This window comes from Papaver somniferum, chromosome 2 (genome assembly GCF_003573695.1).
Source record: "Papaver somniferum cultivar HN1 chromosome 2, ASM357369v1, whole genome shotgun sequence".
Taxonomy (NCBI): Eukaryota; Viridiplantae; Streptophyta; class Magnoliopsida; order Ranunculales; family Papaveraceae; genus Papaver; species Papaver somniferum.
Window position 1 is genome coordinate 169,062,830 of NC_039359.1, and position 67,862 is coordinate 169,130,691.

Consider the following 67,862-nt stretch of genomic DNA (forward strand, 5'->3'; position numbering starts at 1 on the left):
TACTCCACTTACCTTTGTGCCTTTCGACCCTATCGACTTAATTACCATTGTGACCTTGATTTTAATCCGCTAGGAGCCATGACTCGAAGCAGTTCGAAATCGAGTTGATGTAGAAAAGCTCAAGTAGCGATCTGTTTTGGTGATTTTGTAGTTAATAGCTTTGTCTGAAAAGTCAGAAAGTTCAACGCTGCAGCTATGCATTGATAAGGTTGTTGTCCAGTCATTGAGATCCTTGCAGGAAAACAATATTGAACCGGTTTGATTTCGGTCATTGAATCGTTGTTTGCAGCTTCAACCGGATCTTTCTTTTTGCCCTTCCTTCTAGTTAATTGATTTTGGTTAAGGTTGATGAGTTTGGTCTCTACTGGGAGATTCAATTTTTGAGTGCTAGTTGAAGATATCCATTTTCGGAACGAACTGGATGATGGAGAAGTTTTTTTGGTTTCACTAGTTACTTTTGTAGTTGTTTTGTTTTGAATCTCCTGGTTCAGCTTCCCCGAGAATTTGATTGATTGATTGAGGTTGATTTCGATTTTGATTGTGATTGAAGCGGGTCTCGGGGGAGAGGGTTGATAAGCACGAAAGTGCGACGATTTTCACCCATAAATACATTAGCTGGGACTCATTTTATCACTAATAAACTTGTTTTAATTGTTTTTGGAAGAATAAGCTCTCGTGGAGAATTGGCTCGAACAATGTTATTTGCACCCAGAGGACACGTGTTTTTCGGACTCTCAGTTTTGGATAAGGGGCACCTCAATTACTAAGGGGCGTCTAGTTTCTAAGGGGTACCTTATTTACTATTCACACTACATGGCTATTCGCACCCCAGAACAGGGTAGGGGCACTCCATCTTCATCTTCGTTTGAAAGGTTTTTGGCGGGATAAACTTTTGTCAACTGCGTTTGAGTTTTGGTGGATATTTGGTTGGATTTGGACACAAGATTGGATTTGTATCAACCTGTTTGACTAAAACAGGGAAAGTGACATGTTTTGGGGAATGAAATATTTGTTTATTTGGTAGTTATCTAAAACACAGGGGTTAGAGATATTTACTAGGTCATGTGATGATTTTTGGGAAGATTTTGTCCGATTTATTTCTGCAAATGGATTGGGATGAAGTTATAGTGGCAAAACAGGATTGGTAACTGCATTGAATGCGATCAATAAGGAAGATTTCACGTAATCATACGGAGCAGGGAAGAGAAGAAAACACTCGAGTTTTGTGGGTTCTGTTTTTGGTGGCTACATGGGAGTAGAAGAAGAGAATATCTTTTGTTAGCTGTTATTCTATCTCAGGAAAGAATTTTTTACAAACAGGAGACGCGTATGAGAAGAAAAAAAGGAAGATTTCATAAAACAAAACATGAGAATATCACGGGTATACCTTTTTCTGTCACGAGCTGTTGAGTCATTTAAAGGCTGCTGGAATCACAGGAGAGGGTATCGAGAGTTGGGGGCAGTTACAAGAGCCGGCAGATCACTGCAGAGTGATTCTGCAGTAGCAGGAAGAAGAAGAGTTGCAGCAACACGGCAGAAGTGTCGTACTCAAGAACACGAAGAACAAACGCACTGGAACTGTCGTTTAGGAACAATGTCTGCGATAGTTTCATTGTAACAATTAGTTTTATATCTGCAACATTTTATTCAAATTTGAGACACCTGCTTTCTAACAAAGAGTCTGCAACGCCTATTTTCGTTGCAAATTCACTGCTTAATTAGTTTTCCACTTCTTGTAAACACTATTGAGCGATGAATAAATACTCTGAGCGTGTTTTCACCATGTGGAGCTAAACCCCAACACTGGGTCGACGAAGGAAGCCGAATTTCATACATGGGTGAATTTGTTTTATTTTCTATATGACTTTTGCACTAATCAAAATAGAATTATGATTTGAATTAATTAGTTATTATTTTATTTGATGGGTTATGCTTGCTTAGATGTTTGATGTCCCATGCTTACGATTTATAACTAATATTTTGAGAATCTACTTTGGAAAAATAAGAGTCGATGTTATTTTATTTATTAAGGGTTAATTGTTGAGAATAAATATTGAGCCTCGTGATATGAAATCAGTGGAATCCTAGACCCAGTAACTCTCCCTTTATTATTTTCATTAAATCTTTAAATTTAATCTTCACAAGTCTTAGAGTTAGAATCCTTTTTAAAATAATGACAATTAAAAATCGCATCAAGGGTGTATCATATGGTGGTGGGTGTGTGTGTGCGCAGGGTGGGGTGGGGGGTGGGAGGGGGGGGACATACCAGTGGTGGAATTCCTATGAGATTGGTGAGGCTGCTTGGATCCTATGAGAAGATTTGTTCCATAACTTTCACCTATAAGTCTTCCTGCCGGGTATAGAGAAGCTTTACCATAAGCTGATGCTGACCTTGAAAAAATCCATGTTAGCATAAACTCAACAACAAACCTTCAATTGGAGATGAAATTTTCCATGATGATGATGAATTTAAAATCTTTCTCTTTCAGTATTCCAAATCAAACCTATTGTATTTTTAAACAAACTTTACTCAATCCAACTTGATATCGTTCTTTGTCCAACTTTTAATCCCATATTTAAATATCAGAAAAACGGTTGCAAGTTGATATCGTTGTTCAACTTTTTATCCCATATTAAAATATCAGAATTATTTTTGCAAGATCACAAATTTTATTTTCTAGATGATTAAAAGTGGAGAGATCATTTGGTAGCTTTAATCTGAAATGAAGAGTGGATAGATCATTTGCTAGTCGATCCTATGAACATGTGCAACAAGTTTTAAGTTTTGGGGGAACCGATCCTATGAACATGTGCAACCGAATACAAGTAGTTACCATGAGTTGTGGGGAACCGATCCTAGTACCTATTCAATCGAATTTTGGTAACTAGCGTGACTATGCACAGTACTCACATGGAGGTAGAACCGAACTTGTTTTAGTAGAACCGTGAAATCCATAATTGGTGATTTGATAGGATAATCAATCACATAGTTCTTGGAATTCATACGAACCAATTCTAAACTTGTTTGGAAGTGTGGAAAATCGTTTCTAAGATTGTAAGTAGGAAAAGGGACTTGCAAAGTAAAAGATGTCGACATACTTTGAACATGTGCAGTAACTCTTATCATTAATTGTTCAAAGATATTCCTTAATAGCTAAAGGAGAATCCCATGATCGAAATAAATTGAGAATCTTTTAATTAAGGTTTCTTAGTTTTTATATGCTATTTAATCTCTAGCAATTAAATGCATATCTTTAAAAAATAATAATTAGTAATGTGCATTTACTGATTATAGATTTTTCTATTGGGATTTCGGTTAATATTTGGACAATGCATTTCCAGGAATTATGAAAATCGAATTTGTGTTTATTGCATATATTTGAGAATATTCGGTTTTAGAAATTCCTTGGTGTCCAAAATTCCTTGTCTATAAATATTGAAGTTTGTGTTTCTAGCAAACTAATCCTCAGAACCAGCAAGACTACTTAGTTGTGTTGTTACTGGTGGAGCCGCCTATTCGGAGGGGAAAGTAACCTAATTAGGCGAAATCTCTTACGGCCGCTCAGTTTAAAGACTTCTTTGGGATTGAGAAGCTCTATTAGTACCGTTGGTGGGAAATTAGATGATTGCGGTTTATTATTAGTTTTCGATTGATTTGATTGACTAACGGTTGTTGAACTTTGATTGCACCTAGTTTGTTTATGCTTGAGAATCTTCTCTTCTGATATAAGTTTCACTCAAACTAGATCGACATTTCGACGGGGATCTTTAGACTGTTTGTAGATCTAAAGACGTCATGTGATAATCCAACGTTAACAGACTCTGTTTTATGTGTGATTGATCACAAGAGATTCAAGTTGATTGTGTGCAGGTACTGATTGAAGATTAAAGAAGATTTGAAGACAAGAAAACTTTTTGGGTTCATAATCTTTGGTGTGCACAATACTTGTTTCGGCTAGAAAGGGATCCAACTATAATCAGTTTATCTTTGTGATAGATTGGATTAATTAGTTGAGTAGATCGGCATCAATGCACTTCTTTGTGATTAATAGTATTGATTGCATAGTCTAACAATTACTTCGGTAGTTGTTGAGAGATTATCTAAGGACCCGACAAAGGAGTTCATTGGTTAAACGGAAGACCCTTTGTCAGACTCATATCACGTTGTTTGAAAAGATTTGTTACCAAACAGATTTGTTGTTACTTTACTGTTTGGAATACGAACCAAAGGAATTATTCCAAGTGTGTGTATTAACAAGTTGGAGGCGCAGGGATAATGAGGAAACTAGGTGAAGTATAGGTTTAGTTGTTTGGTCTCAACTATAAGAAGTTGGTTTGGTTTTTTATAGCGGCTTAATTCTGAGAGTATTCAATTCTGGACTAGATCCCAGGTTTTGTCTGCATTTGCGGTTTCCTCGTTAACAAAATCTTGCTGTGTCATTTACTTTTATTTTCCGCAATTATAATTGTTGTTATTATAATTTAAATTAAATTACACAAACGTTAATTCTTATTTTACTTGATAGACAATCCTTAGAGTTTGGTTAAGTCCGAACCTATTATCAAGTAAACATACTTAGTTGTTGTATTGTCTCGATCTTGTATCCATAGTCAATCACACAAGTTATCTTGTTGTCGTATTATCTCGATCTCGTATCCATAGACGATCACACGAAGTATTAACCGATTAGTTGTATTGTCTCGACTCAGTCTATAGACAATCACTTTCGGAGAAAGGACTTATAGGTGGAAATTTTTTAGATTGAGGTATATTTGGGTACCTTCGTCTTTTTAATTGGTATCAGAGCAGGCAAACACGAAAAGATCTAACAATCTGTGTTTGGAGCGATCCAACCTATAAGATATGAGTCAAAATAAGAAAAGCAAGGCTAAACTTATAAAGAAAGACTCAGTTAACGTATGTCAAGATAATGAAAATAAAGTCTCAGAAAAGGTTAATAGAATTTGGTTTCGAAAGTCTTTTCGAAAATCAAAGAAAAAGTCTTTGACTGATAATTTGATTAAGATTCAAGTTTCTGATCAAAAAAGAATGAATCTGAAACTCAATAAATTTGTTTTGGATCCGACTCCAATTCCTAGTGAAAGTCGTCTTTTTCAGAATACGAAAAGAGATTAGATTCACTAGCATACCCAAGTTCTGAATTTCGTAAGATGTTAATAAGGTTTTTCAAACATATTGAAACCTATTCAGAAAAGGGAAAAACTATTGACAGTCTAGATGATGTCGCAGAACTTATTGTTCAAATAAACGTAAGAATATGTGAAGGAAAGCGAGAAACACTCAGTCTTCAAAATAATCTGACAGATTATAAGGAACAAAAATTGGCCTTGTGCAATGAAGTTCATCAACAGACTACTGAGTGTGAAATTCCGAATCAATTGCTAGAACACTCACAGATAAGGAATAAGATCCTTATTGAGAAACTTCTTACTGTAACTTGTCAAGAGGTATATATAAACAGATGTTTAGAAAAACACTTCCAACAAGGAATGGATACCTTAAGAGGACATATAGAATGTCTTGAAAAAGAGACATTAGCAACCTGTCGACTGGTTGATCCAGACCACATGGGTTCAAGTTCAAAGAACATACCATCCTGGGCACAAGAGGTAATCGAGGATATTGCATCTCGCAATTTTCCTAACAAAGAGGATGGGTTCAAAATCCAAGAAGAGGAACATGATGATGTTCCTAAACAAGATAGGAAAATATCTCCTCAAGAAGTATTTGATGAGGAATATCCTCATCCCAGTGATTAATCGCATTGGAATGTGCATCCTTACAATGCCCAATCTTCGGATATACGAAATCACATATACCTGGGCTATCGGAATCCTACTAATATCTCTTATTCAACATAGAGAGAATACATAATCTATCTTAAGGATACTTTAATTATCTATATGTGTAGAAAGGTTGTCTTACAACAACTTGTGTAAAAAAGATAAGTGTACATGTTTGAAGTATCTTTTGATACCGATCTTGAAGATAATCTCTTTTTGGAGAAAGTTGTGTTTCAGTAACACATAAGATATGAATATCTTTTCAAATCTTGTCAGAATTAATAATTTAAGGTTGATATATATGTTTGGTATGTGTTAAAGCTATTTCAAGTATATGTACTCAACGTGTCTAAGAACTTATACTAAACGATGTATTCTCAAACCAGATCTCAAGGAAAACTTCTGAAAGACTTGATTGGAATGACTTATAAGTAAACTGTTCATCTTGATGATACCTTTAAGAAATCTGGTTGTGAAGATATCGAAAATGAAAAAAGAAGATGTGACTCATCTCCTTGTCCAAAACAGTTTGGATACTAAGATTGATATTATCAATCTACGTCAAGTCCTCCTCAGTACTATTGAAACTCATCATATACATGCAACACTACTAAGAACTGTTATCCATAACCAAAGAAAGCTGATTAAACTTGGAATCAGTAACAGGAAGTATGCTCGAAATATTAATCGAAAGGTTAATGCTTTAGCCTTTGAACATAATCAAGGTACTGTGTGCAAAATCCGAGATATCAGTCGAGATGTTGTTGATGAAGATCCTGAAAATTTTGAGGAAATTGAAGATGATCTTTGAAAAATCTGCTGAAAAATAAACATTAGTTTTTGATTATTTCAATTTGGTCTATTATGAATAAAACTATCTTATTATTATGAATAAAATTATTATTTTATAATATTTCTTGTGATAGTTTTCAGTTACATAGCCTGTGCTTGAATGATTTATTTCATTGCCATGTATGTTTATAGGATGTTTGATTTCGGTTTTATTACCATGATATTCTATCTCATAATGTGTGAACCCTTATGGTTTGGGTGACTTTTTGATTTAGCGGGATTAAGTTCTAGCCCATGTTGGTAGGATTTATCAAAGGATCATGAGGGGTTCCCGTAGAAAAAATATGTGAAAAAATCACAATATGTTGAATCTTTTGGTTTAGCATAAAAGCATATGTGTTTCGAGGTTTCAACTTTTGCATCGCATAGTTAAAACCGGTTTTCAACCTTTCTCTGGTAAAGGTTTCTCTTTGTTGTTGTTCTCAACTTTAATGGGGGAGAGTTCTAAGTGAACTTGCGCTTAATGAATGTAGATGGGGAAAACGATTTGCTGGTTTTTACGGAATCAAGGAGATGACCGTGCGGAGGAGACTCCTTGAACCGAGCAAATGCTCAACATCACACAGATACACTGCAAGAAGGGAGTGCTTTAAGTTAGAAAAATCAATCTGTAGGACTCCGGCCTAAACCAAGACAATGGTCATTCCAGAGTCAATTCGGTTACAAGAGAGGATGGGTTGATCTGTAGGAGGGAAGCTTAGAAATGTGTGAGATCAATGGTGATCGAGATTGTAGGTGTGTTGTGTAAAGTTCTGAATGATTGAATTTACTCAGTTGAGAGTGATTGCTCAGACGATGAGTTCGTGTAGACGAAAGATTGTCTGTATGAACTTTGTCGAGAAATTCTTGTCTGTTTCATTCATGATTCAAAGACCTTTTATATTGTTGGAATTGTAAAACACCTTGATCCCTTGAAGTGTGACAGTTGTTGAAGTCAAAGAGTGGGGAAGTGGGAAATCGTGTCAAAACCAATTGCTCATCGTGCGGATACTTGGTTGATTTTCCATCCACTACTTTGCTAATTCCTTCAATTGATTGCACGACTTGCTGAACACACGTGCCGTAGACCGCCAGACCAAAACCCTAGTTAATATCCCCCCATGTGACGTGATTGACATCTCGTGATTGTGGAGTCAGTTGCTGACTTTATGGGACGATGAGTCCTTGTATTGCTGAGTCGAACGTGATTTGAAAATATTCTGAGACTCATGAATCGAACATGTCTGCTGAGACAAAGGTATATTGTCGAATAAATGTTGATAGCTAAAGTGAAAAAATATTGTTCTGAGTCGTTGAATATTGATAGTTGAACCAATATTCCTTGATCTGAGAAAATATTGCTTATCTGAGCATATGTTTCTCATTTGATGAATTGTTGAATATTAATGGTCGAACCAATATTCTTTGGTGTGAGCATATGTTGCTCATTTGAACAAATGTTGCTCGTTTGAGGAATCATTGGTAACAGGACCAAGATAAATTTAAAATACTGGCAGCTGAACCGAGTATAATTAATTAAGGTGTTGATCATGGGATCAACATAAAATTATTAGCGTTTGAATCTGGAATTATGAACCTTGGATTCGAAACCCTACTTTTAATTAATTGCTGAATTGATGATTTATTGAAAATCATTCATGAAATGAAGGAGGAACCGGCTACATGGGATGATGAATCGACCATGTAGCGCCCAGATGCTCAGGTGAGCAAAATACCAAAGTCTCTTGAAGACCAGTTGGCGAAAAGATGATTAAATGCTGGTTTAATCATTTATTAAAATAGTGCTTGTGTGAGCGTCATATAGTAAACCTGATTATGAAGAGATGAGGGACCGACCAAGGGGTCATGAGACCGGCTCCTGGTTGTCGTGGGACCAGCTGGTGGTCGTTTGAGCAAACTCCCAGTTGTTTGGGAAGAGTTTGGACCCAATATGAGCAATTAGGTCAAAATTATTAAAACATGTGGGACCGGATATTTGCAAGCCCTAGGGACGGCCTTGGTCGGTCAAGGAGACATGCCCGCGTCACCATAATGTCCGTGTCTCAGTCCTCAGAGTTTCGATATTTTCCGGTGTGCGCTTGAGCAACATTTTGAGAAAATATGAGGGATTCAGGGTTTTGCTGAAACTGGGGAATCTTCATGAGATGATGAAAAATAATTAATAAAATAGGGAATTGCAAGGTGTGGGACCGGACAAGGCTAGGGCATGTCCGTCCAGCTAGCAATCTCGGTCCCGCAACACTTTTCTCAATTTTATGTATTTTCCTTGATGTGAGCGAAATACCATAAAACTGAGGAATTTTATGAGATTATGGAAATAATAATAAAATAGGGATTCATGAAGTGTGGGACCGGCTATGGCTTAGGCACGATCGGCCTGCCAAGGAGCCCGATCCCAAGGCACTTTTCCTAATTTTATAATGTTTTTCATGATTTTAGGGAAATATCACAAAACCAAGGAGTTTCCATGAGATGAGGGAAACATAAATAATAATAATAATAATAATAATAAAATAAGGGGCGTGTGGGACCGGCTGGGGCATGACTGACCGGCTAGAACCCGGTCCCATGAGTTTCCCTAATTTTATATTATTTTCATGACTTGAGGGAAATTTCATGAATTCAAGGAGTTTTCACGAAACGAAGGATATTTTCTCAAATGAAGAGATTTTCATGAGATCAAGGAAAATAATAAAAATATGATAAAATATAAAATTGGGTGTGGGACTGGCCACGGCACAACTGACTGGCTGGTAGGCCCAGTCCCCTGGCGCCTCAATTAATATTTTATTTTTTTTTATTTTTTTCCTATTTTGCATAGGTTCATCGTTCCTTCGTGTTTTTGAATGCTCGTTCATGCATTCGGGTGCTCGTGTGCATTATTGTTGAGTACACTTGCACCATTTTGGTCGGGGCTTACTCAATAGCGGCTCAAACGCTCGCACGTTGAATATTTATCACTAACCCGTGGAATTCTGATGGGAAGAACCACAAATTGAAGTGACGAAATATTACGAAGAATCGTAGAATATTGCTGAATATTCAGTTAACGATTAGAGATAATTAGTTAATGGCTCTATACTAGCAGGCATGATGTCTAGGAACATTAATTATCTGAGAATTGAGAGATATGAGCTTGTTGAAACGTCATATCTCTTTTATATAGTCAGGGAAAACCTTGTTGCATCCTGAAGACGTTATTGCTCTATACTAGCAGGCAAGCTGTCTAGGAGCCGTCCAATCTTTCGATTCTATATAGAAGTAATTACTGAAATTGGTCAGTATTCATGAGATGTGCCGTTGCCTCGGCTGAGAGACTACACATCTACATATACTCTGAGAGATAGTATTCTCAGTCAGAGATTTCATGGAACGAGCTTTCATGCTTCAATGAGAGACATGAGCATCAATACTCATCTGATTGTTGGATCATAAGCATGTATAATTACGGTTTTACGATTTTAACCCTTGTCGAAAATCCACCATCTACCTGCTTAGTGAGGGACAGTCATGTTCCCCAGTCAGCACCGAATGGTGATTTTCCAGTTATGAACGAAATAAGTAATTGAACTTAGTCGTAAGATAAGATGTTACCGGATTTTCGATCGTGCGAGCGAACCATGGCTTTAACGGAGATCTCAGTGGCATGATAGATCATCATCTAATGATCATGAATTGGTGTACAACCGCTGATTTGATGGTGGAGCCTTGGTCGGTTTAGGATTCACGGTCCCGGCCCGAAAAGGAAATCCTTGTGAAATTAGGTTTTGGAAATAAAAATTGATGTAAAAGGGAATTAATCCCTTTTTTTTATTTCACCTTCACACAACCGACCACCACCTTCTTCCCTTCATCATCTTCACGCCTGAGCACAGAGTAAAGCAGGAGAGAAATTTCGCCGGAACTGTTGTCGTCGTTCGACCGTTTGATCACTATCCGGCCGGCGCCGACCAGGTACGCGATTTTTTTTTAGTTTTTTTTACTGATTTCATGAGTTGTTCATGCCTTGGTCATGTTGAAATTATGTACATGTGTATATATGAGTGTGAGTTTTGTAGAAAATCCTTTTTTTAGAAAACGTATGTTCGTTCGATCGTTAGTTTAAGAAACTAGCAATAACCCCCGACTTAGGAGAGATTTTTTTTATATATATATAGACCTGTGTCCAGTGATAAAATTTTGTTTATGAGCTTTCATGAAAACCAAAACCTTATCTTGAAACATGTGAGCTTTCACAAAATCGAAATAAACCCTCGTTTCAAAGACGGATGATAGTACGAAGGAAAAAGATTTTTTATGAAATCGTGACATGTTCACGGATTATTTTTTTTTGTGAAACCGTGATATATATAATTCCATATATTTATTTACGTGAGTAAATAAAGGTTTTGAAAAATTTTACGTGAATTATTCACGTTAATGATTGTTTCGTAAAATCAAAACATGGGTTTTGAGTAACCCTCGAAATTAGACAATTTATTTATGGTGAAATATTGTCTTGGTACAAGTTTCATATCTCAGTTGTGGATGTTTATACTATGAAAATTATATTCATGATTTTATGAAAATCAGTTTCGATTTTCAAATGATAAAGCTTTGTTCGTCATTGCAGGTTTCAAGGAACGAACTAATTTTAGAGTGCTAACTCTTATATCACAATCACTATGCTAGTGGAATTGTAAAGAGGTAAGAGTTAAGGATTACCATTTTTGTAGATGCCTGCATGAATATTTTGTCGTCATATTGTATAGCTCCATCATATTGTCGAAGTTTGCGTCTTGTATGACAATATTCTAAAATAATGTTTGCGCGCATTACAACTACTTCGCAAAGATGTCTGACTCCCAGGAAAATGATGCCTCCAGAGGCTATACATGTATGGATGATATTTCTGCTGGTGAAGAAGAAGAAGAAGAAACTCCTGGGCTCAAAAACGTTCCAAATATAGATGATGCATTTTTCGCGGTTCAGCAGGGAACTGGAAAACGTCTTCAATCTCCATCATTTCGCCTTCTGATAAATACCAGAGATGTTGTTCAGAAGATATTAGTGACTCCTCGAGCAGCTATTCGATTTTGTCTTGAACGAGGACTTTTTCTTGCGTCGATTATAGAATTCAAGCTTTCTCGACGACCTTTAGAAAAATTCTCTGGGTGGGCGAGACATATGCTGGGTTTTCCTCGTGTGAGATCCATGTTGGATAGAGCACAGGTGACCAGGGCTATCCAAGCATCTGGAGATCTGTTCATTTTTCATGATGTGCGAGGTATTGTAGCTCTACTTGCTCGCCGGTGCATTCCAACTCATACCTTCATATGCAGATGGGGAGAGTTTACCATTACTTTGGATGATGTAGTTGCTTTGTTGCACCTCCCAATCACGGGTAACTTCCATGAAAAGATTTTAGCAAAGGAGACAACAGTTTCCAACATCTTGACAGTTGAGATGGAGAGAATTGATAAGGCGTCTGGCAAAGGTTTTTATGCTCACTGGTGTCCACGAGATACCCCTATTGACGAACCTGACGGTATGTTATCTATTGTTGCTTTCTTGTGTTTATGTCTGTCCATGGACGTGTTTGAGGACATCGGAACTTTGCTAAAGCCATTTGTAATCCCTTTTTCCGTTAAGATGTCTCAAGATGAACAACTCCCCATAGGTAGTCTATAATTGGGTTCTCTGTACTCTAACCTGGACTCTTTGATTATAGACTCCAGTGTTTCGAACGGCTTTATGAAGATTGAATGCTACGCCAATACGATGTTTCTCCAGGCTTTGATGTGGGAACGCTTCAAGAATTACGCACATATTCCCCGTATATATTGCAAGGGTTGAATGCTGCTGATTCTCGCCGTATTTTTCATGAGAAGGATAATGCAAGGATTATGCGCTGGTCTAAAAAGCAACCTCAATCCAAGACACGTCACATTGATGTGTTAGATGATGAATATGAATTTATTTTCCGCCCATGGGTGTTAATTCCTTCTTATGTTTCTCAGTTGAAAAATTTCAATACTGAAGAAAGTATGACTCTGAAATCCGGTGTTGACTTGAACGATGGCGAAAGATCCTTTATGTTTAGTTGTACCCCAGGTCACTTGATATCAGCAATATATGGAGGCTTTTCAGTAGAGGAATACAACATCGATAGAACAACTCGTCAGATGGGTATGAGTCAATGCGTTCCAACTTTTCGAAGAACGAAACCATCAGTGGAACAATTTAAGACATGTTTAGATCGCACACATGTGGAAGGAGGTTCTTACTGGTTTCCTTGTTCTGAACGAATTACATATGTAACTCCATGTTACATAGATTTCTGGGATCAGCAACTTGAGCGTTTACACGATTTTGTAATGGTTGGCCAACCTTTGGTGAAAAAGCCTCCTTCTGCTGATATGATTGCTTCTCGAGCAAGATTGAAACATATCTCTGGCGGTGATAAGCGAAAGGCATCTCCAGGATGTTCACCAGTATGTATCTTTTGCATATTCTTTATAAGATTAAAATAACTGCTTTTGATTGTCGCATCAATTTTCTTTTACAGGACGGTCGTGCTGTGAGACCTCGAATCGAAGTAAACTTCTCGGAAGAAGAAACAGTCATTCACGGAGGAGAAGGCAGAAACAAGAATTGTAACATGTTTCCTAACACCATAAAGTCCCTAGTTGTTTCCTTGGTGAGTTGTTAATACTTTTCCGCCGTGACTTTTTCCTATCCGTATTACTAGGATCGCAAACCAACATTCGTTATTTGGTTACAGAACTTTGCTCCATCAAGTATTGATGGTCTTCAATTCTCTGTTTCTAGTCAGACGGTTTCTGACTTGAGTGTTGAAGAAGAGAATGATGTGAGTACTCTTCCTCATAGCCAAATATGATGTTTCGTAGATAAAATGCTAAATGTTTGAGAATATGTCCAGGAGGATGTTTCCATGGAAGTGGAGAGTGCTGATACTCGTTCATCCTCAGAGGATAGAGGTAAAGAACATTCCCAAGGTTCAAAACCGAATGGAAGCAATGAAACTCTTGATGTTGACACAAGCAATTCCGATCCTTTGAACGTTCCAGAGAACACCCAAGTAAGTATTTCCCTTTCATTTTATCCGTAGAAACATGAAATTGTTGATTTATGAATGAGCGAACGAGAATCCATGTGCATATACGAAAAAATTTGCTGAAATACATCGCCAGAAAATTCAGAACTCAGTCTTTTAACAAAAACGCCATAAAATCTTCATCTGAAGTCGGATTTTCACGGTATGCATATGTATCTTCAAGCCCGGAGAATTTACAAGATTTATGAAATAAGATTTTTAAGTGTTGAGCATGTTTAGGGCCTGAAAAAGGCGAAACAGTAAACTTCCAGGAGACTTACAGAACTTTTTCAGACTGTACGTTGCCCAATGTTTTGACCATATCTCCTTGACCCCTTATCGGATTGCTATGAAATTTTGATATGTTGTAGAGAACATCCATGCGAATAAAATGGTATATAACGCATCCTAAGATTCCTTGTAGATTTCTCCAAGTTCGTCATCTTGTACAGGGAAGAGTAAAATCTCTTCAGATGAGCTTGCCGCAAAACGTGTTTTTTATGACTTTCACGCTATTTGCTCGCGTCTTGAGTGCATAATGAAGAAACTTGATGATTTTTAACTACTTGTATGCTGTAGTTTATTAACCTATTTGGTTTCCGTGTTTAGATTGCTCTAACCTCATGTAATCTTCGTATTAGGTACCGAATACCGAAGTTGAGGATACTGAAATCAATAATGATAATGCGAGTAGCCCTGGAGTTATTGATGAAGATACAACCATCCCTGCACTTCAAGGCCATGAGAGGTTGTCACTGAAGTTATGGAAACCTCGATTGTTGCTACTCTAGTAGTATAAGAAACCGAGCCACAAGTAGAAGAGACTGAAAAAACTGTTGCCATGACCGTAGAAGTTGCTCCAGTAATTGAGAACCGTATAGTGGTGCATGAATATCCAAGTGTGGGAGTTTCTTTTGATCCTCCATTTGACGCACCGCTCCCATATCATGAACTAGTTGGTGGATTCAGCGTTCCTATTGGATATGCAGGCTTGTACGAGAAAATATGGAAGAAGTTTGTTCACATCATTGTTACCAGAGACCCTGGACGCGCTTATGCTTTAACAATGCAAGTAAGTGTCATCTTGCGTGTTGTAAGTGATATATGCGCTAGGGCCAGCAATACTGTGACTCCAGATGTACTCTTGATTGGGAGTTCAACTTGGAGAATTATGAAAGACTTGGCTTCAACGTGAAGTGGCTTCATAAGAAAATGGATGCTATCAAGAACTCGTGTGAGAATAACATACCCTTTCCCAATGATGTTGTGATGGAGAAAGAAGACAAGATTGCCAAGCTGACCGAGGAGCTGAACATGGAGAAGGCGTCCTTGCAAGTCTTGAAGGATGCAGAGGAGCGAAAATATTTCTTTGCTGATTTTCTTTGTTTTCCTTTTCATAATCTCTTGAACTTATGAACTCCTGAGAGATGTGAGGTTTTATTTTGGTTTTGATATTGATTGATTTTGGGTTGGTAGATGATTGAGGATTTTCTTTTGGATTTGATAGAGATTTTCTTTAAGCAAAATGAACTGAACTTTGATAAATTGTTGAATACAAATACTGAATGCAAGTATTGCAAACGTTTTGGAGAGATTGAAATACAATGAAAGAAAATCCTAAATGCCAAATCCCAGACGTCATGAATGCTCAAACTCCCAGTACCTCGAATGCCCAATAATTTCAGGCGTCAAATGCCTTGAGCCAATTGTCATGGATAATCGGCATGGTCCTGCCATCTGTGTTGATCAGTTTGTAGTAGCCTCCAGTTATGGATCTTGCAACCATGAAAGGTCCTTCCTAATTGGAGATCCTTGCAGAATGGAGATCACGCTTAGTTGCCTTAAGAACTAAATCTCCTTCCTTGAATCTGTTAGGCTTGGTCGTCCGCGCCTTGAATATCTTCTTCTGATTCAGAATTCCTCGTGCGATGGAATTCCATGGTTGCGGCACATATGGAAACTCGTGCAGAGGGGAGTATCCAGCGTACTGTCTGTCGTGCTTAGCCACGTCTTCAGCAATAAATCTTTTGAGAGAATGCTCAGTTTGAAGAAACTCTGTATTCAACCATTTGGTGTAATATTGCCGTGGTGAAGCTATCCACTCGTAGCTCTTTGAGACGGCTAAGTTGTTAGTGGAAAGAAGTCCTCGAACCAGAGCAACATAATTAAACATTGGTAGTATCGGCGCATAAAGAGGAATCAGACTTGCTTGAGTACGGAACCTTTTGATGAAAGAGTGTACACTTTCTCCAGGTTTCTGTGCTAATTCCACCAAGGCTTTAACTTCCTCCAGATGCTCGAATGATGGAGTATCTTCCATTTCTTCTGAGTCGGAGCTTTCTTCAATCGAAGGCATTAGATTCACTTTTTCGGTGTGAATCCAAGGTCATCCAAGAATCATGTCATATCCAGGATCTTCCCAGATTATATAAAACTTGGCCTCAGTGCAGACCGGATTTTCTCTGACCTTGAGAGTGATGTGGTCGTATGTATCTCTGAGTGTCCCTTCGTGATCTCTGATTGACATGGGAGCATGTGTAGCTTCTTTTCGAGTAATGCCAGCGGCTCTGAGAGTTTTCAAAGGAATGATGTTGATGGCAGTGCCAACATCAACAAATGTTCTCTTGAATTCGTTTCCTTTAATATGTACTGTGGTGAGCAGTCCCCAGTCATACATTTCCTTTTCAGTGGTTGGAGGTTCAGGAGGTACTTCTGGAACCGGTAGACGTTTCCCAGACACTATGCGGTTCAGAGCCATGAACATGTCTCCCCTCTGCGCCTTCGACATATAGAGCAATTCGCAGACATGTTCGATCAACGACTGAACTGCTTCTTTGACTGGTTGTTCAGATATGGAGAAATTCCTGACTGGGATAGGATCTCTTTGTACTCCTTCAGTACCCAAGTTAAGCTCTCCCGATTCAACCTTTTCCCTGAATATGCGCTTTAAGACTATGCAGTCACTTGTGGTATGATTGACGAACCTGTGGAAGCGGAAGTAACGAGGACTTTCCATGTCTTCTTCAGTCGGTTATTTCTTAACATATGGCAACTTGATAGCACCATCTTGGATCCAAGCATCCAGGAGTTCGATCACCTCTTCAATGGAAAGGGAAAAGTCAGGTGCGTCTTGATCAGGAGCCACTGTGCGCTGTTCAGGGGCTTGTACATCTTGCTTATCCTTCATGTGTGCTTTTGAAGGAGCTGAGGTATGCTTGCGCGGTGGTTCGGCTTTTCGTTTTCTCCCTTCTGCGACAACGTTTGTGGAAGGCTAGAGGTTGTACTACTTGTTGATCAGACGTCTGCTACCTCGAGCGTCTCGCGGTTCTTCATCCTTTGTAGATTTTGTTCTTTCCAGTAAAGCGGGTGCAGTAGTTTCCGATCTCTTTGGCGCTTCATGAAGCTCTGAGAAAGTATGGAAACGTAGATTTTCCAACAAAGCTCTGTAGACCGGGATCATGCCATTGATACACAAGTCTACAAGTTGTTGCTCCGTGACGTTTGGATCATGACAGTCCAGGGCCTGGACTCTGAATCTTTTCACGTAGTCATTAGGATGTTCATTGTTCCTCTGAAACATTCTTCCAAGATCAGAGAGAGTAACCTGTTCTGACACAAAGAAGTACTTTATGTAGAAGGCGTTAATCATTTCTCCCCAATTGTTGATAGTTCCTGGTACGATGTTGTTGTACCAGGTGTATGCCCTGCCTTTCAAGGATTTTGAAAATTATTTGAGGCGAACAACATGGTTATGCTCATGTTCGCCCAAGGCTTCCAAGAACCGAGAAACATGCTCCCGAGCATTGCTTGTTCTGTCATATAAAGTGAAGGTTGGAGAGGTATAACCTTTTGGAAGAGGAATCCTTTGCATAGCAGCAGGGTATGGAGGTTGGTGACGATGGATATATGACGTCTTGTGTTTTCCATGGTTCTCCAAGAGGCGTTCCAAATCTTCCGTAGTAATGAAATTTGATGATTCCTTCGCTGATGAATCGTCTGCAGCTTTACGGACTTCGCTGTCATCAACTGTATGAATTGTAACTAATTCAGGATCAGCATCTGAGGATGTTTCCTTTTCTTTTCCTTTTTCCTGAGTATTCTATGACATCTTGTCAGTGAGAGTCTTGAGATAATTGAATAGCTCCTTCCGTGTCGCAGCCATGTCAGTTTGATTCTTTGCAAGAGTCTCTTGCACCTTGATGAGATCAGCCATGGTAGGTGGTGGATTTCCCCTGACTTCCTCAGGGTGTCGGCCGAACAGGGGATGACCTTCCATGTTAGCGTGAGGAGGAACATCACCTCCGTCAGTGTTAGAGGCCGGAATGGTTTCCGGGATATCCTCATTGATATTGTTGCTAGCGCTAGCGTCATTTGTGGTGGAACCTGTAATTAACCCATATTTAAGACCATCCATCTTGGTGAGAACGTGAGATTGTAACCGAGAGATTAATCTCCCACTGTGGTCGCCAATCTGTAGATGGGGAAAAACAATTTGCTGGTTTTTACGGAAACGAGGAGATGACCATGCGGAGGAGACTCCTTGAACCGAGCAAATGCTCAACCTCACAAAGATGCACTGCAAGAAGGGAGTGCTTTAAGTTCGAGAGATCAATTTGTAGGACTCCGGCCTAAACCAAGACAAAAGCCGTTCCAGAGTCAATTCGTCACAAGAGAGGATGGGTTGATCTGTAGGACGGAAGCTCAGAAATGTGTGAGATCAATGGTGATCGAGATTGTAGGTGTGTTGTGTATTCTGCGTAAGAAAGTTCTGAATCATTGAATTTACTCAGTTGAGAGTGATTGCTCAGACGATGAGTTCGTGTAGACGAAAGATTGTCTGTATGAACTTTGTCGAGAAATTTTTGTCTGTTTCATTCATGATTCAGAGACCTTTTATATTGCTGAAATTGTAAAACACCTTGATCCCATGAAGTGTGACAGTTGTTGAAGTCAAAGAGTGAGGAAGTGTGAAATCGTGTAAAAACCAGTTGCTCATCGTGCAGAGAATTGGTTGATTTTCCATCCACTACTTTGCTAACTCCTTCAACTGATTGCACGACTTTCTCACATTCTCATCGTGTGTATGAAAACAAGTGCCTTAGACCGCCAGACCAAAACCCTAGTTAATATCCCCCATGTGACGTGGTTGACATCTCATGATTGTGGAGTCGGTTGCTGACTTTATGGGACGATGAGTCCTTGTATTGCTGAGTCGAACGTGATTTGCAAATGTTCTGAGACTCATGAATCGGACATGTCTGCTGAGACAAAGGTATATTGTTGAATAAATGTTGATAGGTAAAGTGAACAAATATTGTTCTGAGTCGTTGAATATTGATAGTTGAACCAATATTCCTTGATCTGAGCAAATATTGCTTATCTGAGCATATGTTGCTCATTTGATGAATTGTTGAATATTAACGGTTGAACCAATATTCTTTGGTGTGAGTATATGTTGCTCATTTGAACAAATATTGCTCGTTTGAGGAATCATTGGTAACAGGACCAAGATAAATTTAAAATACTGGCAGCTGAACCGAGTATAATTAATTAAGGTGTTGATCATGGGATCAACATAAAATTATTAGCGTTTGAATCTGGAATTATGAACCTTGGATTCGAAACCCTAATTTTGATCAACTGCTGAATTGATGATAAATTGATGATTTATTGAAAATCATTCATGAAATGAAGGAGGGACCGGATACATGGAATGATGAATCGACCATGTAGCGCCCAGATGCTCAAGGGAGCAAAATACCAAAGTCTCTTGAAGACCAATTGGTGAAAAGATGATTAAATGCTGGCTTAATCATTTATTAAAATAATGCTCGTGTGAGCGTCAGATAGTAAAACATGATTATGGAGAGATGAGGGACCGATCAAGGGGTCATGAGACCGGCTCCTGGTGGTCGTGGGACCAGCTGGTGGTCGTTTAAGAAAACTCCCAGTTGTTTGGGAAGAGTTTGGACCCAATATGAGAAATTAGGTCAAAATTATTAAAACATGTGGGACCGGATATTTGCAGGCCCTAGGATCGGCCTTGGTCGGTCAAGGAAACATACCCGCGTCACCATAATTTCCGTGTCTCAGTCCTGAGAGTTTGAATATTTTTCGGTGTGCGCTTGAGCAACATTTTGAGAAAATATGAAGGATTCAGGGTTTTGCTGAAACTGGGGAATCTTCATGAGATGATGAAAAATAATTAATAAAATAGGGAATTGCAAGGTGTGGGACCGGACACGGCTAGGGCATGGCCGGCCAGCTAGCAAGCTCGGTCACGCAACACCTTTCCCAATTTTATGCAATTTTATATATTTTCCCTGATGTGAGCGAAATACCATAAAACTGAGGAATTTCATGAGATCAAGGAATTTCCATGAGACTATGAAAATAATAATAATAAGATAGGGATTCATGAAGTGTGGCACCGGCTATGGCTAAGACACGACCGGTCGGCCAAAGAGCCCGGTCCCAAGGCACTTTCCTTAATTTTATAATATTTTTCATGATTTCTGGGAAATATCACAAAACCAAGGAGTTTGTTGAAACAAAGGAGTTTGTTAAAATCAAGGAGTTTCCATGAGATGAGGGAAACATAAAAAATAATAATAATAAAATAAGGGGCGTGTGGACCGGCTGGGGCATGACTAACCGGCTAGGGCCCGGTCCCACGAGTTTCCCTAATTTTATATTATTTTCATGACTTGAGAGAAATTTCATGAAACGAAGGATATTTTCTCAAATAATCATGAGATTAAGGAAAATAATAAAAATATGATAAAATATAAAATTAGGCGTGCGACTGGCCACGGCACGACCGGTCGGCCGGTGGGCCCAGTCCCCTGGCGTCTCAATTAATATTCTATTATTTATTATTTTCTTCCTATTTTGCATAGTTCATCGTTCCTTCGTGTTTTGGAATGCTCGTTCGTGCATTCAGGTGCTCGTTTGTGCATTATTGCTAAATTAGGCAAGTTGTCTAGGAGCCGTCCAATCTTTCGATTCTATATAGAAGTAATTACTGAAATTTCTCAGTATTCATGAGATGTGTCGTTGCCTCGGCTGAGAGACTACACATATACATATACTCTGAGAGACAGTATTCTCAGTCAGAGATTTCATGGCACGTGCTTTCATGCTTCAATGAGAGACATGAGCCTCAATACTCATCTGATTGCTGGATCAGGAACATGTATAATTATGGTTTTACGATTTTAACCCTTGTCGAAAATCCACCATCTACAATGACATATCTTAAGGGGGGAAGAGGATGCGGAATTTGAGGTAACAATCTTGTTAGTTAATTGTTTTCCTGTTTAAGAAAAGCATGATTTTATTTCATATTCTTATTGCTTTTGCTTAAAAACATTTCGGTACAATTGATGTTTTATTTTCATTATTTATGTATGGATGTGTGTGTGATTCAATTATTTCCGGTTAAGAAAAACTATTGTTATCTTTCGTTATTGTTTGGTATCAATTGTTTAGGCTTACAAAATTTCGGTGCAATTGCAATACTATAATGTCTATGTTTGTTTCAATTGCTTCCGGTTAAGATAAATGATTATGCAAGTTGATTTATTTGGTTTGTATGGATTATTTATGGCTTAACAAAAGTGTTTCGGGATCATTTGTTTAGTCCTAGTGATTTACGGATAAGAGAAACTAAGTTTTTCGGATCTTAGTTAGACTTATCAAAGTAGTAGGATTCGGTTAGTCAAGTATAATCAAATTGCTTGACAAGAAATACTTAGTTAGACCTTTCACTTGTCTTGTCTTGTCAAAAGAGGTCTAAGTTATTTTTGAGAATAATTAGAGTCTTATGAGAAAAATAAAGTTAATTTTGATCTTTATTTTGGTCTTATCGAATAAGCGATTGTATTTGTACAATCGGTTTACCAAAAGAACTAAGGTACTTAGTCGATTTGATGTGCTAAACTATTAGGGAAAATTTCTTCGGGCAATTGTTTCCTAGATAACATGTTAAAACCAAATTACTTGTAGTTTCTATTTTGATATTGGTTATCTAAAATGGTGTGTAAAACTCTCGTGCTCAACTCTTATAGGTTTGCACATTCTCTTTGTGAGATTTGTAAGATCCTTTCGGTTTGTCCTTTATTTTTCCGTTTCTTTATCATTTTGTGACAAAAAGGGGGAGAAATATATGGAGTAAACAAGTGATATTGACTTGTTGTGAGTTGGTATCACTAAGGGAAAGGACATTGTGCTAAAACGTTTATTCTAATGAAAAGATTGAAAGCATAGACTAAGGGGGAGTCACATACCATATGATATGTAGTTATGAGGAACTACATGGAAATAACAAAGACGTGTAGATTGAAAATCTACTTATCTTACCTTTAGGGGGAGTATTAGCTTTGTTATTATAATGTCAGCAGCGGCATTTAAGGATTGAATTTAATGCAGGTTTTGTGTTGTTGAACTTGGAATCAAGCATATGAGTATAATGAATTTTTATAATTTGTTTATCCGTAAGATGTAAGAGTTTTGTCACTAAAATTGACAAAGGGGGAGATTGTTAGAGCATAGCTCGGTTGAACCCACCAAGTGTTGGTATGTCAAGTTTGGTTGTCATATTTTAGTGAATCAAAACTCATATAAAGAGTCGCTTGATTATATAATGGAGTCAACTTCGTATAGGTTAGCTTGAAAATGTTAGGATATGAGACTTACAAGTATTACATGAAGACTTGAACAATGAGAAGAAGTATGGAGATACAACGACAACATCATCCTTCCTCTTGAGGTTAGTAATATTTGACTTGAACTGTTTCATTCCCTAACGTATCTTTCAAGTCGTGCATATTGAAAACATAACTATGAAGTTGTGTATGAAACTCTAGTTAGACATAGTTTATTGCTTAACCATTAAACTTTGTATATAATACATCGACATGATCATATGAATGCTATTGTAATTATGTATGGGTATGAGTGAATATTTCATCCTAGGAAACAATGTTTTACATTCATTTAAAGGAAGTAAGTTCATAAACTCGTTTTGTGAATCGAAAGGGAAATCGCTAGGCTTATTGGTATTGTTATTCATTGCAAATCTATTTTGAATTACCAATATGTGTGTTTAGTATAATCGCTCATAAAATTGTTTATATATATTGGTAAAACTATTCACAAGGCCTGACTTATGTATTGGTATGACTTTTATTGGTGAAACCGATCTTAAGTAATCACTCAAGACGGTATGATCGATGCCTTGTAAATAGAAACTCTAGTCATTGGGGAACCGATCCTAGTAAGAGGTACGAAAAATTTGCAAGAGGGAATCGATCCTTGTAAGAGGTGAAACACGTTTTTATTAGATGGGGGAACTGATCCTATGAACATGTGCAACAAGTTTGTAGTTTTGGGGGACCCGATCCTATGGACATGTGCAACCGAATACAAGTAGTTACCATAAGTTGTGGGGAACTGATCCTAGTACCTAGTCAACCGAACTTTGGTAACTAGCGTGACTATGCACAATACTCACATGGAGGTAGAACCGAACTTGTTTTGGTAGAACCGTGAAACCCATAATTGGTGATTTGATAGAATAATCAATCACATAGTTCTTGGAATTCAGACGAACCAATTCTAAACTTGTTTGGAAGTGTGGAAAATCGTTTCCAAAATCGTAAGTATGAAAAAGGACTTGCAAAGTAAAAGATGTCGACATACTTTGAACATTTGCAGTTTCTCTTATCATTAATTGTTCAAAGATATTCCTTAATATCTAAAGGAGAATCCCAGGATCGAAATAAATTGAGAATCTTTTAATTAAGGTTTCTTAGTTTTTATATGCTATTTAATCTCCATCAAATTAAATGCATATCTTTAGAAAATAATAATTAGTAATGTGCATTTACTGATTATAGATTTTTCTATTGGGATTTCGGTCAATATTTGGACAGTGCATTATGAAAACCGATTTTGTATTTATTGCATATCTTTGAGAATATTCGGTTTTGGAAATTCCTTGGTGTCCAAATTTCATTGTCTATAAATATTGAAGTTTGTATTTCTAGAAAACTAATCCTCAGAGCCAGCAAAACTACCTAGTTGTGTTGTTACTGGTGGAGCCGCCTATTCGGAGAGGAAAGTAACCTAATTAGGCGAAATCTCTTATGACCGCTCAGTTTAAAGACTTCTTTGGGATTGAGAAGTTCTATTAGTACTGTTGGTGGGAAACTAGATAATTGCGGTTTATTATTAGTTTTCGATTGATTTGATTGACTAATGATTGTTGAAGTTTGACTGCACCTAGTTTGTTTATGCTTGAGAATCTTCTCTTCTGATATAAGATTCACTCAAACTAGATCGAAGTTTCGACGGGGATCTTTAGACTGTTTGTAGATCTAAAGACGTCTTGTGATAATCCAACGTTAACAGACTCCGTTCTGTGTGTGATTGATCACAAGAGATTCAAGTTGATTGTGTGCAGGTGATGATTGAAGATTAAAGAAGATTTGAAGACAAGAAGACTTTTTGGGTTCATAATCTTTGGTGTGCACAATACTTGTTTCGGCTGGAAAGGGATCCAACTATAATCGATTTATCTTTGTGATAGATTGGATTGATTAGTTGAATATATCGACATCAATACACTTCTTTGTGATTAATAGTATTGATTGCATAGTCTAAAAATTACTTCGGTAGTTGTTGAGAGATTGATCTAAGGACCCGACAAAGGAGTTTATTGGTTAAACGGAAGAGCTTTTGTCAGACTCATATCACGTTGTTTGAAAAGAGTTGTTACCGAACATATTTGTTGTTCCTTTACTATTTGGAATACGAACCAACGGAATTGTTCCAAGTGCGTGACTTATTAACAAGTTGGAGGCGCGGGGATACTGAGGAAACTAGATGAACTATAGGTTTAGTTGTCTGGTCTCAACTATACGAAGTTGGTTTGATTTTGTATAGCAGCTTAATTCTGAGAGTATTCAATTCTGGACTAGGTCCCGGGATTTTTCTGCATTTGCGGTTTCCTTGTTAACAACATCTTGTTGTGTCATTTACTTTCGCAGTTGTAATTGTTGTTATTATAATTTAAATTAAATTACACAAACGTTAATTCCTATTTTACTTGATAGACAATCCTTAGAGTTTGGTTAAGTCCGAACCTATTATCAAGTAAACTTACTTCGTTGTTGTATTATATCGATCTTGTATCCGTAGTCAATCACACAAGTTATTTTTTGTCGTATTGTCTCGATCTCGTATCCATAGACGATCACACGAAGTGTGAACCAATTAGTTGTATTGTATCGACTCAGTCTATAGACAATCACTTTCGGAGAAAGGACTTATAGGTGGAAAAGTTTTAGATTGAAGTATATTTGGGTACCCTCGTCTTTTCATCTATCCTCAAGCCAAAGATCAAAACACATGAAAGGATTGGCCCCGTCATTTCTACAGTGTTTAGTACAAAGAATTGTCTCACCACCGCCTGAAGCAGCAACGGGGTTAAGGTCACCATCACATCAGGAAACAATCCAATCATAGTTGGCCAATGCTCTGTCAAGCCTTCGTCATGTCTATGATTTGACCACGGGAAAAGAAACCTTGACAAACCAATATCAATCTGACCTGCCTCATTTACATCCCGAAGTTAACCCTCTGTCAATTTTATATACTCCCCCCCCCCCCCCCTTCCCTCATTTCATCCTGGTGAAGAACAAAATTCAAATCCCCGATCACCCATACCGGGTATGCGTACCACTAAGTCTCCTCCGTACTATAGTTACACCGGTACATGTACTATGGCTACGGACCTATAACAATTTTCGCAGTTTTTGAAACTGGTATTCATATTATCTTGTATCCAGATTTACAATAGTTCTATATTTCTCTCTATATCAATTCGAAACATTCCCAAATAACATCAACGACACATATCATTGTTCCAGGCTATTTTCAAATGATTATCTTGAATCGTAATTTAGATTACGAACAATATATTGTTTTTAACCGAAATTCATCAAGTATGAACAAATATTCATTAAGCTAAGTCATATATATTTCGAGGACTAATTACAAGATAAACTTGACTCGGAATTCTCGATATGCTTAAAATAGTATAATGAATTCCGCGGCAATGTCTCGTAGATATTAATATGAATATAACTTGAGAAATAGGTGGTTCAGTCTTCACTTACCTGTTGTTGAAGAAGTTCTCCAAAATCTTCGGTTGATCTTCGCCTTCAAACGGTAGAACGCACTGATGACTGTTGTGATGTCCATTTCTCAACTATATTTCATCCTAATCCGATATTTAACTAATTGTAGACTAGAAAACAAGATATAATTTTAACAACTAAATTTGACAACAAGCTTGAGACAGAAACACTTGTGAGTTCAACCGAGCAATGCTTCAACAAGTTTATATGCATTAAATCTACGTATAAAATTTTAAAAGCTTTCTTTAAGTAAATCATCTGGATGAGCATTTATATGCAGTATATTGTTATGTTCCTGGACTACGTTCAATAGCGTATTTAATTTCAAATTTGTGAAGTGAAATTGTGGGCTGACGTTGGCAACGATTTCAGATGGAAAAAGCCTGCTCCAGCAATGGTTTTCATCATCACTTAGTACCACTTTTACAACCATAAGTTAGTTGTTTGTTTGTTTTGTTGCAACCATAAGAGATTTAAATTCAATCATCACTCTTAATTGACCATGTTGGTAGTCTCTTTTATATTTTAGTCACATATTTATTTGACTTTGTATCCTCCTTTTCTCAAACGAGTTATGTATGTCTATGCAGCCAAAAGGTTTCAAGTCACCGACTTAATTCTAACTCAAGTGGCCGGTATATATGTTGATATTTGTGTACGGGGATAAATTCTTCTTTGTTATAAGGAGGTTGATTTGTAGATGACCACCAGCATGCGGGGCCCACATTTATGTGCAAATGACACATGTATATGAAGTGTCATTCATGCATGAATAGTTATCTCAAAAGGGTGATGTCTATCCCTTATTATTACTACTATAAATAGCCCATAAGGGGCACTCCCTTGTACGGTTTTAATTGTAATGTAATACTCCCTCCATTCCTTTTTAATAGGCCAGTTTCTATAAATAAAAATTTCAAAAAAATAGGCCAGTTTCCTAATTGGGAAAGTCAAATGTTATTTTATTTTTTGGGACCACTTTTCTCTTAACTTTTTTTGATGACAAGTGTCATGTGGACCACTTCACTTTACTTCTTTTGCTAACAAGTGTCATGGGGACCATTTCACTTCACTTCTTTTATTGACAAGTGTCATGAGGACCACTTTCAATGATTAGTTCTCTTAATTTCCTTAAATTTCGCTAAAAACAAAACTGGCCTATTAAAAAAGAACGGAGGGAGTAGAAACTAAGTTCATTAAGAAATCGAAACAGGAAACTATCTCCCTTCCATTTAGCTTGTAGTCTATATATTGGGTCTCCTTGTATTGTTCGACATAGCAAGTAGAATAGCACTAAGTTCTCATTTTGCTTTCCCACTTTATATTCAGAAGTGGCTATACATTTGGCGAACAAGTGAACATTAATTAGTTAGCCCGTTTCAACAACATTTCTAATTGTCCATGAATCATTATTAATGGTTCATTACCTCGGCTTCAAGATATAGAAGTCACGACTATTACAACACGTTATCGGCACGAATTGTTCGGTGGCAGCCGGGGTGGAGCAGGCAATACAAAAAAGGATAACTCTCTTCAACATTTGCATATTTAATTTAACTATTTCTAAGTAGTTTCATGCATACAATTTTTATGGTTAACTTTGTTTCCTATTTTGATTAGGACTTGTTAAAGAAAAAGTTGGACATCTTACCATGTCTTATATGTGCTATTTGGAGCACAGGAAATAGTATGGCACATGAAGAGATATCCAAATTAGGTACGTATTAGTAACAACTCATATTTGTGATGTTATTCGATTTTCAAATTCAGCCAAATATTTGAGTTTTTGTAGCGTTTTGCTATTTTACTCTTTAGCCAACCAACGGAAGGTTTTTCCGGGTCCTTTGGATAGCATAAATAATAAAATTACCTTCGTTGCTACACCAATGATTTTTGTAGTGTTAACGGTTTTAATATCGGCAGAGCGAGGAATTGTTGCATCCTGAGGATAGCAAAATTTTGATATTCCTTTGCTATAGTAATCTCCGAAATTCAAAGTCGTTCCACCTAAGGGTCTTTTAAATGCGATGAAAAATCGACACTGGGTTAACGTGGTTACCCTGTCTCTATCGGCGGTCTTTGAAATGACTTGCAGTTGATATCGAGACGATTTCTTTTAAGATAAAGAATGTGTTCATATTTCAACTTTAATAAATTAATATTTCGTCGACCCTAATAGACGAAGTTGGGGATTTGTCGGTATTGTGTTAGAACCGTATATATTACATTTGAAATGTTTTCTTCCTTGTTTTCACTATTGATTTTTGTGGTAAATAGTTCGGCTTAATTTTCTAGAGAAGATATATGCACCGTATAAAATGTTGTGGTGAGCAATAAGGAGAGCGGCATATTTTGCGCCCTTATGTGTTCCCGCTAGATTTACGGCGTGCATTATATGCGCCAATTATATGCATCGACGATCTTTAAGGAGCTAGTGCTTAATTTGCACTTTGTATATGTTGTGTCAACAACACCGAGTGCTGCAAATGTTAATTGTGCCTCGTAGATATACAAAAGTCGAGCGTTAATGAGTATCGCATTTCTTTAAATGATATTTAGATTTAATATCATGTCTTCTTGTCGCCTGAGCTATTACCTAAATCACGAATTTGGTGAATGAAATTTGCAGCAGTGCCTATGTAAATAAGCCTATCTTTGGAAAAGAAGGAAAATACAATTGTGATAGGCATATTTGAATATGGAAACCACAATAGTTATCAGGTTTGAGAATCTGGTAAACTCCATACCACCAGAAGTGGAGAGATACGGGACGGTAACACAATGATTAGTTTGAATGAGCCATCTTTGAGCCTGGTAAAGCTCTGCTATCGTTGTGACAGACACGATACGTGCATTTGAAATGACGTTCATTGTTGTTGATCTCTATCAGTCGTCTTGGCAGGACTGGTACTGATATTGAGATAGTGTCTAAGGTCACAGAAGTCGTTTACAGTTTACTGTTGATTTTAAATGAAAATATAAATCCTTATAATTATTCCAGCTGGCAGTAAACGAGAGAGAAAACCTGATCAGTTATCTCTCCTGGATTGCGTGTTATTGTTATTTTTTGCACCCAGTTGCTCCCTTGATAGGTAGAGTAATACGAAACTGGATGTTCTATTGATGAGACATCCCGCCTGAGGATAAGGGGGAGAATCGTCGACGACGTTGGTTAATTCCAATTGTATCTCATTTAAATTCTCACACCGAGAAATGCCCGAGGTGTTGGAGATTACTCTGTTGCTAGATTTAGCAAGAGTACGCTTGCTTGATTCGGCATATATTAAAGTTCTTGCAAGGCTTTCCATGTAATCGCAGCGATTGTTTCGTCTAGAAATATGCTTAGAAACATAGTCGAAAACCTCTTGTATGAGGTATGCCAATCTAATCAGATGACGTCCATATTCTCTTTGAGTTATGAGTTGATATATCTCCTGACGAGGAGCATATCCATAAAAGTTGTGTTGATATCCCGTGGTGAAGAATATCCGCACACTGAAATCTGGTACCAATGGATTAAACTATCCTCACACTCTTGAGAATGGTGTAAGATCGTTAATTAGCTGATTATGAACTGGTTGTCGATAATATTCAAAGTAACTACTGAAATTGTTGTGGATAGATATTCCCCTTTGCAAAGGAATTATCGACAAAGTTTATATGATTGGCATATATGGACCTCGGTTTATATTGAAGTGTTTTCTCCTTTGTGTATGCTTTTGGGACCTTAGTTTTAGCAACAACCACAAATTTGATGCTTATACGAAAGCGTAATGTGAGAAAACTAATTGAGGTTGTTTGTTATGCATCACCAGCCTTAACCAGGTTGATGGAAGTATGGTCTTGTAGTCAAAAATGACTCGACATCTCACAGAGGTAGTAATAGTGTATCTACACTCTATAGATTTTAAATGAAACTCTTGCTTGTCATCTGTTGATGTTGTATTATCCTAGTAATGCTTTGGGCATTGATGGTGAGTATATTTGATGTTCTTGTGCATTTTGAAACTTATTACTCATTTAACCATTATCATGTTTTCTGTTTGAGATGTGTTATGTTCCACTGCATATGCTACTACAACAAGATTTGCAAAATTTGATGAGAAAATCTTCCCACCGTTAGAGGGAGGAAAGGATATCGCCTAGAAAATGGTGTGAAGTATTCTGGTTTGTACAAAGATAAACCAGGATGTATCTCATCTTAATGTTTTCAGCAGTGAAAGACATGCAGAAGATTTGATATCTTCAGAAATAGCAAATCAAGTTGCTTCCTTGCGAAGCTTTGGATGTAGTAGCTAGTGTGTCATTTAAGACACACCTTGAGCGTGGAAAACTAGTTGATTTAAATCTGCACCTCCTAAAAGAAAGATCCAATCGCAATCATTGAAATATAGTGCTCTCAAAAAGAGACTATCAAAGGAGGATCTAATTTCTCTAAGTGTAGTTCTCCTAATAAGAGAATATCTCTGCAAAGGCTTTGAAACCTCAAAATGAGAGGATTTCCATAAGGCATGCATGCAATAGATAAATTTCCGATCGTAATCCAATGATTGTTGATGACATAGTCAAAGTATCCACTGATACTACCATAGGTGTTGTTGGTTTAAACCACTCTCTATGGGAATGTCATCAAAGGTACGATTGGTTAAACCAGGAGAGGTCGAAGTAGAATAACGGTTTGCAGTCCTAACATCCAATAATGTAGCGCCTAGTGGTTACATGTACAGTTGGGTGAGTGCATATTGTGAGAAAATAAAATTTAATTAATGGCACAAAGTATTTCATAGAAACCTGAGATGGATTACAAAGAAACATATTCCTCTTTGTGGATGCAACTACCTCTTTGGTATTTGTCTGGAAGTCCTTCAAGGACTCGACGTGCATCTAGTGGATGTGGTACTGCAAATCTGTATGATATACTAGATACAGATAACTGCACACAAATTCCTGAAGGTTTTCCCTATCAGTAGAATTACCACGTCATATGCATTCGCTCAATAAAGACGAGAGTGGTCAAACGTCTAAGTGAATACCATTATCCAGAAATACGTGAACCATCTTCTATGCCCATGTATTTTGCATTTACTAGATTTTATTTATACAACATCGGAACTCCGGAAGAGTTCTGCAAAGCACAAAATGCTTAAAGCAGGAGCTCGAGATAAAATTCTCGGTCAAACAAGATCTCAATATGTTGTTGAGTATTGTAGCTGGAAGTCCTTTAATTTCGCCAACCTGAATGGTTTAGACATGTCTAAATGGACAAACCGACATGCTTGCAGTCATTCGATCTCTTGATTTTAAGATTGATCTGTTTACATCTCAACAAAGGAGAGGTATCCCTCTGTGGTTCACCTTACACAAAAGATGTGTAAATGGTTCACTAACTGAAATATGCTATAGATACCTGATATTGGGTGTGTAAGCCTGGTTCTACCTAACACCAATATCGATACATTGGTCCGAAGAAAACTCTTTCATCTTCGTGGTACCATTAAGCTTGATCTTTTGCATAAAAGATCACTGGATGTCTCCCACAGAGAAAATCTAATCGGACTATTTGAGTTTTGTTTTTTGGTAGGTTTGTTAAAGAAGCTAAATATTTTCCTAGCTACTAGTATGGTAATAGAGGATACTTGTTTTCCTCCAATTTGTTATGATTGTTCAGGAAAATCTAGTAGAGAATAGAGGCTCGAACAACCAGATGATCATTAAGATATTGCACAGAGTAAAATCAGACCAAGTTTCTCGAGCAAAGGAAATCGTTGAAGACAATCAAATATCCTTCGTGGTCCCTATGCAGTATCATCGGACGCAATGGTCAACTGAGAAGGCTACTCATCAGGGGGAGTAAACCCATGAAAGATTATGGATATGGACACATTGGACATTATGTCGTGTACTCTTTTTCCTTAGTAAAGGTTTTGTCCCACTGGGTTTTCCTTGTCAAGGTTTTAATGAGGCATGCGAGTCCACTGTTATCCGCGGTTTCAAATGTTGTACGCTTTTTCCCTTCGTCCTGGTTTTTGTCCCTCTGGGTTTTTCTGGGCAAGGTTTTAACGAGGAAACATCTGCGAGTTTATCATAGTTCTGAGAACTCATGTTTTCCTACGTTCAGGTTTTGTCCCTCTGGGTTTTCCTGAAGAGGTTTTTAATGAGATAACAATCTTAGAACGGTGATCAATATCTAAAGAGATGTATATATCCATAGAGGTTCTTGAGAAGCGATATCGGATAATCACATTTATATTCTGGTTTCTTCCCAAGTGGTTTTCCTAATGCAATTTTGACGGAGAAAGTACCTCGTGGTGGCGACCAACCTCACTCAAAGCTCAAGTTTTTTCTAAATGGTTTTCTTGATGCAGTTTTGACAAACAAAGAAATTTAAGGCGAGCCCGCACCATTTAAAGCTACCAGTGTTGTACTCTTTTTCCTTAGACCAGTTTTTATCCGAGTTGGATTTTTCTGGCAAGGTTTTGATTAGGCAACGAATTTATTCTGCTTGTATTTTTCCATCGGGTCCGACAAAGTATTAACGAGACAACATATTCATATTGGTGATCATCCAAGGAGGAGTGTTATAAGGCGTTTGATTTGTGGATGACCACCAGCATGCGGGGCCCACATTTATGTGCAAATGACACATGTATATGAAGTGTCATTCATACATGAATAGTTATCTAAAAAGGGTGATGTCTATCCCTTATTGTTACTACTATAAACACTAGTAGAAAAGTGATATTTAGTAACAGTTCAAACTTTTATAAAGTAACAGTTCGTAAAATGCCTGTTACTAAATGTTAGATAGTTAAATAACAGTAACACTTTTCGTAAGAAGTGTTACATAATGTTATCCAGGTTGTATATTGTAATTGTTTTTATAGTAAGTGTTACTATATACCCATGTTACTATAACATATTCCGAATGTCGACATTACCATTACAGTTCTTTAAACCAACTGTTATTATATACCTATGTTACCGTAACATATTTAATATGTCATCGTAGTTGGCATTATCGTAACGTTTTTTAAACTAAATGTTACTATATATTTATGTTACTGCAACATGTTTAATATGTTACCATAGTTGACATTATCGTGACATTTTTGTAAATTATTTATTTGTATAACTAGTTTTTGGGTATTCGGTTCAAAAAAATAACTACTTATGGACTGACATTAATTTAACATCTTGATTTAGTTCTAAGCACGAGAGCTAGCCATGGCTCGTATTGATGGTTACCTAAGGTTTCAGAAAAAATCGAATATAATACAAAATAATAAACAAGTTGTAAAAATATGTAGGAATATTAAAAATATAAATTGTGTTGTAGTTGCGTGGTGTGACGACGAAGGTGGTGGAGGTATAGTTTACTGTCTAATGAGAGTAAATATTTTATTTGGATAACATTAAACAAAAGGAAAACATGGAAGAGTGGTTCAAGAGTTATAATTAATGCAATAGGTCTCAAGGTCGAATCTTGTGAAGTGTACTTTTATAGAATTTATATTTCATGTCCAAGAAGACCAACTCATGGTAGTGGACGCGGCGGAGATGCTAGTGTTGATGGTTGTGGCAGTGCTGGTGGTGGAGGTAGTGGTGGCGCTAGTGGTGGAGGTGATGGTAGTCAGTAAAAACTTTCAGTTTTTATGACAGTTTCAATAAAAATTGTTACGGTTACTCAAACAATAGCAACAGTTTGTTCTCAAACATGTTACAATAAACTGCTAACGGTAACGGTTTTATGTAAAATAGTTACAATAGAAATTATTCAGTAACATATATTTTTATAAAGTGTTACTGAAAACTACCAACAGTAATAGTTTTAGAATTTATGAGTCATTTTTCAATAGCCTTTCCGTAACAGGTTTTATAAACTTTCCGTAACAGGGGCTTTAGTAACACCGCAGAAAAAACTAAAATTGTTACGGAAATAATACAGTAATAGTTTTTAACTGTTACAGATCATCATTTTTCTACTAGTGAAATAGCCCATAAGGGGTACTCCCTTGTACAGTTTTAATTGTAATGTAATAGAAACCAAGTTCATTAAGAAATGAAAACAGAAAACTATCTCCCTTCCATTTAGCTTGTAGTCTATATACTGGGTCTCCTTGTATTGTTCGAGATAGCAATTAGAGTAGCACTAAGTTCTCATTTTGCTTTCCCACTTTATATTCAGAAGTGGCTATACATTTGGCGAACAAGTGAACATTAATTAGTTAGCCCGTTTCGACAACATTTCTAATTGTCCATGAATCATTAATGGTTCATTACCTCGGCTTCAAGATATAGAAGACACGACTATTACAACATTTTTCTTCTTTTTTTTCTCACTTTTCTTTTTTGTGATTTTATTTTAGTTACTTACATGTTATGCAAATGCTTCTATATATTGGCTAACTGGATGATTATTTTGCAGATGTTTTTGACTGAATGTCTTTAATTAAGGGAAAATTATTCTAAGGCCCCACGGTTCGTGCTTTGCGAATGCATCGCGACGGGGACGAGGCGAAATTGAGTCATACCAAATTAAAAATCTTAAACGACAGGACGAGAAGAAGCCGAGCCAAGCTAAACTAAAAATGCATCGTGAGGGCGGATACTAAATCCAAAATACACAACAAGACGAGGCCACATCACACCATACCAAAATTATGGGTAAGCGACAAAAATATGATGGTGGATGGCTTCTAGGTCCACCCGGTGGAGCACAAAATCTAGTTGATATCAATGGGAGCATGACACGGATCCAGGTATTACGGTCTCATTTGTTCGATGCCGGTATCTACAAACGTGTTTAGTATGACGTGTTTTCATGAGCAGTTTTTCTTTTTGTTTCCGAGGTGACCAGAAGCAGGTCCAACGGAAACTTACATGGACGCCATACAATCCGTAAATGTAAAAGACGAAGCAATGGGTACCACACGGAATATCATGGTCTGATAGAGGAGTGGTGCACACTGGATTGGGCTGTATTTGGACTCTAACTCTGGTCTACGTTTAGTTTTGTCGATTTCTTTCTAACTGTGCTGGTGAGATCTGACGAATACTGTAGCTTCTACCTGGCAAGGCAAAGGAGTCTAGCAGAAGACCAAGGTTGAAAAGGGATCCATAGTTCACTGTGGTATGGACAAAATCGATAGATCGGTCAAAGTTCAAGATTTTTATTAGCATGAGTCAAATAATCAAAGATTCAAAAACAACTTCAATCATCTTTATGCATGGGAAGGTTCTTTCTTTTGTTTAATTTGATATGTAGCCGTGAGTCTTCCATATCAATTTGATATGCTAGTGAAGATTGCACTTTCCACAAGTTTAATGCACAAACTTGGAAAAGACTAGCACTCGCCTACTCAGGGCAGCCCGTATTACTAATTCGGATGGACCTTAAAATCAAGCTGATCCATAAGTCAAACGAAAGTTGAGCCTCACCAGAAGGGAGAACTACGAAACCGAGCGCTAATACAAACAGACAAAAAAGGATTTAATCCATTGGTCGCATCATCAAATCAACAAAGATTCTGGGTTTGAATATCAATTCTTGTTTGGTCGCAGTATGCTAAGAGGATTTGCAAGTGCCAAACATACGATGATAAATATTGTTTGGTTGTAATAATAAAACTTTGGTTAACATAAGAACTAGACTTAACAGATGAAAATATTTAAAGAAGAAGATAGAAAAGGAGAATCAGGATAATCGATGATCTACTCACCGTGAATCGCTACTAACGAGCTTCTGAATTTTGAAGCCCTTAAACCTGGCTGCGAAAACTAAAAAACTCAAGCCTGAAGCAAGAAAGTATGCGCGAATTATTTCTGTTTAAACACTTTCTGGCTGCAAACTTCAATTGGTGGGTGCTCCAGCGCATACCTCCATCTCACTGGGTGCTCCAACCGTATCACAACATTGGCAATTTGTAGAACTACAGAGCTAGCCGATTGAAAAGAACAGAGCTAACCGATTGAAAAGAATAATGCTGGAAATACGCTGCATTCAAGATTGATACACTGCCATATAACACCTCGAGATTGGCTAAATAACTAGATAAACAATGCTGGTTCCCTTGTCTGATATCTCAAAACTAAAACCTGCTTCAGATTATGATGTTTGAAGCCTTACTCTGCCATTATTATGACAGCAAGAACCAAAAACTCATATTATGATTTTAGCCCTACTAGCCTTCTAGTTCCCTAGGAAAATCGTTCCCACAACCTTGACTATTCCAAGACAAGATTTTCAAGCTTCCAAATTGGATACATTACTAATACCAAACATAATTATGCAAATTAAGAACGTTCAAAATTGTTTACATAAAACCTGTAACAGTTATAAAAGCAGCTATTAACTCCAACAGATTTGGACCATTTTTCTTATGCATTTTACTATTTAGCATCAATTCATTCCAACCAGACTTCAAATCAATCAACTCATCTAACTTCATAATTCAGAACCATATCATGCTTGCGAGTAGACTGAACATAATTCCACATCTTGTTGAAATTTGCCAGGAAAAAACAAATGGAATTTGGTTGCTGAAACAATATGGAGGCAGAAATCACCACCTCATTCCCTGGCTCGGCATAGTTAGCTGGTTGAGCTAGAAGAATATTAACAGCATCACTAATCATGTGAGGATTAGCAAGGCCGACGTTATCAGCTCCAGACAAATAAAAGACTGCCTAATCATGTTGATGATCTGTATTCAACCATTAAAATTTCTTCATAACAAACCTTGGAGCTGCTTGCATGAAAGACAAATGAAACAATGCCTTCTTCATCCGACAGATCAGAGGAAAGCCATAATAACTGCAACAGTTGCTCCTTGTCTTGAATTTCTTTCGTGTTCAGCACACACATCTTAGTTTAAGATCCAGTCACCATTATAAGTTAGCCACTGAATCCCATTTGGAAGTTGATTTCTAGAATGATTACCAAGAATGATTACCACTGAATCCATCTTAGTCTGTACTTGAACTCCTCTATGATGCCAAGAATGATTACCAACCGAACATAAACATTATGAGCATCTAAGTACAGAAATCCTAGCATACTACACAACAATCATCATTTTCAACCGGAAGCAGTGAATTTAACTGAAGTTACACTAAACATCCTCCATAGAATCCCGAGTCCCTATGGTCACCAATTAAAGTTGCAACAGTGAAACCCCACGAAAAACAAACCATCTTATATCGCCAATTTCACAGACTTATAAGACGAGGTGCATATGCAATAGAAGAGCCTTCATACAATCATGTTGGAGTAGGAATGTTTATTACATTTATGCTTTTTGGAGCACAACAACTGATTGTTAGGCTACAACAAAAAGCATTCTTCAAATCTCCGTTCTTATAAATACAATCATCAGGCTCTCCAAATCTGCTAGCAGAAACTCCATAGACATTGTTACCACTAAACGAAGCATGAGAATCTACCATAACTTTATACAAAGTGAAAGCAAACCTATCAAATGTACTAACAATATTAGGTTTAAGAACATGAACACAACAAACAAATGAAAATATGAGTTGCCAAATACAGAAGAACAGTACTGACTCTGGGGACATGGACTTAAAGGACTCCTATAAAATTCACCCAAATAACAATAATATGCCTCATCGGTAGTGACAATTTGATATCCTCGTTATCAGTTCCGTGCATCATGTTCACAAAGTACAGTTTCACCAAAATAATACCAAACTGTCTGGTATAACCACAAACGCTCTACCAATTTACACAAAACCACAAGAAGACTTCATGCTTCAATTTAACATTACCTGGTATAACGGTGCGCACAAACAATTGATATATAAAACAATTATCAGAGTTATCGCACTAACCATCTCGCGCCACCCAAGAGCAGGCGAGAGGCAATAGAAGCGAGGGACAAAATTGATAGTTCTCGATAGGCAGACAACAGAGGAACCAAACAGGTGTTTCCCGAAGGAAAACATGGGACGGGACTGAAGAGGTAATCGGGATTGCCGTTCGCCATGGAGAGCCAACCAGCACACAATAACCAAACACCACTCATACGCCAACACGTATTGTCCATCAAGAAACAACCGTCTCCAGTGGAACTACTGTCCATATTATCGTACCAACCCATACGTACAAACCCCAAATTCCTACAAATCACAACCACCACCATCTCCAGTACCCACTCCATGCTACAAAAAATCATTACAACCACCATCACCATTACCTGCTCCTTACTATTACAAATCACAACTCCACCATCTCCAACACCCGCAAAGTACAACTACATCAAAGAGATCGAAACATAACAGTTATATAAACAACCACTTATAAGTATTTATTGAGGTAATTTGCCAAACACTAAAATTCATCAAAAACCTCAGAGATTAAAGCAAAATAACCACTATTACTTCAACAATTATTGCTACTAAATGATATGTGCAATAAAGAAATAAAGAAAGACAGCAATACCCATCAGCTTGCAACTCAAATACTAAAGAACCATGCCAGGTGATGGAATGATCCAAATGGGATTCTACAGTCATACTCAAGAAGAAGAAAACAGAACCTCTTGAATTAGTTAAGCCATATAGATTATTGTTTTCAGCTTCTTTTCTATAGGCATCAAGAATAGAATTAATCAACTCAGAATAATAAACTTTAGCCCAGTTACTACAAGCAACAGATCCATCATACTCTGTCCTACACACAGAAAGAAATCCCCAAAATCAAAACCTACAGAAAACAAACAAAATCGATTAAAACCTAGATTTTAAACTAAAGGGTTTTTTCTCCTCACCTCGTCAGAAACATCTACAATTGTTTTACCTCTTAAAAAATCTGCAAAGAAAAACCACAAATTGATTAGAAGTGAAGTATCAGCGCAGCAACAGCAACAATAGCAGATATAAAGAGACAAAGAAAGAAGAGTATAGATAGAGAATCTCCACCGGAGATAGAGGAGGGCTATTTGATTATCATGTTTAACAGCCTCGATTATACTTCTCGAGAGTAGGAAGTTGGAGGAGTAATGGTGGGGAGAAGGAAAAGCCGTGGAGGCTGCCGCTGGAGTGAGAGGAGGAGAGTGTTAATATCTAGGGTTAGGGATCATGAGGGGGTTAGTCGTGGGTGAGTCCTTTAAAAAGTTTCTCAATCACCCGTTAGCTGAGACCCACCAGGAGGCGTCTAATGGTTCTCGTGTTCCCTCCCATTGCGAAGATAGGTAGGGGTTCGAACCCCGTGCCAGAATCCATTTCAATTTTAGGAATTTAGAAGTAGTTTAGGAACAACTACTTCCATTCGCTGAAAATTGTATAAACTGTTATGCATTGGCAGGTCGATTTTTCATTCGCTGATCTTCTGATTTGGTTGTATTGGATTTCTTGTCGAGAAAATCTAATCTTTGACAATAGTTTTTAAAATTCTGTTATATTTTCCTTTTGAATATTAATCTTCTTTTATCTAACCAGTCGTGGTTTTTTTATAGCAGTTGTTCACTATTCTTTTCTACATGCAGACAGTCGTGTCTCCTCCAATTAGCTCTGTGCAAAAATGAGTAAGCTGGAGAGAATCATTGTGGTTGCAGCAGTGCTTTTGGCAATTACCCTATGTTGTGTGACAATATTTACCACTCAAACATTCAATCCTCCTAATGATTGTCCTCAATCTAGTAAGACTTTCATCATCACCATTTATGTTAACATAAGAAATTTCATGGAGAAATGTTGCATACTAGAAGAAAAATATATTTTCGGAAACTCTAGTCTCTACAGAGCGCAATCAATACAAATTCAAAAATTTGAATTTTTTTTCCCAAAGTCAAAGCCTCCTTTCTGGCCGAGATTTAATTTATTTTCTCAAACATTTGGTCACAGTGGTCCAGGAAACGCCCATCTAAATATGTTAAGTATAAGTATATGCAGAAGATACGATTCAGTCAGTTTAGGAAAGAAATTATTTGGTCATTATCATTTTTATTTCTCTGAGACCCAGAGAGCATCGTATTATAAAGCACCATCAAGTGGTATTCCATAAACAAACCACTAACAATATGTCTTCAAGTTCTCAAACTCAACTTTCTACAATTACTAAGAAAATGCAAGGAGCTTCAATCAGCAAGAGGTTAACTACGCATGTTAGAAGAACTATCAATACTGTCTAGGAGGTTAGTGCAGCAGCATCTAAGTGGGCTCATAGTCTTATTGGGAAGATAATTGAGAAAGATGCTTTGGATATCATTATACAATGGAGAATATACACTACAAGAACATGAGTCTATTGCTACACTATTTTGCCACATATCAACAAAGATTGAGGCAATAGGTAGGTTTTAGCCTCACTGCATAACAGGTGTGGCATTAGGTGAGAGCTTTTTCCACACCTATAAATAGTCGAGGCAAAAGAATACCTTTTTGCCTCATGTAACTTTTAACTGTAGCAATAAATCTATTTTATGCCACATCGGTGTGGCAATACGAGCAAAATAAAGTATTTAATAAAAGTTTGACTCCCTTTTGGTGCACCAATATCTATAAATAAATATAAGTGAATATAATGATATTTTTTTTAAAACAAAAAAAATTAAATCGTGTTACTTCACGTGATATCACACGCGCCCATGAACAAAACCAACATTATCTTTGAAGGTCGGATTTCCCTATGAAAGCCCACAAAGCTCGCCCACGCACCCAAAGTTTTTGGATACTCTCAAATAGAACACTTTCAGTTTTTCCTCTCCGAAATGGAAGAAAAAAGAAAATCTCTGTAAACCCTAAAAAATTCTAATCTTCTACTCGAATTATAACTCGTTTTCTCGAAATTTCGAAATCCTTATTATTTCAAGACTTGAAGTCTCTAGTTTTCTATCGCAGACATTAAAAGGTATAAACCCTAGTTTTCCATTCCTCACCTTTTTAGTCTATTGCTCCATAGATCATCATAAATTATTCTTGGAATTTTATTTCATAAGTTTTTGGCTACAGATCTACACAGTACTTCGGATTTATTTGGTTTTTCTTGTTCTCGTCACTCTCCAGAAGCTCAAAGCAGGTATATTTTCTCTCCTTCTCTATCTGTAATTTCAATTCTAAAAGGGATTTTCTTTAATTTGGGTTTTTGATATGCTAATTTCTTTTTCTGGGTTTTTTTTGTTTCTGATGATGGAATTTGAGAAAGAGTAAGTTTTCAATCCTTATTATCTTTCCTTTTCTTGTAAGGTTTCTGTAATTTTGACAAGATTTCTTTTGTGTTTAGTTTTCATATTTGATTGTTAGGGCTATTCAATTTGATTCTTGTTTTATTGATACATATGGTTTTGCATTTGTGATTCGTTTTTCTGATCTATGATTATAGAGGAAACCTTTTTGTTTTATGCAGAATGGAATATCATCAAAATGGGGAGCAAGGCCAGCATCCCAATTCCTTGGCTACTGGTGAAATAATAAAATTTTTGTTTAGTACTGTTATTTTTATCTCTAAGCAGTTGTTGGACCGTGTTGATGAGCCTTTTACTAATGAGGAGAATGCAAGAGTTCAGGAGGATCGGAAACATCACCAAGGTTGCCACCGCACCTTGAAAATTCCATTAATCTCTAACTATGAGCATCGCATAGAATGAGTCATGTAAACTAATTCTGTACTGTTCCATTTTTCTTATTCAGCTGATAGAGACAACATCACCTTATTCGACCATATGGATTCAAACCATCCAGAGCAACATCTATTTAATCGCTTCGAGAGGAAAGGAAAAAAAATCTACTATCGCATTAGTCACCTACACTTTTGAAGAAAATTCACTTTGTAGATGCTTTATTTCACTGTCTACCTTAGTGGTGTTATTTTGCTAGGTTCTGAAAAAAAATATGATTAACCATTTGTTTTGCTTGGTATGTTAGCTATGGTGCATTTTTACTAGTACTCACTCAATAAATCTGCTATCTTAACTCTCATATAGGTTTGGTATTGAAGGGGATGAAGACATGAATGCAAATTTCACTTCTTATGAGCACTCACAGATCATACTATGATTATACCTTCCCCGCCACCAGAAATTCCTCAACCAGGTTAACTATTTAAACAATTGCATATTTCATATTAGTCATCCATTGTTTTGCATGTATGACTGACAATTTCTCCCCAACTTACTTCTAGTACCTATGGAAACTGATGGCATAAGAGATGAACATCCTGATCAAAGGCCAGAACCACATACAATCAGCAGGTTGATGAACGTAGAGATGGCGTTCAACAGGTAAAAAGTATTGAGCTTAAGCACTTTAAACCATTCTATTTACTTGTATTATTTATGAAATAATTTTGTAACTGCATATCTAACTCTATAACTGGTAAAAGTGGATGAGGTTAAGCCAGTGATAATAAAGGGGAACACGAGAAGAAAAGAACGATCCAGCTTGCTATGGATTTTGAACCTACCATCAGGGACACTGTTTACCATAGCTGGCTTCAGGACGCCTCCAAACTTGTAGGAAGAAAGAAGGTTCTAATATTACGCCATCTTCTATCAAAATCTATGACCGAGAATAAAAGTTAGTGACTCAGCGATCTTTTCATTGTAGCTAAAAATCCCTTTATACCCCATCTTTCTTGCAGAGAGCCAAATATAGCACTAGAATGAAGATAGCATAGCTCGTGGACATCCCTCCTGTGGCGCTTGTAACGGGGTTGGGAGGAAAGTATAGCACAAAGATCTATTATCTGAAGCCTCTGCTAGACATATATATGGGAAGCATCCAGATTCTTCCACTTCATGATTCCCCTGCTGGTCAGTTATCAGTCATTTGCTTTCCCTAAATGCTCGCAAATAAGATGGAAGTAACTGATGTTCTCTTACTCTGCAGGAAGTACTCCAGGGCCCCGACCACCTTATCACCATTGATGGAAATCCAGTGGAACTGGAAAGCTAACTCCACCCATTTTTGTGCTTGTTTCATAGTCAAAACTTACTCTGCGCCTGACATGCGAATTTTATGGATATGAAGCCTGTTGAAGATCTGCAGATTGGTGTTAGGACTCGTTCAAAGCAACTATGCACTGAGAAGGAAATGCCCAACCATTCAGCCGTAAGTTAATTCCACCCTTTTCTAATCTTGATTTTTTTTTGCGGGTTGGTGTTAGGATCGTGGTGAAAACATTTATTTGTGCATTGACGCGCAAAGCATCTTGAACGGTGTAGAGTATTGTTCCAAGCAACCATCCATTGGGAAGCAAATGCAAATGCCCAACTTAGACAACTTTGAGTTTCCTGTAAATGACCGATTCCGCTTTCGTTATACCTGATGATTCTCTACATTTCTTGATGTTGGTTTTTATTTTGATTTGTTCACCAGGTGCGCGCATGGCCTAGTAACAAAGATCTGGAACCGGTTTCCCATAAAAACTAGTAGTTTTAGTTAGTTTTACAATGCAAGGGTTCTCTAGTTTCCGGTGAGGTTAATATTAAAAGCATGTTATGTAAAATAATTTGTTTCTTTGTGATGATTTCAGTGTACTTTGTAACAAATGTTTTATTTTAATGATATTTAAATTATTTTTGTCAATTTAATTTTTATATATGGCTTTTAAATTTTTCTATTGCATGCCCTGTGCCTCATATAAACTACTCACATAAAATTACAATCAGTCAACGTGTATTTGTTAGGACCAGGCAATGGTTTAGCTACAGTAATGATGTGGCAACAAAATTTTGAAATTGAAAATAAATTAATATTGCACGTTGTTGCCTCACCCGTGGGTGTGGCAAAAGATTTTTAAAATAAAATTTCAAATAAAATAAAGAAAAAAAAAATTAGAAAATACATTCTTGCCATATGCTTTTGCCTCACTGTTTGATGTGGCAAAAAGGCAAGCTATTGCTACCGTACATTTAAGGTGTGGAAATAAGTTTTTACCACCCAAGTTGTTGCCACAGGTGTGGCAAAATATTTTTATGTGGCAATAGGATACAGCCACACGAAATATGGGTTAATGCCACATGAATGACGTGTAGCAATACACCAACTTTCTTGTAGTGATACAAGAAATGGGAGATGAAAACAATGGGTACAAATTTGTTTGTTTTCAAGCTTGAAAAAAAAAGGTGTTGTGGAAGAGATCATGAAACAAGCTCCATGAACATTTATGGAGTATCTGATGATTCTTCAAGCATATGATTTTGTGAAAGATGTGTCAAAATATGACTTCACACACCAAGTTTTATATGTGCAGTTCAGGAACTTGAAGTTTGAGCTTATAGATGATGATTTGGTCGATCAAATGTGCAGAGAGATTGGTAAGAAGATGGAGGAGGACCTAGAAAATGCAAGGCCTAAGGTAATAAAATTAATGAAGGCTAATGTGGAAGTGGATATTACAAAGCCTCTAAAAAGAGGTACATGGGTGCTCACAACAACGTTAGAGGAAAAATGAGTGATTTATCACTATGAAAAACAACCTAGGAAGATTTGTCCAAAATGTTTCGTTCTTCAACACAATGCTGAGCGTTGTGAAGAGTATGAAGATCAACATAGAGTTCTAAGAATGACAACAGAACAATGGAATAGACACTGTGAAGAGAATAAGCATCTCATATAAGGCACGGAGGAAGTCTCATAAGACCATGTGCGTGATATGGATACAAATGATAGCGTTGGGCTTGTTGTTGGGCCTGGTAGGTCTAAAAATGTCGAAGAAGATACAAGGAGGCTTAAGAGATCCATAAAGGACGAGTCAGATGCTTACTCGGTTTTATCGAAAGAAACTTCTGTTTTTCCTTCCCAAATCCCTAACTCGTTTGAAAATCCTCTCTATCAAACCCAGCCATCAAATCAAGGTATATCTCAAATTAATATGAGTGGTAACGTTTATCACACCAAGGAAATCAGTGATTCTCAGTTAGACCGCTGATTGATCATGAATAGCACTGCGGGGAAAGAAAAGGATGGTGGACCGTCTGTTTGCTACACAGTTTCTGGAGTTTCTCAGACTGCTGCAAGTCATGTTAGTTTTTTCAAAAATTCAAATTATCCCAATCCTTCAAAAGGTTTCAATAATGAAAATTACGTCTTAATTTCTAATTTGGTTTTTGATTGTGTTTTTAGGGTTATCAATTTAGTTTTTGTCTGTGATTTTAAGGGTTTGAACTTGAAACTTGTTTTTGTTTTTAGGGTTCTTAAATTATTCCCTATTTGTGATTTTGAGAGTCTCAACTTGATATTTGATTGTGTTATTAAGGCTTCTGATATTTAATTCTGTGCTAGAATTAGGTTGATTGAAATAATTCTGAGGCTTAGGTTATTCCTAAATTGTCTTACTTTGCAATATAGTACTGAGAGTTTATACATTTCATATTGGCTAAATCCTTGCTCTTCTGTGGAGAATTGCAACATGAAGGTGTTAGCTTGGAATGTAAAAGGGTATGGAAATAAGCATACTAGATATCACCTTAGGGATTTAATTAGGTCAAATGATCCAGACATAGTATTTTTATCTAAAACAAAAAATATGGAAAACAAGATGGTTAGGTACACAAATTGTCTGAACTTCTCGAATTACTGGTTCTATAACCCTATTGGTTATTCTGGTGGTCTCTTTTTGATGTGTAAACAAGGTTTTGAATTTGAAATTGTTGATGTGCAAAGAAACTTTATAGTTAGTTTAGTCAGTTTTGATTCTATGAGCGAAAAGACTTTGTTGGGGTGTGTGTATGTATGGTGCGTTGGATGAGGAAGGTGTAGCTCATCAATGGTCTTATTTATCTGCTCTTATTGGTAGTTATAGTAATCCATTACTGATAATAGGAGATCTTAATTTCATAACAAGGCAGAGTGACAAACAAGGTGGCAATATTCCTTCTCAGACCCATCTTGATAGGACTAATGCTCATCTGGATAGTATTGGAGTAGTGATATGAATTTTATAGGAAACCCCTGTACATGGACCAACATGAGGAGCGGTAGCTTCCTTGTCTTAGAGAGACTTGATAGGGTAATGGCTAGTGTCAACTGGCTAAATTATTTTCCTATGCCATAGTCTATTATCTAGTTGTTTTAGGGAGGGATCATGTCCCAATCTTGTTAGTCAGTTGTAGGGAAGAAAATACAACTAGCAAACCATAATCTCTTCTACTATACTTCTTTGATATTTCTTAACCTTCTACTACTAAGTTTTTTTTAATTTAGTTTGATTCAAAATGGTTAATAATTTTGTTCAAAGAGAAGAAATTGATATTACCATTGCATACATTTATGTTAGCAGTGATGAAATTATTGGTGAGCAACAAAAACCGCTCTTTTCTGGAAACGTATGCATGAAATTTTCGTCGATCGAAACGACAATCCTAATGATAGGGATCCCGGTGCTTAAAAAATAACAGTTATTTTGTAAAATGGTCGTAACTAAACCATTTAATTAGGATCTGGGTCGTAAAACATGCAGTTGATGCAATAGGATCGTAGACTTATCAAAGACCGTTAAAAAACCGTCAGTGACTTTTTTTTTTTCTCTGAGTATCCTGGCCATCAATTAACTTAGGTTGACTGTTTCAATATTATCAAACCGTCACTAAACGTAAAACTAACGGCTACTGTAACTCACTGGAACCAAAAACTAAATTCAGTTTTCTTAGATAGGATGGCATTTGATTCTTTTTTAGTACTGCTATCAGCTAAATCAGGGGAGGGAAACATCATATAATTTCATGAAGTTTCTTTTTATCAATAATTTTTTCTTATCAACATGATTCGAATAATTTTTAGGCAACTCATAGGATGATTCTTTATGTCGCTGGTAAAATAATACATGCTAGGAGGAAACTTTCATGAACGTAGATGTTATACACATTGACTTTGATTGCATATATTATAGGAAAGAATTATATCTTTATAGTTAGACCACCAACAACAATTATAACCGGGAAAACAGAGTACCCATAATAGACCCAAAGAAACCAAATATATATTCCATCCAAATTGGTTCCTAACAGCCGGTTTCTTCAGGCACCTCCACAGGGTACTTATGAATTCAATCAGATCACATACTTCTCATTGTTGGATTAGTCACATGGTTTTTCCTTAGGAACATAGGTTCCCATGCGTTTCAACAGCATTTCACATTTTAGAGTAATATTTATGTGATTCAGCTGCTCTAAGAACTTTAATTTTGTATCAGCAGATGAAGCTTACATTTAATATTTTATACTTTGATCCAATGCTTCTACGTGACATATAAAAATTAAATGGATGCATAAAAATCGATACAAATAAATAGAGATCAAATTGCATTTCTTCTATCAATTGATAGCCGTTATGGAAGGAGTTCATGGAAATGTCCGTGTATAAACACCTATACTAAAATGTCACTTAATCATTTTGTAAGGGCATTTTGGTAAACAACCAGATGGTTAAGGTTAGTCTACGACTCTAACACATCAACGACATGTTCTACGACTCAGACCCTAATTCCACTATAAACGTGCGACCCTTTTATAAAATATCTCTAAAAACAAAGATGAAAGCAATTAAAAAAGATTGCAGAGAATTCGTGTCATACTTAACGTTATATATAGGCAAATTAAAATCGGGGCTTCACATGAAGATTTGGTAAGTTGTACCATTTTATTAGTTTTTTTCCATTTGGTTATTAATAATTAACTTATTTTTTTAACATAATATTTGAGACACGAGATGCTCGGGAGCAATTTCAGAATCAAACAAGGCAACCATTTAAGTTTGATGCTTGTTATGAAATGTTGAGAGAGAAAGTCTCTGGATTTGATTATTAGGTTATTGTAGCACAAAATAGTGTCATGTTTGACAGCTATCATAACTTTAACCATTCGAGGATAGGGTAGAAGTCATGCCTAACATAGAGAATCGTCGGAATTACAAGTATCAGGCTAAGCCTATCGGAACTAAAAAATCCAAAAGGAAAGCTAGGCTAAAGAAGGATCGCGAGCAAGGTATATTTAGGTAAGGTGGTGAGGGAAGTTCTTCGATTAAGATGGAAGAAGACAAGATCTATCAACATAGTGCAAATATATTGTAGTATGTTAAAGAAACACAATCGAGGAAGGAAGCTATCATAGCGGAACAAGGTCATCTCCAAGCAGTTTGGGCGTCTAACCAACAACAAAGTTGTGAAATGCATCAGCAACCGAGTTATTAAATGCACCAACAAGCAATTTATCAAACACACCAACAACAGAGTTATCAAACGCAATTAGATCAAGATAATGAAATTATGGCTATGGATCTAGTAAGTTAGCTCCTTACGAGCGAAAATATTATCGACGTAAGCAAAAGAGATGCATCACAAAACAAATTTCCATGTTTAATTCTCACATAAGCACGCATTAGACTCATTTTGTACCTTTGCAAACAACAATTATAGTATCAATTTCTCTATACCATACACGAAGTACAAGCTAATCAATAGAATAGTAGTTTACAAACATTTCATTCAACATAAATCAAGATATGCATCACAAAACAGGTAATAATCATGGATTTTTCACCACATCTATGTCTTAATGTTGTAATTAACTTACATACAAAATACCTAATCTAAGTATCAATAATTTCTTCAAAATCAAAAAAGAAAAAGTTAACTCGGAAACCTAAAATAATAATAACTTACCTTTGATGATTTTGTGGATAGAATTCGAATTGAAAAATACAATGGAATCACCTATGAGTATGGATCAAACCCTTCTAGTTTCAACCAAAAAATCCCAAACAATCACTATGAAAATCAAAATGGGATAAAAAAAAAGGGTGTTTGAGAGGAAAAAAAACTTCCTTTATGGTTATACCACTGATACGGATACTTAGTTCCCATTTTGGTCAAGTCAACGAATTGACTCGAATGGATACTCAGTATCCGTTTGACACTATTTGCACGGGAACTCAGTTTTCGTTTCGTGTAGCTAAGGGATGCCGCATGACCATGGTGAGGTTGCCTTTGGACCCCTTTTCCTTAGATTTAAATAAGCTATAGCTAAGGGAAATGGCACACCATAGTGCTTGGCCTAAGTCATGTTAATCGTCGGGAATTTTGAAAAAGACCTCTGAAAATTCCTGTTAGTCTCAAATCCCTAGATTTCTAGGGAGTTTACTTTTCTAGAGATGTCTAGGAAGTTTGTATATATTTTTTTGGCTTGGTAAAAATCTCTCAAAAAATGAGAGATTTTGGGGAAGAGCTTGGTTAAGTAGGAAAAAAATATTTGAGCTAACTTCAGTTATGGGTTTCACTATTTTTTTTTCTTCTATCTATTTTTGCAAGATCTGTATATGGATATTGATGATCATTTTTGTATTTATTCATTTGATTATTATGGTCTTGAGCTTGATGGTATTATATATATATATATATATATATATATATATATATATCTTTGCGAGATCTATGTTTGATTGATGAGAAAAATGATTCTATTGTATTATATGATGTTGGAGTAGATAATATTTTGATTGCAACAATGTTATTTGGTCATCTGCGCTACCTTATTCCCTTTATCAATCACTTATAAAATTATTTTTATTAACCAAACATAGATTTATGCATCTGTAAGCACTTATCTTCGCAAAGGAGTACCTAACCATACTGTTTTTATGTTGGGGTATAGGTCCTCTATGTATGTATGTTTATCACTTTGACAGTTAGGTATACAAATATTGGTTTTATACTCTATGTAACCGCCTCTCAATCGCTTTTTTTATAATTGCACTTTTTGTTGTTCCTAGTTCTTAAAGTATTTCTTTGGTTTAAAACGCCGTAATCTGTCTGATTACTGTTCATGGTAGTTAGGCGCAAGGTTTTGCCTCAAACTGTCAATCTTCTTGACCTAAATCCATAATCTCGTTGGTGAACTTATGATGATGCTGTTTTCCTAAATGTATCCAAGAAAATGAATGCATAGAACTGCTTAACCCTTAGCTCTTAAACAATATTCTGAAAAGTTTATGGTGAAAAAAACAATGTGAAGACTTTCAATGTCAAGTGTAGTTTTTTTTTCCTATTGAACATACATCTTATTTTCTAGCTCGACACTCAACCATGATGCTTAGATATTATTTGTTTGTTTATTAGTTGTCATAGTATAAATAAGTATAGATAAGTTAGTGTCACTGTTTACCGTTTTAAAATTTTCATATAAACTATCTTATTATCTCCCCAACTAATCACCCTTATGCATATTAGATAGTATAGAGAGCTACAATATTTTCTTCAAGTGGTTTTTAGTGTCATTTGAACTTGAACATATGTATGATATATAGATGGACAAGTTTGATTCAGGTCCATGTCTTATCAGTAAACTGTTTAATTAGAGACTCCTAGTATTGATTTTTCTTTTGCTTGAATGATAGCTTATATAAGTACTAATAGCGTTAGTTCCATAGTTATTTCTTAGTCTTTCAGTAAATACTGATTTGCGATTTATTAGATGCATAATTTAGTAGGAAGGAGAATGAACTATGGAATATTGTGTATGCCTTGTCGGAAATTATATCGGAAGATAAGCTCAAAGTAGGGGTGTCAATGGATGTGGGTCCTCCCGGATACCACCGGACCCAGACCCTTTTTATAAAAGTCGGGTCCGGTTTCTAAATTGTTGGATCCAAAACCGAACCCGTTAAAAAGTTCGGATACTTGTCGGTTCCATATACCCGTTGGGTATTAAGAAAACTAAAAAAAAAAACTCAAAAATTCAATATCTTTCTCTTTTTGTCCTAAATATAAATTATTTTTATTTATTATTAATGCTTTATTAATGTATTAAATAAATATTAAATCAGGGACGAATCCACAGTGGGGCTTATGGGGTCACCGATCCCATAAGAATTTTAAAATCAAAAACTTCCTACATATTTTCTACAATTTTCAATCTGAAATAACCCAATTTCCCGGACAAAATTCTTAACAACTTAACAAAAACATAATGAGGAAGGATTTCTTCACGTGTTTTATCTCACACTATCTCACATTTTAGACCTATTTTTTGTGAATAAAAAATAAATGATATCGTATTCGAAGTTAATATTTTGGAAATATGGTTTTCTAGCAGAGCTTTACATACCTACCAAAAACGAGTTCATTCCGAGACGTATAAAACCACCATCTACTACTTTAGAAATGAGCCGTTGATAATCAACAGATTTTTAACCATTGAACTTAAATCAGTAGATGGGGAGGTTTAATAGTTCGGAATACGCTATTTTTTTTGCAGTAACGTAGAGCTTCGCGGGAGGAACATATCCCCAAAACATCAGTTTTAAACCCGTTACCTTTTGATGTTTGTTCAAAAGACACGTCTAAAGTGTGAGATAGTGTAATAATAAACATGTGAGGGGATCCTTCCTCAAAGATAATACTCGATCTTTTCTTCTATCTCTCCTCTCCTTTCCTCTTCTATCTAAGAGAAAATGTATCAAGAGAAAACGGACCATTAAGATTTCGGTCCAATCGAATAATTACCCGCCGGTCCTAAACTGTTAATGGGTTCAATCGTTTATATTTCGATTTTAATCAATTCTTACTGATTTAATGAAGTTTTTTAACAGTTAATTTATTATTTCTTCCACAAAAGAAAAACAATTAATTTATTATTTTGGTTGTTCTTTAATTATCTCAATTTGTAACTCAATTTGGTGAGATTGCGAGAATAAGAGTTTCAATTTTATTTTCTCTGCACATTTGTTTTGACGGACATCAATGAGTTTTTTTTATCACATAGGGACTCCCTTTGGTCATCCAACAACCAACATATAATTCAATAATATTGAGGATAAAATTGGCTCGTGATAAATCAAACAAACACACAACCTTAAAGAGAAGAGCCAATGAACTTGAATATAAATTACTTTTATAACAATTTATTATTTTTTCTTATTATTGTACTAAATAAAGATTAAACTAGGGGAGAATCCATAATGGGGTTTATGGGGTCACCGGCCCCCATAAGAATTTTAAAATCAAAAACTTCCTACATATTTTCTACACAATTTTCAATATGAAAGAACCCAATTCCCCCCCCCCCCCCCCCCCCACAAAATTCTTAACAACTTAATAAAAAGATAATACTAATTCTGTTCCTTTCCCTTTCCTCTCCTTTCCTCTTCTCTCTAAGAAAAAACAAACTCTAGTCTCTATTAATTTCTTGCTCAGATTTGGTCCGTTTTTTACCAGATCTGAGCAAGATTTTTTTTTTCTTTTTAAGTTTTAATTATATAAAATTAGTCTTCTTTTGTTTTTGATGTCTTTTGATATATTTCTTTGTTATTTCGATCAATTTTTCTTCTCCATTTGCAGCGAGTTTCTCTTTGCTTTGAGGGCAGTTTATTCAAACCTTGATCGTTGGTTCGTGACTTGCTATTCTCGATTCATCGACTACTCAACACGGTATTAATGTAAATCCATATTCAATCTAAGGGATTTATGGAAGCCGGGTTCATTTGGGTCTACAAGATTTTGGTCAAAATACTCCTTTCCTCTAGGATCATCTCTTATCGAAGAAGAAAAAAATCAGATTGAATTGCCGGAATCGATTCCGGATTATACCATCATCTTTCCCTATTACATTTTCAAAAATTGGATATCTTTGCGGTTGCTGGATCTTTCTCTTCGCGATTTACTTGTAATTAATATCTTCATTTGTATTAGGGTTTTGATTATCTTGTACTTTGATGTATTTGTTACTCTTGTAAACGATCATGTAATCACTATTTTGATTTGAATAAATTGATTTGTTGATTGACCAAGCAAAAAGAAAGATAATACTCATGCAGTTTTAAAAAAAATTGATGTTGTATCCCGTTATGACGCATAAACGATACTCCCTACAAACTCACCTAAAATGTAGAATTTTTAAACTCTTGGTCCTTATTTTATAGGAATTCTGATTTCTTTAAAAGTATAGTTCAACAAGTAAAAATAAATTACCTTTTATGCCCATTGATTTTTCAGTTTGATTGAACGTTACTGTATCTTAATTTATCAATTTGATTGAACGTAGCTATATGCCAGTGTATGTATAGAATGTTTTCTTTTTTTGTCGCTTTAATTTCTAAGAATAAAGTGTGCCCCATTAAACATTTGTGCTGGAATCGCCACTGGTTTAAATATAAGAAAAAAATTAAAAATTAACAAAATCAAAATCAAAACCAAAATTAGCAAAATACTTATAATTTTGCTAAAAAGATGAACAAAAGAATGAATAACCCGGTACCCGATGGGATTTACGCGTCTGGACCGTTAAGATTCAGTCCAATCGGATAATTACCCACCGGTCCTAGATTGTTAATGGGTCCAGTCGTTTGTATTTCGATTCTTACTGATTTAATGGAGTTTTTCAACTGTTAATTTATTATTTCTTCCGCACACACACAAAAAAAAATACAATTTCTTGTTGATCGAAATCGCTGAACAATTTATTTAATTATCTCAATTTATAACTCAATTTGGTGAAATTGTGAGAATAAAATTTTCAATTTTATTTTCTAAGCACATTTATTGTGACGGACATCAATGAGTTTTCTTCATCACATAGGGACTCCCTTGATCGTCCAATAACCAACATATACTTCAATAATATTGAAATAAGGATAAAATTGACTTATGATAAGTCAAAGAGACACAACCTTAAATAGAAGAGCCAATGAATTTTGATTAGAAATGTATCAAGAAAATTGAAATAATTCATTGATCTGCGAAAATATAAATTAAGACAAATGTGCGGAGGAAATAAAATTGAAAAAAACATCAACATCGTCACCAATGCTACGACTACTACGTATCTCCACCAACACCGTACAATACCTTCAATTACAAGTCTCCACCAACATCGTCACCAATACTACGACTACTATAGATCACCACCAACATCTTCACTTTTTTTTTTCATTTTTTTTTTAAATCTATTTTTCCATTTGTATATGGATCGACGATGATCATTTTTGTATTTATTCATTGGATGATTATGGTCTTAAGTTTGACTATATTGTGTTTGAGTAATATATATATATTATCTCATTTAGTTACAAGATCAATGTTTGATTGATGAGAAAAAATATTTTATTGTATCTGTATGATGTTGGAGTAGATAATATTTCGATTGCACCAATGTTATTTGTTCATCCGTACTACCTTGTTCCCTCTATCAACTACTTCTAAAATTATTCTTCTCAATCAAACATAGATTTATGTATCCATAGACACTCATCTTCACAAAGGGGTACTTAACCATATTGTTTTCATGTTGGGATATAGGTCCTCCATGAAAATACGATGGTACCCAAATACACCACAATCTTTTAGATTACAACCTGTAAGTTCTCTTACCGAAAGTGATCTTCTATGGACAGAGTCGAGACAATACAACAAATCGGTATTCACACTTTATGTGATTGTCTATGAATACGAGATCGAGACAATACGACAACCAAAGTGTGATACTTGATAATAGGTTCGGACTTAACCAAACTCTATATAATCACTATCAAGTACATCGGAGTTAACGTAAAGTGCAATTTACTTTAGATTATATAAACAAATATAATTACGAAAAATAAAAGTAAATCACACAACAAGGTTTTGTTAACGAAGAAAACTGCAAGTGCAAAAAAAAACCCGGGACCTAGTCCAGAATTGAATACTCTCATAATTAAGCCGTTATACAAAATCTAAACCAACTTCGTATAGTTGAGACCAAGCAACTACCCCTAGTTCACTTAGTTTCCTCAGTATCCCTGTGCTTCCGACTTCGAAGGTCACACACTGGTACAATTCGTTTGGATTGTATTCCAAACAGCAAAGGAACAACGAATTTGTTTGGTAACAATTCTATTGATTCGTTTGGTTTTGACCAACACTGCGCTGACTGCGTCTTCTGTTGCTGCTATGTACAATGCCAAAACCTCATCAGGATCCGGTTTCTGCAGGATCGGAATTGAAGCTAGGTGTTCTTTGATTTTTTGGAAGGCTTCTTCGCATTCTGTGGTCCATTCAAACTTACTCCCTTTTTTAAGAATATTGAAGAAATGTTTGCATTTGTCCGAGGATCGGGCAATAAATCTGCCCAAGGCTGCGATGGACCCATTGAGTCTCTGCACTTCTTTTAAATTCTTCGGGGACGGCATTTCTACTATGGCCTGAATCTTTACTGGGTTTACCTCAATGCCCCTTTTTGTTACCAGATACCCGAGGAATTTTCCCGAGGTGACGCCGAAAGTACATTTCTCTGGATTCACTTTCATGTGATGTTTTCTCATTGCTTCGAAGATATCTCTCACATCCTGGTGGTGATCTTTGCGCAGATTGCTTTTGACGAGCATATCGTCAACGTAAACTTCTAAGGTACTACCAATCCATGGCCTGAAGATAGCATCGACCATTCTTTGGTATGTTACCCCTGCGTTTCGAAGTCCGAAAGGCATTCTAGTGTAGCAATAAAGGCCATGTGGGGTGTAAAACGCTGTGTGTGGCTGATCTTCTTCTTCCAGGGCTACTTGGTTGTATCCAGAATGTCCATACATGAATGACAGCTCTTCATATCCTTCTACCGCCTCTACCAGCTGATCTATGCTTGGCAAGGGATAGCTGTCCTTTGGACATGCCTTGTTGAGGTTAGTAAAATTGATGCATATCCTAACCCCTCCATTTTTCTTAGGAACGACGACCATATTGGAGATCCACGTAGGGTACTTGACTTCCTTGATGAAACCTGCGTCTAGTAGTTTCCGAAGTTCTTTTTCCACGACCTTATGATACTCCGGTGCAACTTTTCTTATTTTTTGCCTGAAAGGTGGTGTGCCTGGATTGATGCGCAGCTCGTGTTGGATTACTTCTGGGTCAATCCCAGGCATATCTCCTAATTTCCAGGCGAATACATCCGCGTATTCTTTAAGTAATTTGGTTAGAGAATCTTCTCTTTTTTCGTCCATTATGGTCCCTACTTTGATCATCTTCGGGTTTTCTTCCGTTCCTATGTTGATTTCTTTTACGGGCTCTACTGGCGTGAACACCGGCTTCGGATCCCCGAGAACTGGGACGTTCTTTGATTGCTATTTAGTATGTTTCTGTCCTTCGTTGGCTGCTGAAGTACTTGTCTCTGTGTTTAGGACATTATCATCTTTGGTCAAACCCCTTCCTGTAGTTTCCTTGAGGAACAGGTCTATGGCCTTCTCTTTCGCGGCTTCTTTATTTTTAATTCTTCGGGTTTTTCGCTGCTCTTCTTGTTCGTTGTTGATGCGATCCTGAGTGGCTTGGCACTCCCTTGCAGAGACCCGATCTCCCTTGATTTCCATTACTCCCTCAGGTGTAGGGAATCTGAGATATTGGTAGTACGTTGCCGCCACTCCCTTGAGTTTATGTAGCCACTTTCGTCCGATAATGGCGTTGTAGGGGGATGGGGCGTCAACCACGCTGAATCGTGTTTCTACTTTCATGGGTCCGGCGTTAACTTGCAACACGATGTCTCCCAATGGCTTCGTGGGAACCATTGAATCCGTAGATGGTGTAATAAGAGGTCATCAGCTGTTCTTCATGGAGTTTCATTCGTTTGAATGCGTCGTAGAATAGAACGTTTACTGAGCTTCCCCCGTCTATGAGGATCTTTTTGAGGTTACATCCGGCCACTGGTAGTGTGAGGACCAGGGGGTCGTTATGGTCTTCCATGTCCTCTTCGATATCCTCAGCATCGAAAATAATAGGCGAGTCCATCCACTCTTCGTGCTCGTCCACCTCTATCCCATCGATCTTATACAATTCGCAGCGGTCTTCGAACTGCTTCCGTAACCTCTTTCCTATCTGTGCTGTAAGTGAGGGCCCTGCGGCTTCAGAACACGAAATGGTGTTGATTGTGCGGTTCCCTTCTGGAAGCTGGACTGGCTTGGTTCGTTTGGATCTATCCTCGGTGACATCCTTTCGTATGTAATGTTTGAGCTCGCCAGCATCGATTAATTTTTGGATCATTATTTTGAGGTTTTTACATTTTTCGGTCTGGTGTCCGTTGAAGCAGTGATATTCACAATAATCTTTAGACTTCTCGGTTCTCGAGGGCTGTTTCCCTTAGACCATGGCCACTCCAGGTTTTCCCTTCCTTTGATCTCTCTCAGGATCCGAGCATAGCTAGCATTGAGCTTCGTGTAAACTTGATCTTCGAATTTTCGATCGCCTGTTCGTCGTTCGTCCCTTCGTTCCTTCCTGTCTTCGTGAGGCCTCTCCGCTGAACAATTCCTTTTGGCCCCATTGGTTTGTTCTGCTGAATTGGTACGGTGAGACTTCTGCGTGTATGCCCTAGGGTTTTCACGCTGGATTTCTTCAAGACGAGCGTGCTTTTCAATAATTATTCGAAGATCTCCCTCTGTCTTAGGTACGCTTCCATGAATCTCAACGAATAGTGGACTCATTCGGTCTAATCCCCACTTGTAGCAGTTGATACTTACCACCGGGTCCACACTCCCTATGGCTTGGCAGACCTTGTGCCATCTGTTAGTGTATTCCCTCGTGGTTTCCTTATAGCCGATTGCTAGCGAAAAGAGCTTATCCATTCCAGTATTAACAGCCTTGTTGTACATGTAAGTTCTTAAGAACTTTTCTGCGAGTTGGTCGTAGGAGTGGATGGAGTCTGGCGGCAGATTATCAAACCAAGACAATGCCGATCCCTTCAGGCTCGATGGGAAGTACTACAGAGTACTGCGTCGTTTTGACTCCATCTAGCCAAGACACGGTTATAATACCGAATGTGTGCAGCGGGATCACTGGATCCGTCATAGCATTCAAATGTCGGGACAGGGCACTTGAGTGGAATAGGGGTGTGGCCAGGCGATGAGTTAGGGGCGTGGAGTTAGCCTCTCTCATGACCTCTTCTAACCTTCCCCCGCCTTGTCTACTTTTTAACTGCCTGATCTCTGCCATCATTTCATCACGCAGCTCTTCCATCGCGCGGTGGTGCCCTACGCTCTTCTGCTCGTGATAGCTTGACTCTCCGTCGTTATAATCCGGGTCGGATGCGCTACTACCCCTTGCCGCTTTTCCATTTGCTGCTACGATGACTCTTCGGTCTCGGTTTGGTTCTGGTGCCTTTGAACTTGCTTCATCGAGTTGTTGGCTCGTCTTTGTGCTTAGGGCAATCCGGTCTTTTAAATCCTGGTTTTCTCTGGCCAACAGAGCTACAACATCTGCGTAAATCTTCTGGCTCTTCTTCAATTCCTCAAGCTCGGCCATCAATCGATGTGATTGGTTCGACCCCTGATTGGGAGTCCCAGCTCGTGCTACTACGGCAATGGTGCCGCCTTCTTCTATGGTTTGCACTAAAGGTGGGGGAGGTTCAGCTTCGATTGTCGGCATTTCCAGATCGGGCGAAGTGCCCATCTGCGGCGTTAGAGCCGCCGGCACAGTTTGATTTTGCTCGTTTGTTGATGGCATTCCGAAGGTCGGCGGGTGCGCGGGTTGGTGTGTTCTGGATTCATCCACCCTTTCTTTTGGTTGGTGAAATTGATTCGTAGCAAAAGTTTTGGCTTCCGCAGCCTTTGGGGCAGCCGCTGTTGTACTATACTTTGTTGCCGCTGCTCTGAGGGCCGCGGCTGCGACGGAGTTAGCGTTCATAGGCGAAGTGATTTCCGCAGTGTCCTGCCTCTGACTGGTCATTTTGGCTTTGTCTCCTTTCTGCTTGCTCCGGGTGATGATCGGGGTTGTCCTTGGTGCTTCCTTTGACGTGACTTTGGATTTTCCTGCTTCCTGCATCTTTTCCATCGTGGGTCCTTTTGTCGCTTTCGTTTTTTCTGCACAAGGGAATTTCAAACAGCGAGAAACAGAAATGTCCGTGCGGATCGGGTTAGTTTACAAAATTCCTTACTCCAAGACCGGGAAAAACTGCCCGAGGGCCACAGAGAACTTTTAAAAATGCGGGTTCATTGAAGGTACGCGGGAACGTGAAAGGATCCCCTTGAAAATGCACGTAGATCTTTTTGAAATTTTTTGAAAGCGACCCACTGGAAAGCCAGGTCCGTACGAGATCTAAAAAATGTAAATCCATGGATCTAAGCGATAAATCTTTTAACCAGTTTAAATTGCTTCGACAGATACTGCCAGGACCATCGAAGATAACGGGTGCGTTTTTGAATATAGTAAAGTTAACAAAAGGTAAATACTGCTAGAGCTGATGAAATAGAGCAATCATATGCTAATTTAATATGAAATCACAGGATAAGATAAATCTTTTACCGGGACGAAGTCCCTGTTTCTAGCGCCAAATTGTGAACACGTAAATCACGAAGGCATCTATATGTTCACAAACAATATTCGCACTCTAGGTACGGACTCGCACTGATAATACAATGGCATTGATTCCTTGGCTCCAAACCTTCGGGTTTATCATAGCCTCATCCAATAACATCGAGAGGGGCGTTTACGTAGGGGAAGATAAAGAAAACGAAGCATAAAAGTAAAACTCATGGAGCGTTAGGCAAATATAAAGTGCTGAAATGTAAATAAGACTGGGATTTACGTGGTTCAGCACTAAGGCCTACATCCACGGGGTTGTTGTTTCACTATATACTTGATGGTTACAAAGATAGTCGAGTGGCTTTGGGGTTTACATAGATCTGTATATGGTAAAGGACTAACTTACACTCACAATTTTTCTCTCCTTCCCTTCCTCAATTTTCCGATCCCCTTACTCTTGGTGGAGAGGGGGTATTTATAGGGTTAGAGTGTGGGAACCATCTCTGAGGACCGCTGGGACCTTATCTTCTTGTGTTCTGTGTCCATCACGCGGGGGTCTTCGTTTATTACTTCATCACGCAGAGTCGTCCTCGTTCGTTCCACGGGTTGATCGACACGTATGCTGCTCAGAGTGTTTAATGCGGGTAGTTGAGGTGCCTGCTCGTGTCAGGCAAGTGTCTTCTGCCCTTGTCACATCCATGTCAGTTCATTTTCTCTCCACCGTTGATCTTGGCTTCTTTTGGGGATGAGATAAAGTAACTCTTCGGGAGTTATCTGGTGCTCCGCAGTACATCGTGTTACCGGTACGTCTTTTTAACTTCTGCCCTTAGATTTGTTCGGGCAAAGATCCAATGCCGGCGGGATGGGCATCTTGGCTGTGGGCACATGTCATCATGCTTTGATGACTTTGTCCGCATGCTCTCCACGTATGTTCCTATATACGCGTGTTTGATGATGAAATATGTGCGCACAATTTGCCCCTTTTCTTCGGGCTTGAGTGTTTAGTGGGAGCATTGAAGAAAACAGTCGTTACATATTCTTCCTCTCTCCTAATAACTTCTCCTAGAGACTTGGGCATGTTTCTTATTCGTGCATTAACTGCTCATTTAATGGGCACGTTTCCCATTCCTCCCTTAACTTCCTTCTCTTTCTTTCGAGTATATTAAGGAGGGGAGAAAAATTAATTTCATTCTCATTCGATAATTAATTTCATTCTCTGTCATTCTTTGTTCTTCAACCATTAAATTCTCTGTCTTAGCATTAATCACGCTCCCTTCTTCATTGTTTCTGGTTTGTTTCATTATCTGTCAGTCTTCATTCTTTGTTCCTCGACCATTAAATCCTCTGTCTTAGCATTAATCACGCTCCCTTCTTCATTGTTTCTGGTTTGTTGTCCTCTTCCTGCTGTTGTTTGTGGTGGTAAGGTTTCTTTTCTTTGTTCCTTTTGTTTTAAGCTGTGTTGGTTGTAAATTTTCTGTTGTTGATCGTATTGTAGCCTCCCCTTTCTGCTGCTGTCGTCCCTTGTTTGTGATGAAGAACCCTTTTATGATGCTTGTATGCTAGTTTGCCCATGTTCTTCATCTCAAATCGAGGAGGCCATTGTTTTACGTGTATTGATTGGACTTTTGATTTTGAGGTTTTAGGGTTTCTGTGCTATGTTGAGATGGACTGCTAATTTTTTTTTTTTTTTTTTTTTTTTTTTTTTTTTTTTTGATCTTTGGTGATGACCTTGTGTTTGTTTCTAACTTGTTTATGTTGTATCTCTTCGCAGCCATGTCTGACCGTCCGCAGCTTCCTTATCAAACTTCGGGTTCTAGTCTACCGAGATCCCCTCCGCGCAGAGAGTCTCAAATGGATCCCCGTGGTATCAGAGTTTCTTCTTCAGGGGCGAAGGCCTCTCCTCCTAGGAAAGATGGTCCCTCAAAAAATCCTTCCGGGTCTCGAAACGCTGCCGACCGTGCGGTTTCTCGTCCTCGTGATGACGTTAGGTGTGTGCAGACACCTCCTCGTGCTGTTGCCTTTGATGTTCCTCCTCTGCGTTCAGTAGTGCCTGTGCAGCACCCTCTACCGCCGCCTCCAGTACTTCCTCTCCAAGGGAAGAACACCAAAGGTTGTGTCCCGAGGACTGAATCGTCTAAGAATCCCTCTTTGAAAAGACGAGCTTCCGAGGCTTTTGTTGGTTCGTCCGACCCCGCGGAACAGGATGAGCCTGCCCCGGTGATACGCAGTGTTTCGGTCAGTAAGAAGAAAGTGACGTTCAAGCATATTGACCTTGAAGTTTTCAAGGAAAAGCATGAGCTTCAAGACTTCGAGGTTCGTTTCTATGCCCCTGAGGACGATATTACTTATGAGCTCCTCTCGAAGTATCAGTTTGACGAGTTCCATTTGCTGACTACGGTTGGAGCTTTCGAGGAGGGTATTATGCTACCGTTGTACAAGTCTGGCGACTCCTTCTATTACGATGTGCTTGCTGGTCGTGAAGGCTCTTCTACCAATACTCACAGCCGTTCTGTGTCGCAATTATCGGGGAATTATCTTCGTGCACTGAAGGAGTGTTATCTGCGGAGTAAGGGACAGACGATGATGACATGTTACGTTCCAAATCCCGCAGAGAGGGAATGGTATACTCCTGAAAACTTCAACAACTCTTTTGGTGATTACGTCAATAGTAGGAATTGTAAACCGTGGAGTGTTAGCCTTCGGAATCTCGCTGCTCCTCGGGGTGAAATTCGTCTGTTAAGTGAGGTCAGCGATGCCAAACTGAAGTATGTTCCAGGCACCGAGGGGTCTAGTCAGCGGAAACTTTTTCTGGCACGTGAGAGGATCAAGCACTTACGCGCTTACCAACACCCCCACACTTATATTTTGCTAGTCCTCGAGCAAAACAGAAAATTGACCCGCTCCACAGCTGGTCATAAAGTGATAAGAAAAAGAATAGACCCTCTCAACAACTGGTCATCATTTTTTTTAAGACCCGCTCAACAACTGGTCATAAGAAAATACATAAAATAGACCCGCTCAACAGATGGTCATAAGAACCTTACAATAGACCCGCTCAACAGCTGGTCATCATCATAATATTTTTTATTTTTTTGTTATTTTTTGTTTTTTTAGACCCGCTCAACAGCTGGTCATAAAATACCTACAAACCTACAATAGACCCGCTCAACAACTAATCATGATTTGCTAGGAAATTCCTGAAAAATAAAGTAAAAAGTTAACCACTCCCCCACACTTAAGCATTACATTGTCCTCAATGTAATTGAGTCATCCAACGTAAAAATAAAGATTCTATGCGAAAATAAACAAATAAATATAAAACAAGAAAATAGAATTACCTATTGGAATATACATAAAGGATCCCCATAAACTAATAACCTGAAAATTTGGGGATCAATCCAAAATATTATATTTACAAATGACAGCTTCACACTTATGTCTTGACAACGCGGAGACACTGAAACTATCAGAAAGCAAAAGTTACTCCCAAACCTGGTTTTTACTACACATGGAAGTGCATAAAGAACAAAATATGGGGATTCTATTGAGACTGGAAAATTTTCAATTGGCTCATGTACGATATCAGAAACATGCAAGTCCTCTGGGTATTTGGATGCAAAGTAATCCAACAAAATTTTAGAAGCACACAATTCTAACCCTAAATTTGGTAACTTTTGGAAGTCTAAGGGTCTAAACACAACATGTAAGTCGGGTGAATGATCTTGTGAGATAGACTCATCTATAGAATTAGGCAAATCATCCACATAATCCCACAGGGTCATCTATATGTTCTATCTGGGACAAAGAGTCACTACAAGACTGATCATCATCAGCATATAATCTCTGGTATTCCAGAATTCTCAATCTCTGTTCCAAACTAACTGGCCTGTGTTTGTAATACTTCTCATATATCATTTGAGGTGATTCTTCACTTACCATTTGTGGATCAAAAACTCCATACTGTTGCCTATGCATATATTCACCAAGCGTCATCTCTGATGAGGTTGCCTGAGAATTTGCATTTCTACGCTTATATTCTGCCAGTGTCATCTTAGGTGACGTCTCCTGAGAAAGAGTCATCATCCTCAAAAGGTACCTGAAACAAAATTCAAAAAAAAAAAAAAAACAAATCAAATAGAAATAGAAATAAAAAAAAAACAAAAAAAACAAGCTATTTACAAATCAAAAATACTAATTACAACATTCCACAGCCGCTCCCCGACAGCGACGCCAAAAATTGATAGGATCCGGAGATACCTATATGTAAATAACCGCAATCGCACGGCGTCTAATTAGTAGACAACGACAAGTACGGGTCGAACCCACGGGGATCGGTGGAAATACTCTAATCAATATCTCTAATGAACTAACCAGAAATGATTTTTTGGATTTTTAGAATGAGAAATGCAAAACGAAATAATAAAATTAAACTAAACTAATAAAACAAATCCAATGGGAGAGTCGGTAACCAGGGTTTATAGTATCCATCACTATTTCTATTTAATTACTGAAGTGAAACACAACTCATGAATTTATGTTTATTGTTCGTTCTATCGACATCACCTATTATATGCATTAGAGTCGCAAATATCACTGGGACGCCCTAAACATGGCATATCAAAAGACTAAACTGAAGCATGCACCATCAAATTGTATTAGCGAGAAAGTTATACGAAACTAAATATTGGTTCACAAATTCTATACGGCTTTTCTAAGCATAACCCGTCAAAGTTTTTAAGGAAGCATGGATCATCAAATAATAAGACACACATATTTGTAAAACTAATTCATTAAGCACACAGGTTTTGAAACCGGTAACGCAACAACTAATTTTCAATCAATCAATAAACAATATTCAAGAACTGATCTATTCAAATCATAATGGTCTTTGCTCAATTATTCAAATCAAATAGCCTAATACCCCAAGTGGTTTCCACCATAAACCCTAGTTACATAAAAGTTTAGCAAGACATGAATATGGTTTTCTCAAAACCCATTAAAATGAATTAAAAGAGAAAAAATAAATTAAACCGTTATTGCCGTCGGCAATCTTCTTCTTCCCTTGTTTCGTCTTGTCAAGCTCTCTGGCCATCGCCTAGCGGCTCTCTGTCCAGTAGCCGATGTCCCTTTTCACTTTCTGTTTGTTTACTTCATATAGGTGGTGCCTCCAGTCGAACATAAGACCTAGAAACATTTGCCAAGGCCCAGTACATTCGGGTCCATTACCAGCTCTGATTTCCAGATCCAAACACATAACCACAACCAACTTAATAAGCTTCTGAGTCACGCCACCACTCGTTATATAAGCACCAACAAGCCCTCTCGGATCAAATCAGTCATCATACTTCTCACCCAACACCACGAATATTCATCGCTCAGCAGCAAAACCCAACTTCGTTGAGTCCATCTTCACTTACATCTCAAGACTGCTCGACTGCAAACCAGCAGCACCCTTCCAAACTCCAGTCGACACACATCTCTAGCACTCTGACCCTATTAGCACCTTCCTCCACCAGTTCGACCAATTTCCATACATGCCAAGAACCCTCGATTTCAGTACATATACACTGCCACCATTTCTATTGCTCGACTTCTCCACTGCCCGACTAAGTCTGGCTTGCTCACAGCCATCAGATGGACCTTTGCCTCTACGTTCTCAAACAACCCCAACTGAACCAGATTCCCAACTCCATTTGCATCGCATCTGCAACATATTAGCTCGCTTGCTGTTATCACTATCACTACCAGTTTGAGCTCAAAACAACACAGCAGGGATTCTTCTCAATCTCAGACTACATCACCAATTCTTTCTTCAGTTCACTTCAAGATGAGATTGGGCAGAAACCCATCATTTACCAGCAGTTGTTCCAACCAACCTTCCCATACATTCCATAATCACCATAGTTCGATATGAACCCGAGACTCCATATCGTTGCATTATTGAGAACCCATTCTTCCTTCAGTTTGAGTGGAAGCTCGATTCCATATCCATTCAGACCAAGAACTGTAGCCATACACCACTGTCTGTTGCTTTTTCCATTCTGTCCGGATAAGTCTCGCCACAACTCCTTCCTCCGACGACTGTTATTGCAAAGAACTGCCGCAACTATGTCTCGATCAAGCGCCAAATCCTATTTGAGCCGATACCCATTTATCTTTAGTGACTATCGAAGTTCAGTCACCACCAGCATTCCCAGTTAACTACTGCTCCCTTACGGTCTGAAATCTATCCACCATTATCGATCACCGTTCAGTCAAGTTCATCCATATTCCACCTACGACAACGACCCTTCCTTTCCTAATCAACCACAACACCAACTACTCGGCAGCTCAGAACAACAATAACTCCATCTTAATTAATCTCCTCCATTAACCACCAGGCCAAAACCATTGCAGTTGCAGCACACCCCAGTTCCATAGTACATTACCATACACAACCATTTAAACCCACGACAAACATAAAAACAACTTACTGGCATCCCGCTCTACATGTCCATTTACGTCTGCTTTTAACTGTTTTCTAACCCATCTCAGAATACTTCCATATTTCTTCCATTTCTCATCGTTGTCACCGTTCAGTCCGTAGATAATTCACCAGCTTCAACACCATTCGGAACAAGTTCTGTCTTCTCCATCTTATTTAGCTGGTAGTTAGTTATTTATTTAGTGGCTTCACATGCATGCATGGATACTTGAGTGCACCAAGAAATCCACCAGTATCCGTTCCCTGACCGTGTAATTGAATGGTGCGACCAAGTTAATTGGTTGACTTGACAGCCACACTATCATCCATTCAGCCATGTCTACTTTTGGTGTCGCAAACGCCAATTAGCTCTCATTTAGCTAGATATTCTTCTCATGATTGGATTCGCTCGTACTTTCTACAAAAGTACTAAAATAATATTATTAGCCAAATATCGAGTCCCATCTAATATAAACATGGGTACAAAATGTAACACTTACGCGCTTATCACCAACCATGCCAGCCGCACCACTGTGCCAATGGAAAACCATGCCAGCCACATCTCCGCGCCAAGGCATGCCAACCATGCCAGCCGCACCACTGTGCCAATGGAAAATCATGCCAGCCACATCTCCGCGCCAAGGCATGCCAACCATTCCAGCCGCACCACTGTGCCAATGGCAAACCATGCAAGCCACATCTCCGCGCCAAGGCATGCCAACCATGCCAGCCGCACCACTGTGCCAAAGGAAAACCATGCCAGCCACATCTCCGCGCCAAGGCATGCCAACCATGCCATCTGCACCACTGTGCCAATGGTAAACCATGCCATCCACATCTCTGCGCCAAGGCATGCCAGCCGCACCACTGTGCCATTGGCAAACCATGCCAGCCACATCTCCGCGCCAAGGCATGCCAACCATGCCATTCGCACCGTTGTGCCAATGGAAAACCATGCCAGCCACGTCTACCGCGCCAAGGCATGCAAACCATGCTAGCCGCACCATGCGCCAATGGCATGCCAAACCCTTGACCCCACCATGCCAAGACAGCCGCACCTTTCCTTGACCCCAACCATGATAGCCGCACCATGCGCCAATCGCATAACAAACCTTTGGCCCAAAACCCTAGTTTTGGCCACGCCAAACCGCGCCAAGGCATGCCATGCCACATGTGCCAATGGCATGCCAACCACCTTGCCGTGCCAAGGCATGCCAACCATGCCAGCCGCACCATTGTGCCAATGGAAAACCATGCCAGCCACATCTCCGCGCCAAGGCATGCCAACCATGCCAGCCGCACCACTGTTCCAATGGAAAACCATGCCAGCCACATCTCCGCGCCAAGGCAAGCCAACCATGCCAGCCACACCACTGTCCCAATGGAAAACCATGCCAGCCACATCTTCGCACCAAGGCATGCCAACCAAGCCACCCGCCACTGTGCCAATGGCAAACCATGCCAGCCACGTCTACCGCGCCAAGGCTTGCCAACCATGCTAGCCGTACCATGCACCAATGACATGCCAAACCCTTGGCCCCACCAAGCCAAGCCAACCGCACCTTGCCTTGGCCCCAACCATGCTAGCCGCACCATGTGCCAATATAATGCCAAACCTTTGGCCCAAAACCCTAGTTTTTGCCACGCCAAACCGCGCCAAGGCATGCCATGCCACATGTGCCAATGACATGCCAACCACCCTGCAGTGCCATACCATGCCGTCCTTCCCCATGCGGCTACCAATACGAAGGTGTGCAACGATCAACGACACCCTTCCATCTTATATGCAAATCCTAGCCGTCCAAGGTCGCCATACAACGCATGGTAACCTTTGGCCCAAAACCCTAGTTTTGGCCACGCCAAACCGCGCCAAGGCATGCCATGCCACATGTGCCAATGGCATGCCAACCACCTTGCTGCGCCATACCATGCCGGTCTTCCCCATGCGGCTACCAAAACGAAGGCGTGCGACGATCAACGACCACCCTTCCGTCCTGGATGCAAATCCTAGCTGTCCAAGGTCGCCAAACAACGCATGGTAACCTTTGGCCCAAAACCCTAGTTTTGGCCACGCCAAACCGCGCCAAGGCATGCCATGCGCCATGTGGAAATGGCACGCCAACCACCTTGCCGCGCCATACCATGCCGTCCTTCCCCATGCGGCTACCAAAACGAAGGCGTGCGAAGATCAACGACCACCCTTCCATCCTAGATGCAAATCCTAGTCGTCCAAGGTCCCCAAAC

At 38.1% G+C, this 67,862-nt stretch overlaps 1 long non-coding RNA gene across 2 annotated transcripts; it reads right to left on the bottom strand.

The window, feature by feature from the left end:
- Window positions 1–36,225: 36,225 nt before the first annotated feature.
- Window positions 36,226–39,036, bottom strand: LOC113349744. 2 transcript variants are annotated; one of them, XR_003360348.1, is made up of 4 exons: window positions 38,893–39,036; window positions 38,742–38,782; window positions 38,414–38,644; window positions 36,226–38,225 (listed from the first exon to the last, which is right to left on the bottom strand). It is a non-coding gene; the product is annotated as an uncharacterized LOC113349744 (long non-coding RNA). The 2 variants fall into 2 exon arrangements; XR_003360347.1 differs by having other exon boundaries at window positions 36,226–38,644.
- Between the last annotated feature and the right edge of the window lie 28,826 nt (window positions 39,037–67,862).